Source organism: Electrophorus electricus, chromosome 12 (genome assembly GCF_041902795.1).
Source record: "Electrophorus electricus isolate QZ-2024a chromosome 12, ASM4190279v1, whole genome shotgun sequence".
NCBI lineage: Eukaryota > Metazoa > Chordata > Actinopteri > Gymnotiformes > Gymnotidae > Electrophorus > Electrophorus electricus.
In genome coordinates, this window is record NC_137508.1 from 13,359,656 (window position 1) to 13,420,603 (window position 60,948).

General features: G+C 40.2%; 3 protein-coding genes across 7 annotated transcripts; 1 reads left to right on the forward strand and 2 right to left on the reverse strand.

Annotated features, from left to right (window-relative positions):
* Nucleotides 1-11,490: 11,490 nt before the first annotated feature.
* fam120b (family with sequence similarity 120 member B) lies at nt 11,491-21,629 on the reverse strand. 5 transcript variants are annotated; one of them, XM_027002543.3, is made up of 11 exons: nt 21,533-21,629; nt 19,992-21,050; nt 19,738-19,918; nt 19,322-19,423; nt 18,617-18,789; nt 18,271-18,363; nt 15,365-15,571; nt 14,792-14,894; nt 13,285-13,392; nt 12,923-12,989; nt 11,491-12,785 (listed from the first exon to the last, which is right to left on the reverse strand). In XM_027002543.3, the coding sequence occupies exons 2-11, from the start codon at nt 20,985-20,987 to the stop codon at nt 12,746-12,748; spliced, it is 2,070 nt and encodes a 689-aa protein (XP_026858344.2). In that variant the 5' UTR covers nt 20,988-21,050; nt 21,533-21,629; the 3' UTR covers nt 11,491-12,745. The 5 variants fall into 5 exon arrangements, with proteins under 5 accessions (XP_026858344.2, XP_026858342.2, XP_026858341.2 ...); XM_027002541.3 differs by having other exon boundaries at nt 21,519-21,623; XM_027002540.3 differs by having other exon boundaries at nt 21,247-21,616.
* A 4,067-nt stretch (nt 21,630-25,696) lies between these two features.
* dldh (dihydrolipoamide dehydrogenase) lies at nt 25,697-31,341 on the forward strand. The gene is made up of 11 exons (XM_081724748.1): nt 25,697-26,111; nt 26,220-26,516; nt 26,975-27,035; nt 27,123-27,380; nt 28,058-28,118; nt 28,221-28,351; nt 28,489-28,658; nt 28,807-29,023; nt 29,140-29,944; nt 30,049-30,151; nt 30,244-31,341. The coding sequence occupies exons 1-11, from the start codon at nt 26,064-26,066 to the stop codon at nt 30,247-30,249; spliced, it is 2,157 nt and encodes a 718-aa protein (XP_081580874.1). The 5' UTR covers nt 25,697-26,063; the 3' UTR covers nt 30,250-31,341.
* Nucleotides 31,342-51,929: 20,588 nt separating this feature from the next.
* phf10 (PHD finger protein 10) lies at nt 51,930-60,344 on the reverse strand. Its single transcript, XM_027002586.3, has 12 exons — nt 60,225-60,344; nt 59,689-59,795; nt 59,445-59,575; nt 59,142-59,225; nt 58,753-58,895; nt 57,169-57,318; nt 56,967-57,076; nt 56,489-56,642; nt 56,231-56,374; nt 53,288-53,396; nt 52,405-52,593; nt 51,930-52,259 (listed from the first exon to the last, which is right to left on the reverse strand). The coding sequence occupies exons 1-12, from the start codon at nt 60,291-60,293 to the stop codon at nt 52,174-52,176; spliced, it is 1,476 nt and encodes a 491-aa protein (XP_026858387.1). The 5' UTR covers nt 60,294-60,344; the 3' UTR covers nt 51,930-52,173.
* Nucleotides 60,345-60,948: the final 604 nt, after the last annotated feature.

Here is a 60,948-nt window from a genome sequence, read left to right on the forward strand (position 1 = left end):
CTCTTGTGCTCAATGCCACAGAAGCCCCCTTTCCACCGAGTCGACCCCTTTCACGCGCCCTACTCGCCAGACTTTTCACACACGCAAAAAGGGGTGCATGGGGGGGGGGGGGGCTGCTTAGTGAACCCCTCTCTTCGTCTTTACATGCCCCCTGCGCTTTCTCTTCTACGGCCCACGGCCACGGTGTAAAATTTAATTACCTGTTACAAAAGCGCGCCATACACTGCAATCAGGATGTCTTCTTCTTTTTTTTTTTTCCCACAGAGCAGTGCGGGGTGGGGGCCGTGACGGGGAGAAAGCAGACACCAGCTTGTGGGAAAGAGATATAATTCAATCAGACTGCAAAATGAGCAAGGCTGGTTTTGTTCGCTCGTGGGGTGCTGTGTGGAATTCAGAGTAGCCGATACGTTGGCAAAGAAAGGGGACAAAGCAGATGGATCTGAAGGGTGAAGAGTTGTCACTGAAGTTATTAGCTCAGTAAAAAAAAAGACAAAAAACAATAGAGGTAAAAAAAATCTCCTATTTTTACATAAAAATGTTCGCTGCTGTATATTGAAACAGTATTCATAATTATGATCTTAGACCATTATAATTTGTCTCATAAGACACAATTTACATTTAACAGAAGTTCTCATAACTACACATTACTAAGTAGCAGCAAATGACATTAACATAAATCCATTCAAATTAGTTGACATATTTAAGTTATAGTACATTATATTTTTGTTTTATGCCAACCGATCTACTATGCATTAGATGTACACATTAAGCTTTTGCATTTACACGTGATTTTCACTTGGTGTAAATCTGGCGGCGCAGATATATCCGAGCTGAGATTGGGCGTGACAGAGGGCTGTGAAATCCACGAAGCCACCATGAGGGGAAAGGCCCCCCCCCCTCCTCATCAGTGGCTCCCGCCGTCCTATCCACCTCGTGCAACGCTCGTCATTAGCTTACCATCCTCCCAGACACTGCTCTTTACTTGGGCCAGGTCTAGCTTAGGGCATTATCAGCACAGAAACAGGCAGGAGGCTGGAGGTGGCCCGAGGTGTTTCTAAAAGCAGCTCGTAATCAAGTGAGTGGAGATAGGCACCTACTGCGGCTTCGTCACAGACCACTGCTGTCTGCCAGCCTTCTACTGACAGCCCTGTTTCATGAGGATGTTGATTGGAGCACCTTTTACAGTTACAATGATGGTGCCCCTTCAGAATCCTTAAAGTATCGAGTCAGCCCCTCATTAAAAAAAAAAACTTTTCAATTATATTTCATGTGATCTATGCAACTCGGTCGTTATGTGCCATATGCATACTGATGTATTTGAGAAAGAATTTTGTCAGTCTCTTGCTCTTACTATTGGTCTATAGGTGTCAGTGCATGAATGTGAAGCTGCATCAGGATGTAACAGTATGTGAGTAATTGCATGTGAAATGGGGTCCCTGTCTGCGTTACTCCTGCCTCTCTCCTTCCCAAGCCATTGTGAAAATGGCTCTTTGGTCCATTTGCGTGTAGGAACAAACCAAGGTGAGAACAGAGCTTATTTACACCTTGCTGCCAGTGGAGGCTTAGGGGACGTAGCCCCACTTCACCTCAGCGTTGTGACGTATGAGGATCCGGGCACCTCAATGTCATCGCTGCATGCTCATCCGCGTCAACATAACAACATTCCATAGCTCACAATCATCCCTGCTTTACATGGCTGGAAGCCGCTCATCCACAAACGAGTGGTAACGATGCTAATGTGACTGTGATGACAGCTACACGACCCCACAGCACACAAACCCACCACTCCTGCATCACTCTGGCTGCGGCAGGTCTATTATCACCCGTGTGCTTAATTAGAGCGAGCGTTACAGCAGCTTGCAGGGCAACACACCAGCCACCGGCTCCTCCCCGGGGAGGGTGAGCTGTGGCCGGTGGTGACGGGGCCGACGTTTGACACAGCCGCATGAAAAGGAAGCCCCGGCGCTGATCAAAGAGAGATGGGCGGAGCCCGGTACCTGCCTACAGAGTGGCAAGTCCGTTTTACTGCTCAATTACCCACCTCATCAGCAGGATACACCTTGCACTTGTTTTACAGGAGTTCTCCTGTCTGTATGAGGAAGAGGTTACTGCTCTGCGTAAGAGGTGGCTAGATGGGGAAGGGAGAGGGTCTTAATATTTTCCTCCTATGGAGACAGTAATGCTTTGTAAAAGATCTGCACATCCTGAGCTGCAACACGGAATCGCTGTCACTTCCTGAGTCAAGCAGTCACAGCGGTTTCCACATTCCAGGGTGATCAAGTGTGGCCCTCTTCCCTCTAATGCAGATGAATAACCTTCATATTTTGGAATATTTGGGAATACCAGGGGTTCATTCACAAAACACAAAAGCAGGCACTTGTTTAGGAAACCAACAGACTTTGACAAACATTACACTCTTTACTACAAGTTATTCCAGCATGCCAAATTATGTAATCTTAAACTTTTTTAAAGGATGTCAAGAACGGCTTGAAATAATGAAAGGCTTCAGTACACAATGTGTAGAGTAAGTGCTACTTCTTTTAAAGTGTTGCCTAGACAGACGGCTTGTTTTCTGTAGCTTGGGCGCAAAAGGTGTTTTGCCTTTGTGCTGTTGTGAAGACATTGTTCTTGGGCCAGAAACAAGCGCCTGAAATTAGCATAAGTATGGACAGAAGGGCAAGCAGCTATGGTTCAATCCCTGCACTCTCACTTCCCATTCTCACCTCTCACCATTCTCTCCAGCGTCTCCATGAGATCAAGGTAACACCTCCATTCAGTCCAAAGCCACAGAGCCAGGATATGTGAAACATGGCCAGCGCTAAAGCGGCATCAAAGCTATTTACTGCTTTTGAGCACGGGATCAAAGGTGGTCCCCTTCTCTGGAATAACAGCCAAGACTTCCTCATAATTTATCACGAGCGTTACCGGAGTGGGGTAACCCTCCCCGCTGCATCTGTTCAGAAACTGGCTAGGAAGCTTCAGGAGAAGCAGACATGGAGTGCAACCTCACCGCCTCCCCCCAACTCCTCGGCATTAACCTCGGCATTCATGCGTGTGATTGACACAAGACCAGAGGAAGTGCATATCTTCTCCAGGCGCTGTCTGTGGAGAATTAACGCCTTCACAGAGTACTGCCACTGAGCCCAGAGCGGAAGGAACAGGAGTTTCCATGGGAGGGTCAAGGGAGGCATGGAGGAACAGAGGGCAAGCAGAGGGTGGGAAAGTGGATTCGGTGTGCTGGGGTAGGGTCGGGGGGGGACCTGTGCAGTGAAGGGGCCTTTAAAAAGCACACGCAATTTGCCGTTATTGGACACCACCGGTACGGCTGTTGCTTGGGCCGGGAGGGGGTGCCTCACGAGCTAACTACAAAGCCATATGCTGGAGATGGCCTGTCTCACAGCTCTTCTGCAGGGCTGCATAAGATGTGCTAAATGATCACAGGGCTTGCTGGACCCGCCACAGTTCCGCCGGCTTCCAGATGTCCCCCACAGGCCAGGATAGCGTGCAATGAGCCCGTGTCCAAATCATGCTGCAGAAAAGCATAACATGAGCTAACCATTCGGAAAAGGCCAGCTACTCTTATTTTGAGCAGCATAAATCTTCTACAGATGAAAGTGCCTGAGTTTTTATCAGTCTCACTGTGCTATCATGGGTAATTGGGGATTCAGAGTGGTCATAGAGGTCACATTCCAAATGTCTAGCAAATGTTTCACAAAACAGAACTGCTTTTGGTATAAATAGTTAAGGCATACTTGTCAGGTCACTAAAACAAAAAATGGTAAGTTTTTTTTTTCAGTTAAGTTGAAAGATAATTAGCTAAATCAAAAGAAAAGAACAATAAACTAAACCGGCTAAACATTAACATGCTTATGCACGTTGAAATTGAGCACAGCATAAACCTCATAAAATCTAACGGCAAATAAAAAATTATGCTTAGATGAAATGATATGTTAAAAATAAATGGTGGAGAATCAGCGTGGTGGATCTGTAGTTTCGGAACTTGATCAAGAAGCAGGGCATGAGCTTCATCCTATTGACTCTGTTGCCAGAGTGGATAATGGACCAATTTCAACAGAGACTCCATCATTAAATAGCAATGTTTTATCTATATCTGGATCTGAGACTGTGCCTTCATCAGGAAAAAACGAACCTAAATGTTAGTCCACTAACGTGAGGGGTGTTGTTGAAAAGAAATGATACTAAGAGGCAGCGTGCGTCTTGACATGTTTTTCTGTCCTCTTTGCTATTTTATTATCATTTATTGCACTGTTTGCTGACATTTAAAGATTCACCATGAAATGGATCTGATTCATCAGCAACAAACTCTCACAAATGTGGAGGGGGAAAAACAGGTTTGGATTTGCTCCCTTGTAGGGCGTTGTAGGCAGAGGGGGGTTGACCACTGCACACAGTATGTGAGGTTTCTGTCTCTTGCCTTCTTTTGTTTTCTGGAACAAGACTTTTAAGATTTGACTGGACTTACAGGCTCCAGTAAATCACATCTCAGCTAAATTTAATTCTTAGCTTTTCTAAGGAGCTATGTTTGCTATTTTGGAAACATTTAAATCATTTCTATGCAGAGGGGAATGGGATTTTTTCCTACTGCTAGTAAATACCCACGAGACAACATAACCCTGAATTATTAAAGTATTAAACTGAAGCTACCACACACTTCTAGGGTTCATGTGTGAGTTAAGTAAACACAGATGTGAGGGCCAGTGGAATATAGAGATGATTATTAAGTCATAAAATGTTTTTTCCTTTGTCCTGAAGCAAAAAAGAAAAAACAATGTCTTATATTGAGGTATAAATGTTTTATAGTAAAGATTGTGCTTGATTTTTTGTTTGGCTTTGTATAATGTAATAGCCTGAGTGTAACCATGTTGTTGTGGAACATGGTGCAGACTCAGAATATAATGTTTGAAAACTTGGGTTATAGTTGCTTTAAAACATAAAGCAACTTTATAATGTGGTTTTACATTGACAGATTTTCAGTTTTATGCCAGTTTTATGTCATTTTATTACTTTGAAGGGAATGCCAGACATCAATTTGGTGACTGTTATTTTGAAGATATAATATGTGATGTTTAACATCCACTACCACAGTTGTGTCAACAGTAATAGGTGAATAAATGCTGTGTCTGTCATTAGCTACTGATGTTAAGGATCATATATTAAATCTTCAGACAGAAGACAGAATCGAACAGAATGACCACAGCTACTGTTTCAGTCATCCAATGTCCAGTAAAATCCACTGGATGACTGATTTATTTATAGACTGTAAGAGTGTGTGCATCCTTTTGAGGATTCTTTCACTGTCACATTAGCAGAGTTGGAGCTCCACACATGAGGAAGAGCGGTGTGAATTCCTCTAAGCAGACTTTTCCGTTAACAACCTGGTTTGAATTCTTCATAGGTTGGGCACCCGCCTCATGAACAAATAGGCTTATGCACATACATAGATTACGCATCTGAATCAGAACAGGTAACTACACCACAACAGTTAAAAAGTCACAATACACACTACATACCATAAACAATGATTGACAGCACTGATGTCATCCCACAGCTATTAGTAATAGTAACAATATTTTGAACTATATCCAAGCCGAGTTATAATTTTTGAAAAGTAATAAAAACAACAACACCAAAACTCCCCACTCAAAACTCAAAAGTCTATTCTTAACCAGCAGTGAGGATCAGTTTATATAACTTACATTTTAACTAAGAGATAACAAAAGATTTCAAACATTATAAACTTAAATGTCAACTGATATGAAATTCTGAGTATTTTCCAAAATATTACTTGACTCAATTTAAGAGAAAGTAGGGTCGTATGAAATAAAACATTGTTTTACTTTTTTGGGTCAGAAGTCAGCGTTCTCCAGCAAACACGATCACCATCTGAGAATGGAGCAGACAGGAAGCACACACCCTTCCCGCTACTTTCCCTCACATCTGACTTCCACTTCCACACGCTCCCTCCATCCCTCCTTTCAATCTCTGGGTGCCTTCCTGATGTGGAAAGACTGCATAAGTGCCATTATTACTTCACACATTATGTCAGCAAAGTGTTCCTCGGTCAACCCGTGTTTACTGCTCCCCGCCATGTCGTTTAAGACGCCTGACAAGCAAACCTACCGCACCGCAGCCCGCGATGTCAAGACGCCACCCGTTTCTATTTTAGCATTAGGCTCGTTCGGACCTTTGCCAGACTCTCCGTCCATACGAGCACGTCGATGAGCGTCGGCTTGGCTGTTGCTGAGATAAAGCCTATAATGGTGGCTGGTATAATGTAGTGGTTAACAGTGCTGCTTATCCTGTAGTACCCTGTGCTATACCAGTAACACTCCTTGGGCAAGACTCCTAACAGTACACTCGCCTACCTCTGTAACATGATTCTAAATTATAAGTCACTCTGTATAAGAGAGTCTGTTAAATGTAAATATCTAAGTGTCACGGGAACAGTCTTTCCAAAGCTCAGTGACACAGATATGCACACACTGTGCTATCACTAGGTGAAACTGTTTGTTCATGACTACCTTTCAACGTCCTTTCAGACGCATCCGCTTATGTTTGGAAGCTGACATATGGCCAACAGGTCCAACAAGGCAGGTGGGATGCCTCCTTCAATCTTTATCTCGCTCCCCTGAATACAGTGCGGCTTAGATACAGTCATGCTGAAAAGAGGAGGACAGGTTGCAGGCAAACTCTTTGGGGTTCAGTTTCCACAGTCGCTGGCTCCTCTCTTGGCTCTTTTGTGTGGGCTTGCTCCTTGGCCCCTCTTTGGGGCCTTGGTTCAGCGGCGCAGTGGCAGTTATGAGCGGAGACATAAGACACCATCAGCATCGGAGCCGTGGACAGTAACCACACAAAGAGTGAGCTGCTGTGAGCTGCCATTGGAGCATCCACTTGGGAGTCGTTCAACCGTAAACAGTCATGTGCTAAAGTTCAATCACTAGCACTTCACTGTGGAAACTCTTGAAAAAGCTGCAGCAATATGATCCTTATTTGGTAAAATTATTAAATGGATTGTTAAAATTTGTTTGAAGTTTGATATTTGAAATTAAAATGAGCAAACAGATGGTTTTGAAAAAATTATTTCAAAAGAAAACTGAGTTCACACTATCCAATCAAGTTAGCTAATTCTAATTCACTGTCATCTGAAGAGGGGTTAACTGGAACTATACAGATACCATGGGTCAGCAACAAATCGACGTGTCCCTCCTTTGTCATTTACAACGGCGGGATACTGGACAAGGATTTCTGTGCACAAACATGAAGGGGGAGGCAAAAAATAAGGGGGGGGGGGGAACCTGCGGGAAACGTTTCCAAAGTTGGTTCACTGAATGGCCCAATCGCCGTGGCAACAGGATCACTTCATCAGTTGCAGGGAACAGATGGTGGGTGTGCAACAGGCAGCATATGTTCCAATGAGCTGAGGCCATTCCTACAGATGGAGGGTGGGGAGAAGGCAGGGTCTGAAACATAACCTGACATTTCCTCCTCATTCGGAGCTACATTGTTACGAATCACAAAGAGAGATTAGCCCACACCAGTGAATAGATGCACAAAATCTCTTTAAAGGTAAATTACTTACAGTCCCTAGAAATTCTCCACTGCCTCAGGTTAACCGGGCTGGGTGGACTGGCCATATTTCATCCAGCACGCTGGGAAAGAAGTGGATTGCTTTTCACATTCTGGGTGATCTATGGCTGTCTTGTTCCCTAAGAAATAGCTTATTGCCATTTTTGAGGAGATGGGGCTTAGTTTTGGATGTTGCATACCTCCACAAACAGAAACAGGTCCTGGAATAGTTGGGACTTTGTTAAATTAAATTCAGTTTGTTTGCATTGAGTTTTACCAGACATTGGCATTCAACAAGAGAAACTCCATGGGATGACATGAGAAGGAAGTCCTGACACAAAGCCACAAAGCCACAAAGACTCGAAAGGGAAAGTCATCCATCAATAAATAGTGTCTCAATAGTCACTGAGGAAATGTACGTAAATAGGTTTGAAACAGAACTGCTTGGATCTGAGAAGATCTGATCTGAAAAATATACCCATATATATGTTTGGTTCTTCTTTTGGGGCAGAGTCTGTGAGGTATTAAAATCTACATAGACCCTCTGATGAAATCTAAATATTCTAAATAATTTCAACCTGGAAATCTAAATAATATGTTTAACCTTAACCTAAATATTATTCAGACATAACAACCAAAGAACAAAAATTACAAAACAATACCATGATGTACTGCACATCACTATAGTGCACATCACTATAGTGTAAATTTTGAATTAAATTTCTTAATAAAACAGAAACAAAAGCAAGGGCACATGAAATTAAAGTAGAAAAACATTCTTTCTGCTGATAATGTCCATGCAACAAATATAATTTCTACAATCTATGAAACATGCACTCTGTTACTCTCAAAAACAAGCTGGCATCTCAAATGACCTCCTCACAAAAACACAGCAAGCAACCCGGGGCCCTCAGCTGAAGCTGGCCTTGCTCATCATAAGTGTTTGAGAGGAAAGCAAGAAATACCAGTGTTTGACTAATGGGTCTCTTGTGTAGAGTTTTTGTCAGTCAGAAGACAAGAAGGCTGAAGTGGTCAGCAGTGAAGCCCTTTTTGCCCACAGTTTTCTATTTTTCTCTGTCGGTTTTTGTGTATCAGTTTGAGTCCATATACAATTACAGCAGGGGTAGAACTGTGCCTGGTTCCTGCATTTTACAGTGCTCTGTTTATAGCCGTTACTGCAAATATCAGGCTTTGTTTATTCATAACAGTTCTATATTTTTAGAGACTTGAATAATCAGCCCAATGTTTTGTAAAGCTACACCAATATTCCTATATACACATAAACTAAGTACAAATCAAAACAAGTCATACTACTAAATCCCTACCTGATGCTAATTTTAAATGATCTTTTTGTGTCAGGGAGCAATTACAGTTGTTCCAAGACACTAGAAGAGTCATTTTAAACTACAAAATGACTTGTGTTTTTTTCTTCCTAGACCAAGACTTGGGAAAGAGTTTTTTTATTGGAAGGTACTTATTATAGAAAACAGAACAATCTATAATTACCACCATTACCACTATCATCAAGTTAACACTTATATATCCTTATATTGTATGTGGATATCATAAGCTTGCTATAATAGGATTTGGAGTCCATTTCACCATAATTAATCCTGTTCAGGTTTTTATAATTCCAATTTAAGTATACATTTATGGTTCCAGCACCACTTAGCACCATAACCCATGGTTTATAGTTCTACTATAGAATTCAGGTTTGAGAGTGTTTGTGAGCTGTACAAGCTGACCTGGCATGGTAGTGGTAACTTGGTAGCAGGGATCAACCAGGATCAACCAGGATACTGAGGTCCATACTGTAGAAACTTGACCTAGACTATTAATTTTAGTTTAATAGCCAAGTACTACAGATAAATAGTACAACAGACTAAAAGCTGCACTGAGGTCAGTTGGGAACCAGTTATGTGGATGGTGAATAAGTAGCGTTGGAATGCAAGCCTATACATAATGCAGACTACACGCCACCATAGCATTATCAGAACGCTGTATTCTGATATTCAGTTTCATAATAGCAGATACATAGGTGAAAAAAAACTGAAATGACCCAGGCCTGGACCTTGGTGATCTCATATCTAGTTACAGATCTGTTTGGTAGGGATATGCACTTAGCTTGTCTCTTGTAGAGTTTGTTGTGTAACCATGCAATGTGACTAGGAGTTCAAAAAAGATGAGCCAACAAGCTTCAGAAGGTGGAGGGCTCATCTACCCTTTTACACAGTGGATAGAGTCATCAGGTAGGGGGTGAGCTATGCTAGACCCATAGCTGGGAAAAAAAAACAAAAAACTGGTTACAATAATAAAAAAAAAAAATCCCAATTAAAAAACAAGAAGAAAGAAAGAAAAAACCTTAGGCCCTAAAAACACTAAACTTTAAGCAGCTGTCCCAGCTTTAATCTGCGGCTCCTTCGGGCCTAGCATTCTCTCCCTCCTGTTCTGTGAAGGAAACAGAGATGACGGAGTGCCAAAGTCTGGGTTCCTGTGGTGGAGCCCACCCCACAGTGCTTGCTGCACAACAAACGCTCTGATCCCCACTATGGCTACTATGATGGCTGCCTCTCACCACTGATGGGCCAGCACCAGATCCCCCTCACGCCAGCTCATGCCTCAGCCCACCGGCCTGTGACCACAGCGCCATGGGCACAGAGTCTATATTTACCATTAAAGCCTGTGCGTGCGCACACATACAGAGGAACACATGCACATGAACACAAACACACACTCAAACTATAATTGAATGGATACAAAGAACAATGTGCTGTGCTGCTAATTTTGACACACACAAAGTGTAATTAAATTGATGATGCATTGATAATAATAATTCAAAAACTTTTTTGTTTTTTTTAAAGACCCACATGCTGCATATAGCATAAATTAGATAAATGATAAAATACAACAGAAAGGTTGAAAAACAACTCGGGGAAAACTACTTTGTACTATACATTGGTTGTTAGATGGTAAAACTTTATCTCTGCACAAGACGTGTATTTATTAAATTATGTAGACCACCCTCTCAGATTTGTTGTATGCATGTTTAACCTTGAGTGGAGTCTTATGTCATTGTTTATGTCATCATGTCGTGTTATCATCATGGGCCTAATTGCATTATATATATTAGGCCTAATTACATGTCTTACTGATATGTTCCACAAAAGCGCACCTACATTTCACAGCATTAAAAAAGTCTTGTCAATGATCTCATTGTCAAACATTCAACAATCTGGTGTACTTTTGGTAATGAATAAATCCATCGCCTCTGCTTCCTGCCATTCCTACATGCTTTACCCATGCCAAGGTCAAGGCATGTGTTTATATAGCTCTGTTTTTCATTCCACTGTGGGCTTCATTTTCTATAGATGTAAGGAAGAGCTGTGGAACTTTCTCCATATCCTATTTCCTCTGAGCTGTTTTAAGGAATCCCAGCAGAGGCTCTGGTTCACGGCCTCACAAGTAAATGGAAGAATGGCCCAGACCAGGGTTTGTCTACTGCACGCTAACATTAACATTTTAACATTTGGTTCCAGTGCTATGTGCTAGCATTGCATGCAATGCTTCACTGTTATCTAGCTTGGCAAAAATATAAACAGCATGGCGTATTTTCAGAATTTCATTTAATCATACCTTAGTTTCAATGTACCAAACATCAGTTTGAAATGTCAGGTCATTGCAAGTAATTTAACCACAGATGACATTTTGTGGATATTTTGAGACAAGGTCATACTTATGTCAGTATTGTTTGTTCATAAACTGAACCTTAACCCAAAAAGCAACCATATCAAGTGTTGAACTGATTCAAACAAGCCTCACGTCACAGTATCCAATGAAAAGCAAAGTTTACATACATGATGGAAGATCAACAAATAAAATGAGACACATGACAAGCATAACATATTAATAAATCTTTTTTTTTTTTTTTATTCATTGCAATGGTTTGACAGTTTTATATATTTCCAAATGAAATCCGGTAGGTATAGGCTCAGTAAATATGTTACAAGTTGCTAATTAAGAGTCTGAAATACTACCTATCATTTTTAGAATATATTGCTACTATAGTTTGAGATAACAGACATGAACAAACAAACAAAAAATAAATAAAATTATAATCAAAGTTTACATATGTTCAAGGAGAGAGCTGAAAGTAATTCTCACGTCTAAAACCATACAATTTATCTGGAAATGCAAATGCACCCTCTGAACTGAGAACCATCCCTCCAAGGTTTGCTAATTCCAATAATCTTCACATACATTATCATTCACATTTGTCTAAATCACAGTTTGGCTAATTGCAAACCAGCCCCTCTCATCAGTCATCTTCTCCATACAGGAAGTCGTACATATAAAGGTAGGAATTATGTGACATTGGATTTGCCCCAGACCAAAAGACTTGAAAGATAAGAGATCATCTGAGACTAATTATGGCTGAAGATGAATATTCGTCACGGCTGGGTTTGGCAGGGACTGTAGAAAGGTTCCATTTTTGGCCCAGACTCTTATCATCCACATAATAGGGAAAAAAGCCAACAGGCTCCAACAAAAACTGCTGTGCGCAGTTTAGGATATCGCAGAGGAGGAGGTTCTAGAAGGAGGTGGAGTATCCCTCTCTGCTTAGGAAGGCTACTTCACTTAGACCTTTCAATGCACTTTCATTCTTCATCTTAACATACTGATTTTTTTCCCTTTACTAACCGCATGTTCACTGTATGAGCCAGTGATTTTTATACACCAGCAATGAGGACAGGTGCTTTTCCTGTTGAGTTTTGCTATTACTCAGTCCTAATGATTATTATCCCAAATATCTTTGGTGAATTTGTGCTAGTTGTCAGCATGCAGACATCCCTGCATTCATAATTACAGTCTGGGCAAATATACTCAGTAAATGAGGAGTTTGTTCTGAAACTGCCAAAGGCAACTGGAAGTCTTAAGCAGTCGTGAAACAGATTCCCAAACCTACAATAGACAATGGAGTGTGAACACAGACAGGTACATCACTGAATAGTGAAGGATTGATAACAAACCAACAACTCAAATTCTGGTGCTTCTCTTCACCTGAAGATAAAGCAAGTGGCTAAAAGTACAGTTTACGTCTCATACTTGGATGATGCACAAACCCCCTCCAGGACTGTCCCTTTTCCTGAATGCTGGTGGCTCAGTGGAAAGCAGGTCTTTGGTTTTCGAACGGAGGCCATCTGTGAAAACATTATTAGAGAACTAATCATCAGAATGAGCGATTAAGTAAAATTATATCATGAGCGCACTGAATAGGTGACAAAAGCAACTAATCTGAGAGTAACATATCTTCACAAAAGTCTAGGCCCAAACACACCTTGGAGCAAGGTGATACCTTCTTCTGTTGGGATGTCTTGACCTTGGTCTTTGTCTTTGACCTTGTCCTAAGGGAAGGAAGGCACAACAGAGTTAGTGTATGATTCCTGTTTCTGATTAAATAGTAAGCAAGTTTCTTTTTCCATAGATGTTTACTTTCCTTAAAATATGTTAATGTTAATAGTGTTCCTCACACAGATGAACAAAGTTCAATATTTCTTTACGAGACAGTTATTTATTCTGTATTTATATACTGACAAGGAAGCTTACTACCACAATGAAATTCAAGTATATTCTAGTGAATATTTGTTTTATATTTGCATATGCATATTTGTAGTATGTTTGTAATGTGCTCTACTTTACCGTGTATGTGATATGCAGTACCTCTGGGTTGATCACTATAGTACAACTCTGAGGTGCTAAAGATTTGGGATCCACTCTCTCTGTGATGCTCACCATGAATGGGCCCCTCTGAGGAAATTACAGTATCATTTAAATGTGATTTTAATTATGGGGTTCAATCCCCCAGAATAAGCATTTGCTATAGAGCAAAGAGATTGCGAATCACTGGAAACATAAACCATACAATTCTCCGAAGGCCGAACTCCACCACCGCCTCCCCACAAGCCTGAGGCAGTGATTACCAGCTCAAATGCAGACATAAATTAGAGACAGACTTTTTATATGTTCACTTCGATATCATATTTCTACTGACAGAATGCTTGTTCTGAAATGCAGAACTTCATAACTGAGGAACAAAGGGATGAATAACCTCAAGGAAAAATTCACAAGAGGAAAAAAAAAACACACCAGACCACTCAGAAACACCAGTACATATTTGCATTCTTTTGTTGTTGGGTTTTTTCTTTCGTTTTGGTCTTTCAGTTTTATGGGGAGTTACACTATAACCACTTTTCTGCTTTGCATTTTCACCTGAAGGAAGAATAGTATTCAGCGTGCACAAGAGGCCAGCAATTTCTCCTTCGTTTAGAAGCCCCTTCATTCAGCTCTAGTTTGGACTATGCAAGGCAGTGTATACAAACAGTGAAGTACAGCAGTGAAGATATGGTGTTAAAATGAACCAAAACAGTAGACATGCCACTGAGACACACAACATGCCCTCCGTGCACTGTGCTACATCAATAGAAAAACCAGATGGAGACAATTTCACCATAAGGCCTCTTTTAATCTCCCTAAGGAACCACAGCATTCTGTATGCCAGTTGAAAAGAAACGGGGCTCCAGGAGTTTGTAACAGCCCCCACATTGTAATTTTGTTGTCTTGTTATGTTACTTAATATAGATCACCTCCTATAAAAAGCAACCCAGAATTATTCTTGTTATGACAAAGCAGTGCCTGTATCTAAAGCTGCCTGGCAGCAGAGCATTTTACTGCAATAGAACAGATGGGGTGTATTATCCAGACTGCTGGATATTGTTTATCTGCAAGAGGCACCAGAACAGAACTACCTTTAGCGGTGTCCTCTCATACCCCTTATTCCATGCTTTTATTCCTAAAATGCACGGTGATAGCACACACCTTTAAAAAATTTGCTACGGACTGATCATCAAGTCAACCATGATTGATATGAAAGTAAAATCAAAATGTTTTGCTTGCTGTTCAATTTTTAACTGGTTATTACTGGGAATAATTACTGGTTATTGCTGGGAATTACTGGTTCACAAATCAAAACTGGTCTCACAGTTTTCAAGTGTCACTGCTGCACATAGTGTTTGCCAGCTCTTAATTTAATCTAAGCAAACATCACTCTAAACACAAATTGGATGGTAATTTAGCTGTACACAGTCAAATGGAGTAATCCGGACTATGAATCACAGATAAACTAGTACAAGAGCAACTGCTCTCTCACCATGCTGAAGTCTGCGTGGCTGGCTGGGGACAGTGAAGCCATGCCTCCTGCAGGATCCCAGGACTAGCTCTCGAAGCGAAAGGAAGAGTGATAACCAAGCAGGCTGGAAGGAAAACGTCACACTTGATATCACGCCAAAATGTTTATTTGAATTACCCTATATAAAACAAGAAATTGTTATGAACGAGTACAGTGTCAGTGTCAGTTTTCCAAGTTCAACAATATATTCACAACTGTCATACTCTGAGACAATCCTCAAGGCTCAATATTAGGGTCAAGCCGCGTCTTTATGGCATCATTTATAGACATGATTGCATTTATTTTTTATTCAAGATCATGCTTTAAGGAAAGGCTTCATTGTTTTTTCAGAATATATCTATTTAACATTCCTACTGGGCTTATAATAACCAGATTTACATTTTGAGTAAGTCATTACTATAAATTAGAAATCAGGCTAAATTATATGTTAATAAGTAATGTAACTGTAGTATTAAGTCAGTTTTAAGTCTCCCTTAATTAATTACATGTCTGATACAATCACCCAACATTCATGGGAAGGTTCCCTTTACTCACATTGCCGTCTAGAAGCTCCTCTTTAGGACAGCCAGAGTGAGCTTGCAGGTACTTAGAATGGAAGAGCAAGCCATCAAAGGTTTTCCAAGGCATTAACTCAAGCATTGGAAAAGGAAAACCACAGGCACTGTTGGCTGCACTAACATATGTCAGGCCCCGTACAAATAGTGATCCAAGCTGCACAGCCCTTGAGTCTACCTCAGGAACCTGCATGAAATTTAACACAATGGAAATACATGAAAATATGGAAATCCAGTCTGCACCAAAACTACGTGATTGTCAATCTTAATCAAACAACACTGCCATCATGACCAGATGATCATACCACCAGTGTCCAATGTTGTGCAAGTGACCACGTTTTGGCTAGAGGGAAGAGCCCATGGAAGCGACCCTGAAGTAGCAGTAGAGAAAACGGGGGCGCAGGGGAGGGAGGAGGCAGATGTTCCCCCATTCAACCGTCCGCTGCTCACCTGGCTCCCTCCCCCCAGTCGGTGGAGATAAGAGAAGGACTGATTAGCTTCTGTGACACCGCAACGAAAGACTTGCCTGCCACCTGCTCAGCTCTCAAACACAGCTTAAACCAAAGCAAACAAAAGGCAGGCAACAGATAAAGCCAACGTGACAGAGGGAGTCGATGTCCCGCACCACCATGCTATCATTTCAAATATTACGCTGCTTGCGCCTGCTAGCTGTTTTCCGTTCTGGAGTTTGCTGATGCAAAGGGAGCATTTTTAATTCACTTGTTTGACAACATCCTAAGAGCTGGATATTATGTAGATGATTTGGGAAAAAAAGAAAAACGAATTTGAGAAGCCTGGTAGTGAATATCTAGGCAATGGTTATCAATGATAACCTAGTGTTAGAGACAGCAAGCAATTTGCAAGCAAGAGTGGCAGCTGTTCTTTCAGCATCTGACCACAAACAATGGGAGCTTCTCCAGCCAGATGCCTGGATAGCTCCAGCAGGGCCTGGGGGCAGTTTAACATTAATAGCAACTGTTAACCCAGTAAGCTATCCATGCACTTGTGTAAAGATACTTCATCTCATCTGTGCTATTTTACATCTGGAAACATCCACACATAGAAAAGCATGTTGAACAAAAGTGTCAAACATAAGTGTGTAAGTGTTGTGTATCAAGTACTTGGATTTACCTTGTTACTGGGGGGTTTACTTTCATTTCACAACTTTTCTCCAAAAGATAAATAAGAGTTCCTCGGGTGCCCTTAACTGCTGTCTCGTTAAGACTTTGTGGTTACTTAAAAGCATCAGAGGCAGCGCTTAGCACCATTTTATGCTCACATTCCCTCACTGCCACAAAGCAGCACTGGGGGGAGGGGGTGTGAAGAGATTAGAGGGGGTTATCAAGCAGCCCCTGGAGACTCTCCTGCCATCTGTCTAGCTCTTAAAGCCAGCTACAAGTCCCGTCCCCTGCTGGCCCTCCACAACCCCCACCCCCACTATCCCCTTTTCACATTTCAGGCAGATGTGACAGTGTCGCTCCTGATGGGACACAACAAAGGCGCGTGCAACAGGTGCTCCCGTCTTCCTCTGGCACATGGGAGGCAAGAGATCTTTGCACGCTTTCATCTGGCCAGTGGCAGGCTGTCACCGGCGCGCCTTAAGCACGTACTGACACACAGACCTGCTTCCCTGAGTCACTCAACAATTCAACACCTGCTTCTCTGTGCTCACTAAACACACTGATCCTGAACATGGTCACTCACCACCCAATGCATCGCTAGCAATATAAACTCGGCTAGCTCACTTGACCTCAGCTGAAACATAAACACACAGGCATGTACAAACACTGCTGACAAGCTCACAACAAACAACCATTAAAAAAAAAAAACGAACAAAAAAAAAAAACAAACATAAAAAATAGATCAATGCCCATTGCCTGGATGCTTACATTTTTTTAACCATGTTATGTCTTAAAGATATAAAATATATAATGGACAATAAAGCGAATACTAAGCAAATATTTATATAAGTATTTATTAAGTAGGTTCAACTGAACCATCTACAACATAGTCTTCCCATATAAAGATTACATAGGCAATAGAAGGTGGTGCCTTGCAAACTGATAAGCAGGAAAGTGGGGGGTTGTGGGGGTTGGTTCACGCAACACAGCATCAGGACACGTAAATCAAGAGGTGGCCCCGGATATTTCCCATGAGGCTCTAATTTGTCCCTCTATCGTCCATTATCTTGACTGTGGGGAGAGCGTTCAATCTAGCCACTCCAAAACCACAGGCCGCCCTTGGAGGCCGTGTCTGAAATAGCGTGCATAGTAGGTTTAAATTAGGGTGGGAGCTGAAATAGCCCTGTGGTTACCAGCGGGGACGTCTCGGAGCCCGTCACCAGAGCAATGCTCTCAGGTTCAGACCACAATTAGAGCAGTTTTTGGGTGGAATGTCGCAAGACGACCAAAAATTATGCCCCCAGTCTTTCTTTCCCTTTTTTTCTGAATAGTGAGAGTCCAATCCATCGCTCAAGACGACCTTTGGGGAAAAATGGTGGCCTTAATTTTTTTGCAACTTCATGAAGTGTCGGTTTGGCAAGGGAGAGAGGTATTTACCAGGAGTTCCTCACTGAGCAAAACAGCTTGCAGTCTCCTTGGGAGTACAATGTGCTTTAATCATTTACCATCACTCAAAACACTGTTTCTGTTTACAGGGAGTCTCTTTGAGGTTAAAAACCTCAAAGTGAACATGACCGGAGGGCACCTTTGAAATGGACTATGGATTATATTTGTCAGCTCCTGATGAAGCCAACAGAGAAATTCAGCTCAATTTGGTTATAATTTAAGGATCTGAATAATTGAAAACAATGTGCCTGACTTTCTCTCAACAGAGATGTAATGTATCTGGAGGTCCCCAAAGAGAGATAATGCTCATGTCACTTACGCTTGTCTGTTTCAGCTCTGTATAGGACTTGTATCTGATACAGACAGCTTGGCTTAGATATGCATCTATGTCTTCTAGGGAAAGGTGTTTAGCCTAAAATAAAAACAAATAGTCAGGTTCAGTTTTCTAGTGTATAAAACAAACTATCAGAAAACCATCATTAGAAGTCGATACATGAAGAAAGACTAATTAGAATAAACCACTGGGCATACCTACAGTCTGATAAGAACTACAACAACAAACACTCAACATGCAATGTTGATATAAGGCTAACCCAGGCTGTCAAATTGGAATACTATTAAAAATAATATGAGATGAAAAGCCGCATACTGTGATTTCAACTCACCTGAATAGCAATGTATGTTGTAAGACAAATCACAGCTACAAAAGAGCTGTCGAAATGATCAAGATCCTGAGAAAGGTCCTGCAGGTCAAATACAGCCAGGAAAGTGGACAAGCGCACACTTTTCACCTCAGATTCATTCCCAAACCACAGACCCATCAGGTCAGGAGTTCCCCCTGTTAATTGATCAGTACAATAAGTGAGAAAACTGAAAAGGCTGCAGGGCATACAGGGCTGCGCTCAGAACATTAGTTTGCTGCGTGTGCTGATCTAATAGTTCTCCAATCAAAAATCAATAAACACTCTATTATTAGGGCTATCAAAAAAGTATTAACAAAAGTATTAACTGTCACTGCAGTGATGTATGATGTCTGGTCCTTAAAACACATAGACCAGTTTAGTACTGCTAAAAGATTAAAATGCTTACAGGGAGTGCACAAAATCCTTAAATATATCATTTAATTTTTCTGCATTGTTATGCTACTGCCTATTACAACAAAATGGCAACATCACTGAGGCATCACACAATGCAACCACCAGCCTCTGCAAACCCTAGATCAGAAGAATCCAGCAACAGCAACAACATCTATTAAGAGAGTTCACTTTTGAGCTACTTTTAAGCATTTTTAATTGATTTCCAGAATACTGACTTCATTTTAGATTTTTTGTTGAGAAGATATGTATATAGCTCATGCTTATGTAAAGTACCTGGAAGGTTTGGGGCTTTTGGAGTCACTTTATTTGGCTCGTTAAGAGGATTTCCTGGAAAAACAAACCACTCCTTCACAGACAAGGTGTGACCACAAGAAGCTTGAAATGGAAACGTGAAAAGAATAATTGTTAAAAAATAACAAAAGAAGTCTAAAAACACAACATTTAAACCTATCTTTAAAATATGATTAATAGGATATTAGTCTAGATTCAAGCTATCAGTAAAATATTCAACTTTAGCAGCTCTGTTGTCAGACATCCTGCCTCTTGGTAAGAGTGCGACGTTCTCTTTAACCAATTGCTGAGTTCTTGCATTTTTTTTATCCACAAACACAGAGAGAAATTTGAATTTTCTTAAAAGTGACCACTGTATTTTGAGAATTAAATTGTAACTGAAAATAGAAGAATCCCACCTGGCAGTTCTGGTAGGAGAATACAGTAGATATGCTCTCTGATAAGTTGGTATAAAATGGCCTGTGGCAGCAACTCTGGCTCCTCCTCATCTTCCAGCGTATTACTGCACTCCACCACTCCATCATGTAGCACGTTATAGATCATAAAACACTCGGCTCGCACATGCTTCTCCTTGGCTGCCTGCAGCAAGGGGAATCCAAATTAGCCCAAATTAAAACTGTTTCTTCTAAAATAGTTATCTGTTGACCTGTACCTGTAATATGTCTTTGTTTATGTATTTTTCCATCACACACATCCGTTCCTGGGAAGGCAGGATTGATTCTAACCAAGGTGATGTTTGTCCTGGGAGTAAATATGACAGAATTCCTTTCTCTACCAGTTCCTTGTCTACTTTAGATAAAGGCATCAAAGAGATGCCATGCATTCCATCATTATTTGGGCGAACACTGGAAATGAAATCTGCTACAGAGAGGATCTTGTCACCCTTGTTCTTCTTCCCATATGAGGTCAAGGCATTTTTACGAAGGAAATGCAGCCGGTGCTCTGGCACAATATCGTTACCCAGAATGCATGCCAGGAGAGGAAGATCAGACTTTTGAAGCTTTAGGATGTCACACAGCTTTTCCCTAGAGAACTGCACTGTGGTCATATTTTCCAGTCTGAGTTTACTGATAGAAAGGTAAGGAACTGTGTCATAGATAACAAAGTCTGTATCCTGGCCAAGAATACCCATACATTTGTTACAGAGAGCATACTCAGCTATCTCAAAGTCACCTTCGCGAATAGAGCACCAGGTTTCTTGACCAAGAGACTTGAGGGCAAATCTGGTGAAGGTGGCAAGTCCTGAGGGGAGACACAGCATTTCTCCATCTGGTTGCTGACAATGATCTTTAATGTAGTGAAATATTCTTACTATGTCCTTGTTAACTCTCAGTCGTCGCTTTACCCATTCTGCCCGTTTCTGCTCCTCCACAGTCCCATCAAAAAAGAAAACTAACCGCAAGCCTGCAGCTGTGAATGCACCCACAAACTTCTCCAGTAGATGCATGTACTCTCGCCACTGTCCACCATGAACCCAAGCTTGACACTGATACCAGTACCTCAAACAAGCCATTCCGTCCACTACCACTGTAGGAATGATGTCATGGTGGCCTCTGGTATAAGCTACAGCCATTTGACGCAGGTCCACAGGCAAGCATATCTCTGGAGAGCAGGTTTCCATAAAGTACTGTAAGCCTTTCACACCCATGTCTATACATGTAAGGAAACTGGATTAAGAAATTCCTGGGGTATTCCTCTTTGCAGTAGTACACTTGAGGGAAGAAATGGGAAAATATTATTTGGATAACACTATTAATAAAATAAAAACTCTGAGACACTTGCTATCCACTTAATAATAATAATAATAATAATAATAATAATAATAATAATAATAATAATAATAATATTATATGTCAGTCATATGTGCAGCTATTTTTGGTAATTCATAGAGGGTTTATCCACTTTACCATAACTCTGCGACGAGACAGTGTATCTTTGGATAAGACCGTACTGGATAATTATGAGAAACTGCCTACCTCCTAGTTATTGCATACGTTTGAAAATTGTTTAATCAGTCAAAGATGCTGACAACAGACTACAATTTGCCAATAAACACTAACTTCTACTAAGCTAGCTGATGCTAACGCCTCCACAAGCTCGAAAAGAGCAAAGAACATTAATGTTTTGCGTTTGTCTAGGAAACATGTAAAACATTATAAAATATGTTCAAGCGCATTACCACAAAATTGTCACCTAATTAAGAAGCTGTTACACCGTCCACAGCCAGTGAACGAGTCTCAACTGTCCATGGAATTGTTTACAATGTGGCACACACTTCCTCTTCCGGAAAAGCCCTTCCAGGCAAATACCAAGTTAAAGGTGTATCACACCAAAGAACGGCGGATTTAGTATGATTACAATTAAATATTTCAATTGCTCTTTGCAAGATCTGTATGCTGTTTACATATGTATAAAACAAAAACACACACGCATGCACTGAATAATATATAGTTCTTACAAAGGATTTTTGTAATAATTAGCCTAATTCTTACAGAATCAATCGTGCAGTTGTTTGCATCTGTCACTAACACACAGGATATCAACATTTCTTAGTGGCCTCATTCAAAACCTCTAATCTTTTAACAAGAAACATATACTAGTGTTGCCTAATGACCAAGAAAACATTTTCAATATTTTTTTATTTTCCCACATTTCCCTTTGCCTCTCAATTTAATCCTTCAGTTTCTGGTATAATATTGTATCTCTTTCACATCACACAACAACAGTGCCAATCTGGTAGAAGGGGGATCTATACTTGCATCCTTTATGCAAACTGAGCATATGTACATGGAGGAGAAAGGCTTGCGATTTGTCATAAAGCAATAGAGGAGCAAGTACCCTTGGTGTCTTTCTCACACAATGAGCATATAGCATACTGAACCCCTGGCCAGCTGCAAATAAAACCTGAACTACAACACGTATAGCTCACTTCTGCAATGTCTTTTAGAGCTTTTACCAGGTGTGCACCAGAGATCTAAAAAAAAATTCTGAACATAACAAATTCTTGTAGCTCACAGGTTTTCTGAACATAACAAATTCTTGCAAAACAACAACTTGTGTCTTGGAAGTAGACTACGTGTACTGCAGCCAATTCAGATTAGTAGCTAGAAAACAATATGAAAAAAACTTATAATGTTGTATACTTTTAGCAGCAGTAATACCGCAGCCTGAAAAAGCTTCACAAGTAACAACCTAGCTCCCTAACGACCAGTTTTGTGATTTCGTGAACTGATTTATTTATGCTTTCGAACCGGAGTTTATCAAACTAACAAAACTACCCCGGGGAAAGGAACGGGCGTTCTCCGTAGAACGCCTTGGCACGCGACTGTTCTCATTTGTAACCCCACCCGCTTGCTCTCTCACACGGCGCCCAAAACCTTTCTGTTACAATCGCTGGGTCACTACGAACATTTCATGCCCCAGATAGCTTCAGACCAAAGTAATTCTTACTTAAAATATAAAAACCTGCTCGTCAGGCTTGGAATTATCGATAATCTCGTAGCTAGGCCATTATACAGGGGGGAAAACAGAGGGAGCACAGATGGCACTTTGGTATTAGCTAGCCCTAGATGTTTTTCCTCAGTCGCGATGCCGAGTCGCTTCTTATCAATCTGACGCACCACCCGAGCCACGCGACTGCTCCTTTGTCATTGTAATCGGCGCGCGTCTTTGCTGCGTCATGTTGTGGAATCTTAGCTCATAACAGTTTTCCTGGCAATATCACAACAAGTTAGCAAACATGAGCAAAGATGTGCAACATTCTAGAAAGGCACTGGAATTAAGCACTAGAACGTTCACTCAAGTAAAACAAGTCAAGTGCCACCTTTGCTATTTGCTTTGTGTTGTGTTTTGTGTAGAACTTTACTCTATTTATGGGCAAACGATCTGCAGAGAAACGTTGAAGCAGTCATTACTAATAAATTATTAAGCGCATCAATGCACTTATCGTTGTAGTACAGTGCCGGAGTTCCCACGCACCACTTATTCCTACAATCAAGTTTCGAGCTTCCCTAACCATATGGCCAGTAGCCTATCATTCAGTTGTTGGTTCTTTAATATGCTTCCAGTCTAATTTAGAGGAAGACTGCACTGCGCAGAGAAGCAGTGGAGACATGCAGTTAAAATGTGAAAAAACGCCATTTGGTTCGGAGCAGATGGTTGGCTTGGGGGCTGTCCGCGTCTAAAGGCGTGTCGTGCCCTTCAGAGAGAATCCCCAAGGGCTCCCCTTGTATTCAAAATCAATGAAAATTAAAGCGCAAAGAAAAGATGAATAGTCAGACCTCGAGTCCCGTCTTTGTTCGTTGCAGCTACTGGTGGGCAGGAGTTAAAGTACAACAGCCCCCTATAGAAACACTTAAGTTAAACAGTCTCTCCATAGTCCACCTCCAGAAAGGAGGAGGAGTACGAAAAGGGAGCTTTCTGCTTGATTTAACCAAGACAGAATCGCGTGGCATAAATTATGTTTGAAAAGAATAAACGAAGTGGGCATAAATCCAAAAGATTTCACTTTGCCTTTCAGTTACGCTTTGCTGCAGTAATCGCGAAATGTGTGCTACGTCAATATAAAGAATTGTCTAGTGGAGTGTAATGATGGAAAGTTTGGGACGTGCCATTGGTCAGCTGGAAGGTGTAGCGAAGGAATTAAAGGCATCATCATTTTGAAATAATGATGAGATGTTTGGAAAAATGGAGCGCTGTTCGGGATTGGCACCTGTGATCTACTATCAGAGAAGGTGTTGTAAATTATAGGCAGCAGTTTGAAATAAAAAAAAAGGTTTTGTTGTTTGTTTGTTTTGTCTAAGTGCAAAACGCGTTGAATTTATACGTTGGTGTTCCTAAATAAGTAGACCAGGCTGTTGTTTACCATGTACAGTAGGCTAAAGAAACTTTATAATAACGTCTTATTTACATGTTTTAATAAAATTATTTCGTTAGCCTATTGTAATAAATATGTCAATCGGTTAATATGTATATGCTTGTGTAAACCAACTTTTAAAAACAGGTCTCACTGAACTACCGCTGACTGGAGGGTTAAAAATTCAAATGCAGTTGCAGTTGCATGCCACCAGAATGAAAACAGCGAGTCGTTTCAATTAACGTCCCAATAAAGACCACCCTCACACATGAACACACAAGACACACGCGCAGGGACATGCGCACATGATCGGCAGACCCTAGGCCTGCCTATGTAAATTAATTTCATAACTACAATGGGGCAAAAAACATTTTGAGGGAATACACTCTAAGACGTGTATAAACCATTCAGAGGTACATGAAATGAGGAAGTTTAGTACAGCCTCTGTCCGCTCTTGATAGAGCTAGGCTACTTCACAAAGTGGAGACATTGTTGTAGAGACGACCGCGTGCGCCGAGGGAGCTCTTTCTCCCCGTTATATTGTGAAGGGAGCAGGTGCTGCCCGAATTACCATACAGCTGAGAGCACAGAACAAACGTACTCTTCCCTCACACAATAACAAAGTGCCTTAATGACGGCCACGCGAACGACACACACCAGTTCGGTTTTTACTGTCTATCTTAGACATGTAAGAAAGAAAAACATAAACTTTTAGAAAGTCATATAACGGGATATTGCTAAAATAAAATTAAAAAAAAAAAGTTTTAGCGCAAAACGCTCAGAAATCGTCAGAGGTAGACTGTCTTACATCTGGCTCCAACCCAATTCGAATAACGAACGGTATTCCCATTAGCTTTCTGGTTAAACTTTTGCACAGATAATTCAAACTTTTCTCCCTCTACATTCAACAGGTGTAAAACCTTTCAAAGGTTGTCTATAATATACGACTTCAGATGTTTTTCATTTCGATTAATTTTCCAAATCAAAGAGTAAGTTGAAAGCCTATTGACCAGCTCCAGTTTTACTTAAAATTGTGTCAACAAAGTTAATGTATTTGAGGAACAATGGTCACTAGAATGTTTACAAGTTTTTAGAAGGCTGTGATATAAGCGGTATCTTGTATTACCTTGATTACTTAATCTCTGAACCATGAGCAACGGTTCTTCTAAAGGAATGAGAAATGCAGATACGATATGTGATGTAATTTGTGGGTTTATGCCTGGATGTGTAGGATTCTTCGGGTTGAGTTTTTTTCGTATATGTAAATGAGATTTTTTTTCCCCTCTCTCCTTTTTAGCAGTGGGGAAGGGTTGCACATTTTACAGCTCAGTGACCATTTGGCGATCTTTGGGGGGTGGGTGGAGGGGTAAAAGTGCCCCTTTGTGACAACTCGAGCCAGATTGGGGAATAGCTCATTTGCATCTCATTACCCTAGCAGGCTCACTCTGTATATAATCGGCAGCAGGCGGACCGGGACATTAGACACCGTCTATCACATGGAATCAACAGCATCGAAGGAAAAGAGTTTTGGATCCGTACAAAATCCGCGCTAAATAAATCAACGGAAAGTAAACAACACAGGCGCAACCCTGTAAGTGGGTTGCATTCCTTTCTTTATCTACATGTGGAAAGCACAACTGAACTGGACGTATTGACAGCGTGGAGTAAACACCCTTTTCTGTGAAAGTTTGGATTTAATTATCCACAATTTTACAAGAAAGGACCTACATGGCATGTAGAAGAAGATAAAGTGAATTAACACATCCGCAGACAAGAAGCATTCAAAACCAAAACCTTTTTGGAATCTGGATGACTTTTTGAGCAAACCGACCGTGGAAGTAAAACATCTTATTGAAGATCTTTACCACCATGGAGCGACTTATGATAGCTGCCATTCTTTGTGTCATGCTAAGCCAGGTAAGCAAAGTTCGTCTATAGGTGATAATCTATTCCATGCACAAAGAAAAAAGTATAAAATAGCATTTCTAATTAATTAATTGTATATATTTCTTTTCTCATTTTCAGGGTTTTTGCTCTGGGGTTTTTGAATTGAAGTTGCAAGAGTTTCTTAACAAGAAAGGAGTTACTGGCAATACTAACTGCTGTAACGGTGGATCCGCATCAGGGATTCAACAATGTGAATGCAAGACATTTTTTAGAATTTGCCTGAAGCATTACCAAGTTAACGTGTCCCCGGAGCCTCCATGCACATACGGCGGGACTGTTACTCCTGTTCTCGGATCAAACTCCTTCCAAGTTCCTGAAACTATTACAGACTCATTCACCAACCCTGTTCGGTTCCCATTTGGATTTACATGGCCGGTGAGTGACTCTAGATAAAAGATAATTACATAGAAATTCATTAGAGGCACGCTTGTTTTCACTATACAAATTTATGGTTTACATTTTAAGGACACCCGCAAAGCATCATTAGTTCAAGCTATTCAGGCAAAGTGAATTCAACCGGGATTGGCTCATTAAAGCATCTCGACAAATGTTGGTGGGGTGGGAAACTTGACATCCCTAAGGATGGAATATAATTGTCAGCTCAGCGTGAAATTCCGAAAGCTTTCATTTTACAGCAGTAAGGAAGTGTGAATTTGGGGAAATAGAGCGTGAATCCCAATGCTATCACACCTCAATTTATTCCTACCTTCCGTTATGCAAAACAGAAGATCGGACAAATGTGAAGAGAAGCGTCTTAGCAGTACCGGGTGTTTTTCACCCAGTTATTCTTCAGTTATTCTTCGATTATTGATTTTTTCATTTTCACCCTACAGGGGACATTTTCGCTAATTATTGAGGCATTACATACAGATTCGAATGAGGATTTATCAACTGGTAAGACCAATTGAAATTTTTAAACATAGCCGTTACGCTCTTTGTATTATAACGAAATGGTAAATTAACAATTTCTTCTCTTTTAAGAAAATCCAGAACGTTTGATCAGTCGTATGACGACCCAGAGGCACTTGACGGTTGGTGAAGAATGGTCCCAAGATCTACAAGTCATTGGGAGAACAGAACTGAAGTATTCTTATAGATTTGTATGTGATGAGCATTACTATGGCGAGGGCTGCTCTGTCTTCTGCCGTCCACGAGATGATGCCTTCGGCCACTTCACCTGTGGAGAACGCGGAGAGATCATTTGCAATTCCGGATGGAAAGGACAGTACTGCACTGAACGTAAGTGCCTTAAAGATTTGAAGATCCACAGGTTGGAATTCCGCAAAGGGCAGTGCGTTCATTAAAAAACAAACAAGCATTCCAATAGTTTATTCAAACGATAACTTAGAAGAAATGATTTACTTAATAACGGAAATACTTATTGAAATACTCGGCCAAGTACTTCCAAACGAGGACGTTGGACAAATAATGGCACGCGTACCATAAATGAAATGTAATGCCTGATTGGCTACTTGGCAGAGAGCTTGGCGTTGATTGGCTTAGTTCGGTGAGGTATTGTTGGAGAGGGCAGCTGCTGAGTGAGAGAAGACAATAGAGCAGCTGTCCTGCACTGGCACCATGTACACCAGCTGTCCACCCTTATCTACAGCGACTCTGGGACATTACAGGGAGGGGTTGTATGAACCACAGTGAAAAAGGGACTTCTGACCCACAGTTAAGAGAAAATGAGCTTTTGTTTGTAAATGCTTTGTATGGCTGCAACTGTGTTAAGCAGGGTCTCTTTCCCAGGATGTTGATGGAGGCATATTTTGTTAGACACCTACACAAGGAGCAACTAGTTCACTGAATACATTGATTACTAGCAACATGTATTCTCAAACCCACCTGTGACTGTGCCTGAATAATACTTTCTTTCAGAGAGGTTGCCATAATTGTATGAATATTTCTCTCAACAGCAATATGCCTTCCGGGGTGTGATGAGGAGCATGGATTTTGTGAAAAGCCTGGTGAATGCAAGTATGTATGATAATGGCTCTTTATGCCTTTTTTTTCTCTGTGTCATGAACATTTTGCATTGCACAGAGGACAAATTCTAATCTGGCTTGTGTGTTGCCTTAGATGCAGAGTTGGCTTCAGTGGAAAGTACTGCGATGACTGTATCCGCTATCCTGGCTGCTTACATGGTACCTGCCAGCAACCGTGGCAATGTAACTGTCAAGAAGGCTGGGGTGGCCTCTTCTGTAACCAAGGTGACTCTCGTTTACAAATGGTTATAACATTACTTTCATGCACAACCAGCACGATGCTCCTGATAATTTATTTAGTTGGTTTCCTATTTAGCAGAATATTGAAATACAGAGAACTAATATCTTATTTTGTGTTTCAGATCTTAATTACTGCACACACCATAAACCATGTGAAAATGGGGCCACTTGCACTAACACTGGCCAAGGCAGCTACACTTGCACCTGCAGGCCAGGTTTCACAGGGGCAAGCTGTGAGACACAGGTCAACGAGTGCTCTGACAACCCTTGCAGAAATGGAGGAAGCTGCACTGTGAGTATTATACGGTTTTGGTCGTACATCTGAAATTTGACCATAGAGAATATTGTACTATCTTTGTATTATTGCACTGTTCTTTTCATACCCAGTTCCTCTAAACACCTTTTTTTTTGCCTTATGTTTTTTCCCTTTGGTCTCACAGGATCTTGAGAACACATATAACTGTGCCTGTCCTCCTGGCTTTTATGGAAGAAACTGTGAACTGAGTGCCATGACTTGTGCTGATGGCCCCTGTTTCAATGGTGGACGTTGTGCTGATAATCCTGATGGAGGATACTTCTGTCAGTGTCCTGCAAGCTATGCTGGCTTTAACTGTGAAAAGAAGATTGATCACTGTAGCTCCAATCCATGTTCAAATGGTAAATTGAGTCTTTCCGATGCAAGAAGATTTCAGTCTTGGTTATCAAATTTGAGACTGGATGTCAGTGAAGCGGGAATCAGTTTATTAAATAATGCTATTTCAATCCTTCCCCAGGTGCCCAGTGTCTGGATATTGTGGACTCCTATCTCTGTCAGTGCCCAGAAGGTTTTACAGGAGCACACTGCGATGATAATATCGATGATTGTGCTGGTTACCCCTGTCAGAATGGTGGCACCTGCCAGGATGCTCTCAATGACTACACCTGTACCTGCCCACCCGGATACACCAGCAAGAACTGCAGCCTGCCACTCAACAAGTGTGTGCACAACCCATGTCACAACGGGGCTACTTGTCATGAACGGGACAACCGCTATGTGTGCGCCTGCATTCCTGGATATGGAGGACGTAATTGCCAATTCTTACTCCCTGAACATTCTCAAGGACAGCCTGTTGTAGAGGGAGCTGATAGAAGGTACTCTGACGATGAGATTGACAACCCTTTTCCGTGGACGGCAGTCTGTGCTGGGATTATTCTGGTCCTTGTGCTCCTGCTTGGCTCTGCCATCCTGGTTGTGTATATTCGCATCAAACTGCAGCAAAGGAATCAGCAAGTCGATGGCCACAACGAAAGTGAGACCATGAACAACCTAACCAGCAACCGTAGCCGTGAGAAGGACTTGTCTGTCAGTATTGTCGGCACTACACAACTGAAGAACACTAACAAGAAGGTGGACTTTCAGAGTGATGTTGCAGGTGTAGAAAAGAATGGTTACAAGTCTCGCTATTCATTAGTGGATTATAATCTTGTTCATGAACTAAAACAGGAGGACTTGGGAAAAGAGGACTCGGAGAACAGTGAACCAAACTGTGAGGCCCTTGCCTATGGCTCACGTGAAAAGCACAGGAAACATTTAAAAAGGTAAACACTGTTAAATATTAGTCAAAGGAACTGGCTATGTTAGACAAGACTAGGTACCTGGGATTATGATTATTTGCCTAATCTTCTTTATCTTTGAATTTCAGTGAGGCTTCAGAGAAATGTCCAGAGTCTATGAGCAAAGACACAAAGTACCAGTCTGTTTTTGTAATATCAGAAGAAAAGGATGAATGTATTATTGCAACCGAGGTGAGTTTGTCTCCAAGTTGCTGCAAACATTTCAGTTTGCAATGCTGAGTGCCACAATCAGAAAACCAAATCTCCCCTCTTCTCTTTTGCAGGTGTAATGCCACAACAGAGCTGTAGCTCACCAGACTCTGCAGGAGGTTTTACTCCAGTAAATGCTGCTCAAACCAGAGGGAAGGTTTCCTTCATGTGACTGCTGCTGTCAGACTTATGTTGAATGGTGATATTCAGACTGAGCTGGTTCTCAACTGAAGTAAGCACAGTGACTGCAGAAAAAGGATGTTGGGCCATACTGGCTCTCACACTCAAAGTTTGTTTCCCAGGACTGTGCCAAATGGACTTGTTGCACATCCTGTAGGGAGAGTTTTTTTTTTTTTTTTTACCTCATTGCACTATGGAGGTTTGCTTTTTTAATGTATTTAACATTCAAGTGAGTTGATTACTGTGTATGAGTATGCGCTGACTGCAGTGTCTGTTTAAATCCCCTGTCCGATGCATAGGTCAGGTGAGAAGAGGGAAAATACCGCCATCAAAGTTGTTCAGTTCTGATACGTTTTTATAAAGTTGTAATCTTTTTTTATTTAAATGTTATTTGTGATTTGTTTGTGGGTTTTTTGTGAAGTTAAGTTTGATATAATTTAATCTTTTCCTCATTTTGCAAATGTGTATATTGTATATAAGGCACTTCGGGTCATTGTGACTGTTTTCCTACAGTAATGTATTTAAATGTGTTGACAAAACCTATGGGAAGTTTTTTTTATGTGTTTCTCATGAAGAAAATCACCTTAATATTTTTCCAAATAAATGCTGTATAAAATATGACCAAAGGACTCCTGTATTCTAGAGTAGAGAATTATACATATTGTAACACTTTTTAGCTAATAAAGCAATGGTTCTTTTCTGGTCATTTAATAAATATTCTCAGATTTCAGAGGATCAACAGCTGTAATTTTCCATACCTTATAGACCTTATATCTATAAAAACCACTGTGTACAACTGAAATGTCATAAAAGCACCAATCAATAATCACAGTTAAAAACAGGCATAACAAAAAAGACATAAAATAGAAAAGATATCTTATTTTATAAAATGTATTAACAGCAACGCTACAATACCAATTCCTCAAGAGAAGATATTTCCAAGAATGTCTGGATCTGGTTGGCCAATAGATTGCAAGAATGTCTATATCAAATTGTAGAAATGTATACACCATTTTGATGTATTTATACAATAAACATTAAACTATATCTCTGCCAGTAAAATTGTTAAGATAACATTATAAATCCTTTGTGTAAAGATGAAGCAACTCATAATTATCAATGAAATGCTTATTCTAACATCATCACCAGTCTTGATATAAATTCTAACACATGCTCTCACTCCTTCAACATTCATAAGGGAGAACAAGTTAAACCTTGCTACACTACAATCTTTGCAGTTCTTGTTCTTGTTCATATATATATTCCTTTCCAACATATATATATATATATATATATATATATATATATATATATATATATGTTGGAAAGGAATATTTATTGACATGATAAATGATGCGTTGTGAGGTTAGTAAAGTACATAGTTTGTTACAACTATGTCTATTTTTGCACATACTCTCTTTTTGATTGTGAAATGTTCAAATGTTGATTGTGCTGTGCTACTGGTCTATATGGTCTACATATTCACTCGCAATTCTGTTTGGTTTAATCTCTATAAAGCCATTTTCTGCAGCCAAGGTCTTTAATGGCAAATTAAATTTTGACAGATTGCAGAGAGAAAGGAGCATGAGCAGAAGAAAAGGTGTCCGGCTCCAGCAATGACCCATCCTTTGTTCAGGATTAGTGGTCACCTGTCAGGCAGCACAAAGCAGAGCTGCCCCCTTTCAACTGCTGCAACCTGGGCCCTTAGATCTCATTTGTAGCTATATACAAGTGATTCAGAGTTGTGCCAGGGAAGTATTGGGAAACAGTGCATTCATACATAACAATTAAAAGCATTCAAACTGCCAAAGTGTTGTCACACACCATTCCAACACACTATTGTGATATACTTAACTGGAAAAGAATGCACACTAACTTACCAGTTCAGTTTAATGCCTCTGTGTGGACAAACAGAATTTAGCATATAAAGAAACAATAGGGCATGTAGATGATGGTAAGAATTTCAGAAATCAGGTCCCCCAAATGTTGTGGTCCACAATATTTGATTAAACTTCCCTATTTATGTGCATGTGTCATTCAGTGTGAGTTCAGGAATGCAAATCACCCCAAACATGTGGATCTCTCATCAACCACACACTGAGATCCTTCTTACAACATATGAACTATTCATTGTGACATTATTCAGCCAAATGGACAACATACCTATGCTAGAGCAATCAGCAGCATTTGTACTGTCCCAGAACAATTTAGGCTTACATATTAGACTATGAACTTGCACCCTGTAAGTGCCAATTGCTTGCGTGTATATACAAATGATAATAAACAATGATGCAAATTACTACACAGGTAGGAACAGAGGATGGTGTGTGACCTTTTACATTATGTCCCACAAGTGCCCCTTGACACTGCTCAGGAGAGACCACCCAGCCAGAAGGAGACAGTGCACCTCAGGACCTGGAGATCATCAATCATCCTCTCAGTCTTGAAGGGTGACCTAAAGACCCCTGTACCAAAAGAAGCCCATTCCAACATAAACCCACAGACCCAAGAGGGTGGCCATTTTCCTTTTTGTTTTCCAAACACTCACAAGGGCTGACACTTGCCACTCTTGAAAAAATAAATAAAACAACTGCAAACTTTAGGGCACTCAAAGCCTACACAGGCTATTGCATTCAGAGGCTACACAGTTGTCTCCCAACAACTCCAAGTCTCTGTATTGACAGGAAATGTACATATTGTAAAATTATTTCAGTGCTCTGGATCTAGCCTTACCAGTAGGATTTAAAGCCATATGTTGTACATTATATACGTATATAAATATATGATTCTTGAAGACCTTTTAGAGGCTTAATAAGTTTGGTAAACATAGTTGTCCCATTATGTGGCTCAATAAGGGACAATGCAATGCAAAGAATATAATTGTTAAGAAAATAATTCAAGCTTCTAAATATTTATTTTATTCATCCTACTGATTGGAAGGTCACAGAACTCTTCTATCAGAGTCAAATGGCAGCTATTTCACTATGTTGCTAGTTAAAATGACAAAACACCATGAATGACTGTATTTGTATAATACCCACCTCATTTCATGCCATTGTTGAATAAAACTTACAGAACTGTCTGGTTTCATTTTTTGCTTTCTTTTAACAAAATCCACATATTTTTACCAGTATCAAAGGCTACTTTTTATTTATTATTTCATTTTTCATCTTTGTGCACTAGTCATAAAACAGTGTTGTTTATCATCCAAATGTAAGTTGTAAGTGAATGTTAATAAGACGTATGTTGTGATTCTTATACACCTTGCTCTGCCTCTTGGCAGAAATGCTTATGTAGTGTTTGATTCACCAGCTAGCCTTGTCATGTGTTACATCCTCCTTAAAAATGCCATGTGGCGCTATTATATTCTGATGTGTTAGTGACAATGCTCTTTGGGGTCTAACTCCATTTACATCTCCTGTGCTTTCACACTGTGTGAGGACGTACTTTGTGAGGAGCAGAGAGAGGATCTAAGAAGTGTGGTGCCTTTGGAAGCCAAAGCCAATTACATGAGGCCTATCAGGCATGTTAGATATAAATTAATCACTGAGCCATATTTACTCAGCAGCTATGCTGTCATGCAGACTCAATTTCCTACTGCATTACATTATTGGACAAAAAACTACTACTCAATATATGTATGATAGAAATGATTTCAACATATTACAAACTACGCCCAGAGACAAAATCTATTTTTTTTTGCACAACTATCCCTAACTGCTAAATCCTACCTACATATTACCTACATATTTATGTGAAGCATGTAATGGGTCATATAGCATTTTTGAAAACCGAGTCGCTTTTCATGGGAAGATGATCACCAAAGACAGGAGAGTGTGGCAATAAGTCTTTCTGCATGGCAATAACTTCCTCTGCATCGTGGGAACTGCCTGTGACAGACAATGATTGAATTCACAATGGTGCATACAAAGGCCACCTTTGGGAGAAACCATATCCCACAGCATGCTGGGAAAAGGGAGCAATGGCAGCAGATGTCGTAAGGACTTTAAGCAACAGATGCACCCAAAACAAGTATTCAGTCAGGACAAGCTGAGTACCCATCCTCAAGTTCAGCGCAAAAGGGGAGCAGAATGTGGAGAAGAATATAGATACACCCAAATAACAGTCCAAGACTTACTACATAAATGAGGAGTAAATTGTGTGGAAATGGATGTTTGGGTACTTTCAACTTTGTCCTATTGTGTAGTTTCCATGTGAACATGTCATGGCACTTTCGTAAACTTCTACTGTAGTGGCAAACACATATTTGTGGTTGAAGCACACGCAAAAAGCAAAACTACAGCCACCTTAAACACCATGCTCTCAAGAAGATGTCATTTAAAGAATGTCACAGGTGTGATCAAAAGGCTGAAACAGTGTGGCCAACACATTAAAAACATAGGTGAAAGAATTATACATTGCACACAGCTTATTTAAACAATGTAAAAGAAAAAGACACATAAACTGACATAGAGAAATTCTGATCTTGTGACTTTTCCAGTTGGCCTTTTGTACAAATAATTTGTCTTGGATCAAGTAACAGGACACAGGGAAATTCACCCAACAATGACATCAATTAGGACCACATCGATCAGTTCACCAGTGCAGAATACATAAGTATGCGGACACGACATTTGTTTACGTATTCAAAGGAGCTCATTTTACCCTCAAAAGGCTATGAGGTACCTAAGAATAGGACATACTTCAAAGAAACACTGTAAGAAAATGAAGCTGTCACCCAGTGATAAATGCAGTTTATTCTTTATGGATTGCATTATGGTGGCCCTGTGTGAACTAAGCTCACCCAGGGCACTGCGTGCAGCTGCTGGCCGTAATGTGAGTGGTCGGTGCAGGTCATACCCTGAATACGAAGGACCATCAGTGACCTGTGAAGGTCATAGCAGAGAGCACGTTGATCTAAGAGCCTCAAATCACTACTGCACCCAAAATGACCCAAACTCTCTATAAATGGGTGACTTGTGTGAGCATATCTATAGATGTAAAACACATTGACCATTCGAAAAAAAGAGGGGGAAGCCAGTGGACATGCAGTTGGCCACAGAGAGGGGAGCGGGGCGTGGACCCTTTTAGACAGCATCGAGTGTGATGTGTGGGAATGAACGACTGGACTGACGCCTGATTAATGACCAGAAACACTGAATGCTCTATTCTCTTCAGATGATAATCATTTTCAATGGCAGATGGGAGAAGTTGAGCCTTGCTGCTATCACTACAATGAATGGTGATCCTTCAGTGCTGAGGACAAAGAAAAGAAGCTTACAGCCTCATGCACTGTTGGGAGAACATAGGGGTGGTGGTGTTCTTAGAAAGTAGTCATGTAGCAGCTTCTTGCTGTGATCTTCTTTACACAAACACAGAGGAATGGATTTCTTAGTCCTGTGGGTACCTTCCTTTGTTTGCATTGTTTTGTGCTTATGAATAAATATTTGAGTGGTAAAAAGCCATAATAAATTATATAAGGCAAAATGTAGGAAGGTTTGTTACTCAAATATGCAAACTGCTCAGCTTTTCATACTCTAACACAACTGCAGCACACCTACGAGATACTATCCCCTCCCCAAAACATAATCAGAGCTGTCATCCAGTGTGCAAACTGAATTCACTAGGCAACAAACTCCATTAAAGTGAAACGATGAAGGTGATGCATCACCTTAGTCTCCAGATAACTCATGTCTCCCACCCCCCTGGTGCAGTGCGTGTGAGCAGGACAGCAGCGGTGGGGACCTCTGTCCCTGGCTCCAGGCTGCATCATCACTGCTACAGACAGATGGCTAGCACCGCCCGTTAATGGCCTGAGTAGCATTGCTCCATCCTTGCCCTGGTAACTGCTGGCCTGTGCTGGCATTCTCTTCTTCATCCCCCAATGGACATGGCAGTGCTTAGCCTAGTACTTCTCCAGTATGTAAATAACCAGACAGAGAAGGCCTGCTTTCATCTGAATATGAATAGAATGAGAGGAGGTGGCCTAGAGGCAAGGAGAAAGAGGGAAAAGGGGGAGGGGGTCCCCCCCCCCGACTTCATTATGAAAACAAAACTCAGACGAGACACAATCAAACCGATTAAAACAATGACGGCTTTCCAATCGTGTGCCTAAAACTACTCGTGCATCCTAATGTTTGTTACAAACATTACTATTCTAAAGAGAAGTCACTGAAAATGTTCACAGCACACCTTGAGTATTAGAACATTGATAAGAACCTAAATGAAGTCTTACACATGGCCATCAGAGGGACCATTTTAGCTGCACAGTTATGGGTCAGTGGCATACAGAAAGCCCCCACCCCACCACAGATTGGGATATTTTAACAACAAGGCAAAATATGTCTTTGAGATGCATTTACTCCTCGGGGAAAAGTAAAAATAATACTAAAGAAATTTTACTCCAGCTGAAACTAGCGCATTTGCGTAGAATTAATGATTACTCTAAACTTAGTACTTTAAATGAATTCAGCTCAAGCGATATTGTCACGGGTGGTCGGCCTCCCAGCAGGAGGACCGCGGCCACTCGCTGGGAGGACCACAGTGAACACCTGCACTCCTCCCAGTCACTAGCCTAATGACCATGTGCACCTGTCCGTTGTTTCTCCCTTCCACCGTTTCAACCCGCAGGTCAGCAGGGACGCATTACCTGTTGGGGACCCGACACGGAGAACCGCGACAAGCACTTACATCTTGTTTCATTTTTGTTGCTATACACCAGTGCCTTTAGTTACGGAAAATAAAGAGCACCTTCTAGCAACCACGCATCTTGCTCCCTCTGTGCCGCCAGCATCACAGATATACATTAGAATGAAAACACTCAGCTGTTTGTATGTTGCAAGTTTTCTGGGCATTTTTACAAAATTTTGGTTGTAGTCTAACAAGGTCGAGGATGAACAAATCAAGCAATAACTGTCCCAATCAATGTAACTGAGAGACCATGACAACTGGCAACCCATCTTTTATTAATAATTTGCCATGACTGCTTTTATTGACTATTGACTGGATACTTGATCCTGTAGGGTCCTCTAGCCTCTCTGAAGTCCCAGTAGCGTGGATAATTGGGAGCAGAGCGGATAGTTGGCCGCATTAGTTGTGAAATGTGACATGGTTTTGTAGTTATTTCAGTGGTGATTATACAACACTATCCAATCACATGGAATCAGGGACTATACATTCTGCATACTGTATAATCATGATTTCTGGCATAAACCACTATGAAGACCACCATGAAGAGTAACACAGAGACCATCATAAAGGTGTATCATTCAGCATAAACCCCACCTAAAGCAATACTGCTGTGTTACATGTTAAATCTTTACAGCATCATTAAGGGATCCTTTCATTATTTCTTAGATTACATTTCCTTTATGTAGAATAGGAACATGCACATATAGGAACAAAAGAAGAATAGTTTGCTAATAAAGCCAGGGTTCCTAGAGCATCCCTAAATGTAAAAAGTGTTTTAAAGTGTTATTAAAGACTTAACATGATTAGTTTATTAAAACTATTGAAAAAACAGTAAACCTTTCCCAATAGTTTTAACTTAATCTGTAAACGTAAGTATGTTTTTACATTAAAAGATGTTCAAGGCAAAAAAGTATAGTTTCTAAACTCTTTCCACCGGCATCATAATAGTGAAAGGTATTCTTTCCATATCATTTGCCCAAAAAACTTTTCAGTTTATGTACAGTCGCAGACTCCTGTAATCACAAACATACTCTTACACTTTGCTCTCCTGTATATCACCTGCAAAATAAATAATTAAAGCAGATGCGTGCATAGTTGTCCAGGGTGTGCTCCTTTCACAAATCATGTTCATTTTCCATTGTTATCACATTCTCTGTTTTGAGTCAAAGCAAACATTTCAAATTTTTTAGTGGACAAAAATGGCCATTACCTTAAGCACTCTCCAGAATTTATAGAAACTTTATGGAGACATTTTTTTTCCCCCATCTTGATGAGTTCATTGGCATGTTAAAACAAAGAACACAGATGCTGTAGATTGCTAATGCTAAGTAGTCAATTCAGATCAGAAAGTCCACAAACAAGTTTGTGGACCATAACAGTCATAATAAAGTGAGATGATAAAGATGTTCATCATCATTTTAGATCACTGTTGGTCAAACATACCTCAGTATGTTTGACCAACAGTGATCAAACATACCTCTGTATGTTTGACCAACAGTGATCAAACATACCTCTGTATGTTTGACCAACAGTGATCTTAAATGATGCTCCAGAATGCAGTGTGATCTGTCATTTGAAAATATATAGTGCATTTGTTTACTGACCAAAAACTGTTTTGCTCTAATAATATACAATATTTCTCTAGAATGGAAAATTCCCAAATTTACCCAGCTTAATAAATTTGTAATTACCTCTCTGGTAAAGTTTAAAATGGTAAAATGGTGAGTTTTGGAAAATCTTTCCATGCAACCTTTCCAAGGACGTCCTTGGTTTGCATATGCTTTGGACCAAGGCATTCTTGTCCAAACTGGGCGATGGAACAACAAATAACAATACTTCCTTTTGTGGTAGAATAACAGAGAGTTGCTGATTAAGATGCTATGCTAAAGAAGGACTGCAACCTACCAGTACTGCTGCAGCAGGAAACTCGGCCTGCTTCCTCCCTTGAGCCCCAGAAAGAACTAAAAACAAACAAGATTTGGATTAGGATTAAAAGATTTTTACTTGCATTAGTTCTGCTGAACTATGTGCATTTGCTTCCAATATTACTATATTCATTTGACTTGACATGAGGATGCGCAGAAAAGGTAGGAATGGGAAAAAACTTGCAATTTATTTATTTCAACTGAACAGCAATTAAACCAAAAACGTCATGGTGCGACAAACAAAAGCTGCGCTAAAGCGCTGTGCTATCTCGCTGACAGCTGAGAGCACTTTTGAGGCTTCAGCATATCCCTCTGCAGTGAATGTCTCCATGGGGCCAGAAACAGGAGTGTTCTTGCTCTAAGTCCCATCACAATGCGACAGTGTCGGAGCAGATCAGGCAGCCACAGTCTCCAATGAGGACCTGTTGTTCGCCGGGACCTCCACTTGCTGTCAAGGGGGATGAACATTAAAGCACTCCCAGGTCTAACGAGCACCACTGAAAGGCCCTTCTACCCGCCATCTTAATGGGCAGCCGAGCCGGAGGCCGAGCGTGCTGCGGCGGGAGTGCCGCATGCCCGGATTTGTCATTTATGAGGTTTAATTTGTCCAAGAATGAGATGGAGTCAGAGGTCAGTCGGTTGGAGAGCCGACCTGCTGACAGGTTGACCATTCATGGGGGGCTAATGAGTGAGCTCGGCCAAGTGAACGCAACAAAGCCAGACAGATTACATGGATTCATTTGTTGACTGGAATCAATAACACCGAGCCCTTAATCCCACATTTCTGCTTATGCTCAGCACCGGGCTGGCAGAGGTTTCTACTTACCCAACGTCTCACGCATGCTCTTTCACTGCACGACACTACACTCGCCTCAGCCACCCCCTCCCATGCCCCCAAAGGCATGGAAGCTTATACTTCAGCAGTTGCTTATACTACAGCAGGTCACCAAACTTGTGACTCTTTCCACTTAGCCTGCAGCATTGTCACTGTTGGGTTTATGCAGGGTTCCACCTCATTCTGGTAGGAACTTTATTTTCCACTTCTCTTTATTTCAACTTTGTAGGTTTTTTGTGCGTTTTTTTTGATGGGGGGGGTGAGGGCATACATTCATTCATACATTTCTTGAGATTTAGGTTATCCACAGACAGATATGAAATACAGTTTCCAAATCACATTTAATGTGACAAGTAAAATAATTTAAAAAACAAAAATTTAATTCACATGTACGTTCATATTTGCGTGGATTCATCCATGTGTGCCCAGGCTCGGTGCAACTGCAAGCTTCTCCACACCAGTGAGGTTTGGGCAGTAGCTTTACTAAGGAAATGCATCAGAACCTAGAGGAAGTGCTTGCTAGTATCCGCCCTCTATCTACTGCACAGGGAAAAGGAAAAAGAAATGCTAAAGTAAACACAGCCACAGCCATAAAGTGTCTGATTAAACCTGACACAATGTAGAGAGTATTTACATTTTTACTCCTGCATGCTGATTGATTGCTATTTGCTTTAATGACATCATTTTATTTGGCTCTGCAGTGTTCTTAAACTGAGAGAAGCATCTGTTTCGGCACAGTGCCTGAAACAGTGGTTTAATAAAGAAGATAATAAGTCTAAAAAGCCATCAGGGCAGTTCAGCTCCTGTTTGTTGGTACTGTACCATTTGGCTGGAAGATCTGACTTCGCATCTCAGCAGGGAGCAGTCCAGCCATGCGAACAGAGCACACCAGGAGGGCAATGAAAAAAAGCTTAATTTGTTCATGTGTTCATTTGTTCATGTGTTCATTTCTTCATGTGTTCAAGCATATTTATGTCACCCTCTGATTACATCATTGTTTTAGCAGTAAATGAGATTCACAAAATGAAGAGCAAAAAAGGAAGAAAAAGAAGAAAACAGTCAACATAGTTTGACATAAAAATGACAAAAATGATTTTACATGTATTTCATTGTCAATCTTTTTTTTTCTTCACTTTTAGGGTACTAATTGTTAGCCATGCAGTCATCCAAATTTCAAATGAAATTTAAAGAACAAATGAAACAGCATTGCCTGGTGTCAGAGACTTTATATAAATTAGTCTTATATATCACTTGATGGAATTATTTTATTTATTGGGAAAATGCATTAAGGGTATGTAAATGCTTCGATGCACTATGATATATCAATCAGAAGGTGGCAATTCAACTGTCTGGAACATCTAAACGATAGATCACAATAAATTAATAATCAATTATTCATATTTAAAACATGCATTTTTTAGACAAAAAAATACATTTTTATTAAGTTTTCCATATGTAAAGTTTGGAGCGAGTATAAAATTATTTTGTGAAATCTGGAAATTGAATTCTATATTTGCAACTTCCACGCTTCAGTGTCTATAACATTTCCTTTACCACAGTTTTTTGCTTTAAAAAATGTACTGTAAGTCTACAGAAGAAACAGTTCTTGGAATTGTGAGTGCCTTCACAGTATTCATGAATTTAGGATAACTCTAACAGATGCATATCTTCTGGGGTACGGCGATTATACGGTGCAGATAATGCAGCGTGTCTGAATCGCATTTGTCACCTACAAGAGGAAATTCCCTTTGCACTGATGGTAAGGGAGCTTCCAAGAAGCAAACCATTGGGCATCTCTGAAACAGCGCTGTGGCTGCTGGAAAATAATGATGGGAATATTTGTTATTTCACAGGATTCAAAGTGTCCATCTCCCTGTGAGGACAGTAGTGGAGTCCTATTACTGGAACCACACTTTAAACTTCAGCAAGGTCAAAATGGCCTTCTAAAGGAAGGTTAGTTTGCTCTGATAGTATGGATGGATGACTTAATTCTGTCACCCTGACAATGTAGATCAACACTAGAAATCCATATATGGGGTGGGTAGTAAAGCGCCAAATGCTTCAGAAAGCAGAGTGTAACACACCCTGAATTCTGACTGTATGATAACATTCATTCCCTGGGATGAATTATTCAGATATTCCTTAGTATCCTAAACAAACAGAAGCGTTGCATATATTCTCAAAATAGAATGCTTCATTTGTAACAAAAATGATCATTTTCTCCATGGGTCAGGTTCATGCATGAAATCCTCTCCAAATACACGAATACTTGTCCTTTTAATGTTTTCCTTCATTTTATACATTAATAATATTTTCATCCTGGCTCTCAAGCTCTCTATTACATAATGATTATTTACATACATTTTTCACCTGTGATATCTAGGCTGTGAAAAACCCAGTTTGCACACTTGGGAAAACATTCCTGTCAGTTCTTCAGGGAATGTGTCAGGATCTTGATCGTCTCCTTTAAAAAATAGGAAAACTCTAGAAAACTCCAATGAAAGGAATCGGGTCCTGACCACATTATTGTTGAGAGCCTCAGAAAGCAGCCTGTTTAACATAATGTAATGACGACATTACTGTCTTATACTCTTTTATGCTATTCCTAATATTCTAGAGCCATTTTCTTTACCTGGCCAATTATATACTTAAAACGTTAACCAGAATGGATCTAGTTTATGGCCATGATGTGCCTTCATTGGTAAAGAGCTGCAGTGTGACATTTGAGGAGACAGGACATAATGCTGTGCAGAGCAATTTACCATTATGAACTATCACCATTAGTAATAACTAGCTTAGCTATTCGCTATTGTTTAGCTAACATTACTTGGCTAACTAGCCCTTCTTGTTATATAGTTATATTAAAAAAGAAAGAAAGCAGACTCTAAACATACATAACTAGATTAAATAAACCACACTAACTTCAATATACAGAACACGACCAACTTAAACTGAAACAATAATTTCTACACAAATATGATAGGAGCGTGGTTGCCAGAAGACTATGAAGGACACTGCAGTGGTATCGTCCAAAACAGTCCAAATGTAGGCTTCCTTTCTCAGCTGTATTTACAGGATCCTTCTAATTGGAATAGCCTTGGATGACGTAGCAGTCTAGAAACTCGGTCAACCTATGCAGTCTCGAATTTGGAATGTAGCATGGGGGGGGGGGCATATCTGTGACATTTTAATTGAATGAAATTAGATTTTGGAAATACTCATCTCAATTGTTATTTATGTATTAGTGCCATTCCTCTACGCTTTGGGGTTAATTGTTTATTATCCACTTCTAATAAAAGATTCTCTCTCTTCCCATGTTCCTGTGAGTGACCGCAGGCATATGGTTTCCATCATTTTCATGCTCTGCAAATCATCCAGTGACCGTGTGGATAATTCTCATCCTGAAACATGTAACAGCCATCAGGAGAGACGTGCTTTAAAGTAGGTTTTTACACATGACAAAAAGATTATATATATATATATATATATATATATATATATATATATATATATATATATATATATATATATATATATATATATATATATGATTTATTAATTTCTTTTTATTTTAAACTGTATTTAACTGAGAAGTGGCACATTTTGAAGCAACTGCTTTCATATTTCTATGGCCCATTAGTCTCTTGAACCCATTATCCTGGCAACATATTAATTGTATATAATACAAGAGTTAGTACAATCCTGTTATTTTGCAAACATATTTGATGTATATAATACAACAGTCAGTATGATCCCATTATATTGGGAACATGTTAGTTGTATATAATACAATGTTAGTATTTCTGTTTACTTTTTGTACTATTTTTTGGTCAAACCCTTCACTTTGTAAAAGTTGAAGACATCTCTTCAGTTCTTACCACATAATCATTCTTGGGTGCCAACAGTAGCAACAAAAACCATCAGAGCAAGGAAAAGTATACTTTCCAAAACCTAAACATCCATTATAGACTGCAGAACATTCGAGAGACGTAACTTTAAACTCTGATGGCAGGAACAGTACCTGGAATATGGCAAAGGCTATACTTATTCATTTACTGGACAAAAATCTTTTCAAAATCAATCTATGAAGGTTGACAGAGAGACGCATCACTCATAACCAATGGTCAAGCTGCTAAACAGATTTTATTCCCTAAACAGGTCTGTGTGCATTGACACTCCTCTAAGCTGTAGACATATCAGACAGACAGACAGCACAGTTGGAAGTTAGTTATTCCATTATAGGAGGGACTGCCCAAATTATTAGTCAGGAACAAGACAGTTTCCTTGGAATCTTTGCCCATTTCCTATTTGACAGTGCAAAGAATGAACCTTTCCTTACTCTGGCCATTTCCCTCCCATATCCTGAGCCCACCCTTTCCATACAAGCTTGTTACCAACTTAACTGTTTCAACACCCAAAAGGAAACCATGAGGAAACTGCCTACTCACTAGGGTCCAGTCATCTGTGCCCACCTCGGTATTCTGTCTAGGCAAAGCTTTTGAAGCTTTACACACTATAAAACTATGTTTTTGTACATAATGACATATAAAGGGTTACATGTGTATCAAGTCATACTAGTGTTTTAGTCTGTGAGCAATCTAAATGTCTGAGTGATGTTTGAGGCTATATGCTGACAGTATCAAATTTAGTCTGCACGTCTAGTGTTTTTGCTGAAAAAAAACACTACTACATGCAACACATTTTTATAAGTTTTTGTTAAGATTAATTAAATAACGTACAGTGACAAAAGCTGAGAAATCATGCTTACGTACAAAAATTAATGTAAACATAGAAAATGTTAGATCAGAATTGTGTCTAAAAGCTCCAGTGTTCTTTACATTATATGCTAAATAACTTACATCACAACAAATTTGACTTTGCCTAGGTGCTCAAAAGCTAATGTTACTATTAATATAATGGCTTTATAGTTTGTGCAGTCATGATACTGTTGTAAGTATCAGTGTATGAGTGATTGTAAAAGCTAATATCTGTCGGTAAAGCATCCTTGAGTTTGAGAAAGGTGGAAAACAATGTGTTATTTTGAAAGAAACTATTGGAAACTAAAGAAAAAAGAAAGAATAATGCGGATGTAGGAGGAAAAAAACCCCCCGCCATACTAAAAAAAGACAATTTATTCGAATTTACAAATTTTCTACAAGATAAACATATAGAGAAATAGAATTCTTAAAAAAAAACTGTGTAAAAAAAAAAATGCAGCACACTGGCCCAGCGGCGCATGCTGAGGAAGGAGGTTTTGAAGTGTGTCCCACACCCTGGTCAGTTTGAGAGTTCCAGCTCACTCAGTTTATAAAGTGGAAAGTTTAATGAAGTAGCAAGCAAGGGAATGGTGGGGACAGTTCTCTGTGCACAGATGGCCCTTTGTAACTGCTGACACCTGCCAGCTGCCTGGCCTTCAAAATGATGGCGATGGGGGGGAGAGGGGACACCCTCTCTTCTAAGCTGCCTACAGTGGCTGAGGTTGACCCCTTGACCCCTGGTGTCAGACAGGGCCAGCGAATGTTTTCTCTCTTCCCAGTGGGTCTCCAATTCTTGTCTATGGTCCCTTACAATCCCCACAGTGGCCTGGGAGTCTGCCTCTTTTGGCTACTTCGTCAAAATCTGATGGAGATTAGATGGCCAGTACTTCAGTGTTCACCATGAACTTGTTTAAGCCAGTTCAGATCAAAACAATACTACACCGTGTGTGTGTGTGTGTATATATATATATATATATATATATATATATATATATATATATATATATATATATATACACACACACACACACACACACACACACACACACACACACACACACACACACACACACACACACACAGATTATATATATATATATATATATATATCTGTTTTCAGAGAAACAGAACGTTTTGGATAGAGGTCTTTCATTAGCTGTGCAAGCAAAGTGTTTCTCTCTCTCTCTCTCATATATATATATATCTTATATATATATGAGAGAGAGAGAGAGAGAGAGAGAGAGAGATGATAGTAGATCAAAGAAAAAATCTGATCCTTCACTGAGAGCCATTTAAACACGCATGCACTACACATACCAAAAGGTACCCAGCAGCTATGATTTCCAAAACAAGTATACAGAGCTGTTACTCATTCCAATACTGGAGGGCTCCTGCAGTGTAATACTTTGCCTGTTTCAATAATTAGCTAATGGTCCCTTACAAGCGTGTTAGAACAGGGAAGACACTGTGGCTCACTGGTGCTGAATCCAAGAGGCACTGATCTAAGGAACGTAAACAAATTATCATAAAATACAAGGGATGTCCATGGAGTTGATTTTTCCATTACTAACATAAGTGTGATGTGATGACTAAATCCCCTTATTATTGTGGTAGTCTTGCGGTTTAAACATGTAGCTAAAATTACATTAGATTTCAAAGCTTAGTATTTCACAGCACACCAAATGGAAAACACAGTATCTTCTGAAAGCCATGGCACAATTTATCAAAACTGTCTCTGATGTATATGCTATGTCTGCCAACTGTGACTGAAGAAGATGGATTGCTCTTTTTTTTCCAGAAAATTAGATAATTGAAGGTTTAAAGTGACAGCTTCTCCAAGGCCTGTTTTTTTAGAGAACTGGTTAAGTGCCAGACTGAACTGAATATACAAAGGAAAATGGAGAGCGTGCTAATATGTGGATGGATACTTGTGTTGGACTTAAGGTGTGTGTGTGTGTCTTTCTCTCTTTATATATAAGTTATATGCAAAAGGCCTTTCAATGCATTTTATTTAAAGCATTTCTGCTATTTTTCTACCTCTATGCTTTCCCTCAAATGGGCTACAAGTGTTGAAGACCGTACCTGCTGGCAAAACTGTCAGCGACGAACAAGAAAGTGCATCTCCAGTGAGAACAGACCTGGATCATTGAGGACTGGAAAAAAGCCACCAGCCAGGTGAGCTCTATTGAACCTCTGTGTTTGATGTCAACAGAACAAGCCAGTGACAGCAGTGGAATAGTGTGTGGAATGTTCACCTGGTGTTCATTAGTACCCTGATGCCCACTAAAGAATGTCCAAATGTTCCATGCCCAGGTGAAATCATTCTGTTCTGAAGCCCAAAGGAGGCACAACATACTACTAGACAGATGTAGGTCCTACTTAATATACACTCGCAACTTAGTGTAGCTATAGATAAACTAGCTATCTAAGTAAGTTCTAAGTTGCTTCATCACTACTTTATAACTGACAGGGCAAAAACATTATTCCCAAACTACGTGGTTGCCCATATAGCTACCTGGAAATATGACCTGTTATAGGGGAGGGAAAATATATTAAAAGTGTTAAACCGCAATCATCAGGATCTTAAATAATTCAAACACAAATGTCCAAAATACAGACTTTTTTTTTTTGCTTACCTGTCAGCAATAGACATAGATGAACTAATCTAGAAACAAAAAATAATCAACACAAATAAATTCTTAGTCGTAACTATTACTACTAATGCAGCAATCAAACCATTAATTCCACGTAAAATAGTCTTAAAATAGATATACCATTTTGCACCTAAATTAATCTGAAACAAATTAACCTTAATAAACTGATTTTATAAACTTTCATACAGCAAAGCCAGCTAGCTAGAAAAGTAACATTAACCTAAGTAGCTTTCTTTTGATAAACTATCTTAACAGTTAATATTGATAATGCTGAAAGGGTACTGCCCCAAGTGACATTCAAAGCTCTGGGCTGAACGTGATATAAACCTTCTGGAGGTTAGTAATAGTAGTCTCTTTCAAATTCATACACAAGAAAAAATTCCATTTAGTTTGAGTACACTATTACGACAACACATAGCCCTCATATATAGCCTCCCTGGGAAAGCTGAATACACCACTTGCATTTAAACCATTGGTACATTTTTTTGCTGTGTCTTGTCCCAGTGGTCTGGAAAACAGACTGATGCACATTCTCCTCTATCTCCTTGATCTCAGACAGTGACATCTGCAAGTCTTTCAAAGTGAGGGCCCTTACCAGTTTCCTCCTGGCACAGATGTTCCCTTTGAGCATATGGTCTAATATTGGCTTTAAGATCATTTATGGGGATTTTTAAGAACTTTTTGCTTGCTCCTAATCTGTTTTCAGCGATTCTGACTCCTTGCTTTTGCTATTCAGTGCCTAACTGAAACCTAATAGTATTTACATTGACCCATTTATTAAAGACCCATTTATTTATTAAAGTAAATGATTAGCTTAAATCTTAAGGTTTGCCAGAGTCTGGATACTTACACAGTCATTATTCCTTTTTTACTTATTTCGGATTTTGTTGACATTTTTTGCTCCTTAAAAATGACCTAAACAAATTAAGAATAAGTCAGTCGAGAAGTTCCCGTCTTAGTATTGCTCAGGGAAAGGGCATTTCAGAGGGGAGAAAAAGTGTAATGGAGTAAAAGAGTCACATTGTGTAGCAACAGGAAAAAGGCCATTCCCTGATACCTGATAGGAGCGCTACATGTTGCCCTTGGCCTCTCAGTCATTTCAAAATCTAGTTATGATGTGGCCATTCACACTTAGTCTTAGTTTGAATTCACAGGGCCAGTTTCAGAGCCAGATTAAGCACAAGCCTAGACTAAGAATCATTTTCAATGGTGATTCACAATTTAGTCCAAGACTAAGATTGACTAAGATTAAGTCTAGGACACCAGTCTATAAAGTCTAGTTTTATATCTCACTTGAGCACAAAACAAAACGTGAACAGGTGGATTCTAGGACACCGTGTAGTCATTGCAGTGTAAGCATATCAAATTGTGTCAAGAGTGAGTGTGATGGTGTGTATGTTGAAGGCAGCAAAGTAAGACGAGTTTGAGTCTGTAAATAATGGCTGCTTAAATTACGCTCCCAGCACCACCCAAAGCCTGGGAAGTGATGTCAGCTCCACAGCTGTCATGTTTGAGTAAAGGAGATAGTAGGAGGCAAGCCTGGTAAAAGGCAGTTGAAGCGCTCATTGTGAAAAATGTGTTAAACATGAAGTGGGCCACTCCAGAATAAGAACATAACTCTATCAGAACAAAAGTGAAAAGAAAATATCTGTACAAACTTGGAAGAACTCTTTACCTCCCGGTACAAAATGGGGCCTATAAAGCAAAACAATATATATAATAATAATAATGTAAAAACAGAAAAAGCTTAGCTTACTTAGAGATCCTTAAAACGAAAATGCTGAGATACATATGAAACTTTGGTGACTAATGGAGGTGGTCGTCAGGCACTATTGCTTTGCTCAGACGTGAGAGTTTCCCCCTCCCAGAGACAGCTGGCTGGCTGCATCCCTTTCTGCAGATGCCATCATCTTCTTGCTGTGGGCCAGAGTAAATGACTTCTCCCAGAGGTCAAAGGTAGAGCCCCTCCTCCCAGGAATCCAGCCTGCCAGAACAACATTGCTTCGAAACAGGAAGCCAGGGCATTGTCCATATGTTGTCTTCACTCACTGGGGGGAGGTTGGGGGGGGAGTTTTACGCCATACGCTTAAGGCTGCTGGCAAAACCAGCAACTGTGGGAGACGTCTAAACAGTGTTCCAGAGGCGCTGAAATTGCGATGCCATCATCCTGGCCCATGGCGTGTTCAAATTAAAAACTGTTACAGCCACACTGCATGCTGAGCTCCGCCACTGCATTTGGTTGACCAGTAAAACCACCAGAATTGAAAACAGCCACAACTGCGAGCTTAGGGACGCCAGTCACACTGGAACAAGCATCTACATTTGCTCTCCGCCGATGAAGCATCTGCAGATGGCTGCTTTGGACTACAATGGACAGCTCCAGCAGTCCCATAGCCAAGCAGCCAGGGCCCAACTTTGAAAGCTGCATGTGGGCAGCTGTACAGCAACTGCAAGCAGCTGCTCGCTTAGGCAGCACATGCTGACTAGCAGGTTGCTGTATCAGGACCGTCCTTAAGCATCAGTCATAATGAACAACAAAGGGGGTGCGTGCACACGTGTGCACACACACACACATACAGGTTTCTTTGAGAGAGAGAGAGAATTGCTGTGAACTACACAACATTTCCAGAGATACAGGATATTTTGAACACAGGACCTTTATCAGCTATGCAAGTGCTTCTGAAGGTCTATGAGGCGGAACCAGTTTATATTAGAAAAAGCAGATGTTTAAATCATAGCATTCTTCCCATTACTCACCTGGGATCGTCTTTATGCATACATGTATGTATACACTCACTCAGACACACACACAAAAACAAACAAACAAATAAAAAACAAACAAAGGCTTTTGATTAATCTGTTATCGACGATAGATGAAACAGCGAACGACAAATTTCACCTTCCAAATGCATGTCCCACGTCAACACATCTAAAACTCGTTTGAACCTAATGAGCAGTTGACACTAATGAACTGTTTGGTACAAACATGCACAGGCCCACCGCGCGAGCGCTGCCCCTGCGTCATTAGTGCAGAGGCAGGGGAATACCCATTGTGGAGCAGCAACAGGTGTGAGACAGGTGCCCGGACTTATGGCCTGCTTCTCAAATACGCATGAGCAACATCATTACCTAACTGCTGTATCTTGCCACAGTTTCAACAGCATGAAAACAGAATGAATGGCAGTGTGCCAAGGCGTTTGCTGATACACAGACCACCACCCCCCACCCCCATACAGGGAAAAGGGAAACCTTTCATTTCAACCTTGTAATGGGCTTGCATATTCTATGAGCTGTTGCATAATTGATGTACAATGCAGCTGTACAGCTCGTACTCGTTTGGCTCGACGCTGGTCAGAGGTACCATTTAAAAAGGTGGAAAATTGAAGTCATGCTCAAAACATCCATGCTATAATGGCTTCTGCTCTTTGAGGGGAAAACAGCATTGGAAAGTAATGGGCTAAAGCACCTGCAACACTGGAGTTTGTACTACTAGTAGTCACAAATGCATGCATCCACAATTCTATAATTTTCTAACCATAAAGTGCTTAAATGGAAGTAAAATTCAATTGGAGCATGCATGTCACCATATACTAGTGAGTATACATATCTACCAGTGCCAAAGCAACCTGAAAACACTGTTCCAACAGTATATGCATCTAGTTTGCTAGACTCTAAAGGCTGCTTCATGTTTATAACGTTAACAATTAAAGTTTATACAACACTGACAGAAATATGTCCTGAAACTGTCAAAATAATACATTAGTTCTTTTGGAGCCAATTTGCACCCATATATCCAATTTAAAAAAACAAAACCTTTATCTCAACTCCAACAGGACTGATCTATAATACCTAAAAGGTCTGCAGGCCTAGCCAAAACGATATTGTAGTTCAGATTCCATTTAGAAACATGCAAAGAACTGAGTACATGTTGCAAGCAACAGGAGGTGAATCCAGGCTTGCTGAGAAGCAGCAAAACTAAGAGCCACAATTAGAGAAAAGTGTTTGTCCCCATCTAGTGGACACTCATCAGAAACACATGATATCATCCAAAAAAAAAACAATAACAAAAAAAAAACCCAACAGAAAATATAGTCGTGTTTGAGATAGCCGCTATATTTTATTCATTACATATGTTTAATTGTGCAAAGGTGAGTGACAAAATATTTTTCAAAGGCAGCCTTTCAGAAGCAAACTGCTGGTACTCTCAACTTACAAACAAAAAAGTGACAGGTGTGCGCAGACGTCACCCTTGACTTGGCCCAGACGTATAACGTCTGCTGAACAGAGCCCATAAGCTTTTCTTGTGGACAACTGGTGTGGTTATCATAGAGCACGCATGACTATAAGGAAAAAAAATTACAGTTTCTTTTATTCTCTGGATTCTTCTCACCCACCACATGGCCTGTGCTGCATGACCTCATGAGACAGCAACATACCTCTAAAATGCTCAGGGAGCTGAACAGTGTGACTGACTACTGAATGAGGGGAGATCTATGTGAACTAAACAAGACAATTTAAAGACAAGCCCTCGTTACAATTCTTCACTGTTATCTTCGACCCTTTAATTTATACATTTACAGGTACTTACCATAACAGCATCATAAGCACATTTGGCTATGGATATATTTTTTATTTTTATTATAATTATCTTTTGCATTTTTATGTTGTTAAACTGTTGCATCTCCCTTTTTTCCGACTACCAAAACAAATATACTGAGATTTAAAAGGAGAATCTGCCATTTTGCACTTTATTGTACAAATTGTAAAAATGTAAAAACAGTCATCATAGGCCATAGCTTAATAGCTGTATAAAACAAAAACAAAACTAGAGAGAGAAAACAAAACACACACACACAGATATACCCACAAACTACATGATGGGATTACTGGTCTCTCAGTCAAATGAAGAAAAAAAAAAAAAGTGTGTTAAAAAAGTGCAGCTGACCATCATCTCCATTTATAGTCACTTCAATTTTTTAGGTGTTTTTGCTGTTCCTTTTTTCTTAGGCGAGAAGAAATCCTTGTTGCAGCAATCACATACCCAACACCCTGCAAAAATGACAACATCGCAATTAACGTTAGGCGATCGCCGCGACAACCACCACCACCAACAGGACACACTGCTACTTCTGCAGCAAAACCCTTAGAGCTTAACGAAAGCTTTGTGGAGGTGAAGATGGAGGGAGAGGCTTACCCAGGGGAATAGAGTCCATGCCCACGCAGAAGGTGTGGAAGCCACGGTCGCACTTGTCACAGAACATCATTTCCTCCTCGTGGTGGGGCTGCTCGCACACGGTGCATGTCTTGCACTCCATGCACTGCCACGGGTAGGTCTTTATCAGCGCCATCAGCTCAGTGCTCATATCCAAGCACGACGGGTGACCTGCACGCAGACAGACGGGCATCCTAGCAACACGGACGACGCTCTCAGGTCTGCATAAATGAGCACAGCTAATAGGGTGAGCTATAAAGCAAAGATGCTATGGACTATTTTCAGTGACCGCTAGGTATAACAGATACCAAGCAAACACAAAGTCATGATGTCTTCTTTGTTAGTAAAGTCATCCATGATAGAAACTGCCAGCTGTAATGTCTATTTATGTTTAGAAATAAGAATTCACTTAAATGTTTAGGAGTAATGTTCACAGACAGTAGGGTTGTCAGTCATGCAGCTGAATGCCAAAGCTAAATTAAAATGGTTAACGTTGTATTTATGTCTGTAATATGGCTATTGGCAAAAGTGAAAATCTGTCACTAAAGCCAAGTTATTCATATTTCTATTTTACTATGAAACTTGCAGTTGCCAAAGCTTTTTGTCAGAGAGACATAAATCGCAAAAGTTTTCCACGAAAACCATGTAAGAAAAGGTTTTTTTCAATTAAAATCACAGGCATTAATTGTGAACATACAGGCAAATTCCTGCTGACAAGAAGCACCACCTTCAGCTGAACTTTTGTAAAATACCAAGATGTGTTTTTTCAGCTATAACCACCACCAGTAGAACATCTGCTGGACAACTTCACATATGGAACGGAAAAATCTTCAGTTTTAGAAACAGTCTGGAGATGTTTACTTACCACTGTTCTGACACTGGGAGCAGTGGATGAGTGCCTCTGGTTTGCCCTTCTTGTTGGACTCCTTACCCTTCTGGCATATGCCACATATAGCATTGGGAATGACCTTAGGCTGCAAGGGCAGAGCAATGCTATAAAAGCCATGGCAACCAAAAGGTCCTACAATTCCCATAAGGCTCTGTGCTCATGGGTCACACAAACTAGGATATTTCAAACTGAACTGCGATATTTTTAATCAAAATCAATAGGTCTAAACAATGGCATGATCTGAAAACAACAATTACAACATAAAAAGGTTTGGGTTGGCATAAACAGAGTTTTAGAGCACTTTGCTAGCAGATCAGTATTTGAGATGAAAGACTGCAGGATTAAGAAATCCTGAAAAGATTCACTTATGATGATGTTTTTTTATCTCCACTTTAATATTTTAAGTTTTGCATTATGATTGATTTTAATAAAGTGTGAAAACACATTTCTTAAGTTTTCCCCCCAAAATGTGAGCTATTAAACCAAATCAGAATAATTTAACACATGAATCAACATCACTTTAACAATGAGTTGTCTTCGCAAAGTTCATAAGATTAGTGGGGAAAAACATGATTAAGTGTACCAGAAAAAAAAGGTTTTCATATTCTAAGCTTTAAGAGCACGACATGAAACACACTCTTCATGACAACAGGCTGTATACCTTCACTCAGTACTTACACCATAGAAAAAAACCTCTGCAATCTAATTTCTTTGAAACCTTTTTATTCAAATGCGTGACCGTGATATTTGCTCTAAGTACTAACATGTCAAAAGGCTCTACTATAAAAACTGCTTGAAAAAGCAGTGGTGGCATTTTAAGAAATGAAAAGCATACTGAAAAAGGAGGCCGAGCTGCAGGTCAGACAAATGTTAGTAAAGCCCAGTTACGTCAACGACAGGATATAAGCCTTCATTTTGTCCCAGTAACAGGAGATCTAACTAAATTAATATCATCATTACAGTTGCATTTAAAAATGGAGAAAACAAAATATCTGCAAAGAACACTATAGTTACACTATAGTAACACATAACAGAGCACAAGAAATTGCATAAGGGGTAAAAATATGTCAAACATCCTATACAGGAAAAGGACCAACAGAAGCTGTACCTACTATGTTATAAACAAAACCAGTTAAGCAGTCTAGGTAACAGTTTCATTTTTTTTCAATGACTAAATGCTAAAATGCAAATATTTCTTCCACTAAGCTAGCCTAAATATTCAAGAGGAACATAAAACTAAATTCTCCAAACGCAAAAGAAACCTCAGTGCTCTTAGAGCAAGCTGCAGTGTTTGAGGCTTAGTATCCCAAAGATTGGGACTGAAAAGTTCAGGATCACACCCACCTTTACAGGAGGGGAGAACGTGTAGAAATGTGGTAGGGGAAAATAAACAAGCTGCATTTTGGTAGATTTATTTAATAGCTAAAGTGAGGTACTAAATCATCTAGAGGACAGGAAAAATAAACACACCTTCCAACACATTTTCAAGTATAGTTCTTTAAACTAGGGCTTCTTACTAGAGGTAGGTATGGCAAAGTAATGGATACAATAAAAGCGATTCCTATGCTGTGCAAAAAACAAAAAAACAAAAAACAACCCTGGTCTGGATTTGGAAAAACACAGGCCTCTACACGCTTTGCAAATAAAACATGTCTACGCATTCCAAACACAGCCAGAGACATCCTTGTTGAGGCATGGAGCTATAAAAATAAAACGGCTGATTTCTGATTATTACTGCGACGGGTAATGAGCGATATAAAAGAGAGAGGCTCTTTTTGTTAAAGGTTTAAAGGAAACAGTGTTGAGGTCCCCTTTCTCGAAATAGTGTTTTCCTACATCAATATTGTTTGTGAAGGTATACCTTTTGTTGATCCATCAAAGTGCTTTGTGAAGAAGAGTAATACAAAGAATTTAAAACAGAGGCAACAAGTATGAACTGCCAAAACTGCCCTAAATCTAAAATCACTGGCATCCAGCTTAACAAACGTGTTTCATATCAAAGAATAGTTTGGTAACACTTGAATGATAGAGAAACCTAAATTTTTAAAGGTGAATTCCACTGAAAAAAATAATTTTACATTAATTATTAGTTGTTTGTAACCAATACTCTGGAAACTAAAGATGTGCTTCTACCTGTTGCATTTCCATATGTACATTTAGTTCCTGGTTTTGACTCACAAGTCTTATCCAAACACATTATACACCGAATTGTAAATTCTGAAAACTGACCACATTGGTCATTCTGAGCCAAAAATCAGGAAATAATAATTCTTTCCCTAAAATGCAGCATTTTCTCAGAATATCAGAGACAAATCAACAGACTCAAATTGAACAAAATTATTTTTGGATGGAAATCCCCTTTAAAAGGCAACAATGTTCAAATACATAACTTACTTTCAACAGTTTTATATTTTAGATTTATAGATGATAAGGATAAACCCTCGGAAATTAGCAGCCAAACATGTCTGCACACTTTTTACTAAACTGACAGGCAGGTAGTCAAGAGGTATTTTAAAAACACTAAGTAATGTTCATATAATAGGGGAGGGGGGGGGGGGGGGGGGAAGAAAAAAAAAAAAAAAAAAAGTGTGCAACCCAGCAAGAGACTTAAAATAACGGCAGGGCCGGACAAAATATTATTGCTTCAAAAGTCTGTGCTGAAAACGGGAATTCTCAAAGGGCTCAGAGGGACTGAACAAACAAGTACGACGTTCAGAAAAGAAAAGAAAGTTCTGCTGACGAGGGCCATCCCAACAGAGAGCTGCACCCTCCGGATGTACGTGCACGTATGCGTGTGTATTGTAGACGTTTAGGTCAGGTGAAAAGAAGATTTTTCTGTTGAAAATGTTACAAATACCGAGAGGGCAAAGGAAAAAAAACAAAACAAAAAAAAACATATCAGGGGCTTTTGTCTTCTACCTTGTACCCAGGGACAGATTTGTGTTGGAAGGAGCGAGGGGTGGCATCTTTGCTCTGGGTGCCTAGCCGGTCCTTGCTCTTGCCTTTGGAGTGGATACCGCTGTCCTGGCTGTCTCCATCCGATGTGTTCCCAGATGAGCTGTCCTGTTAAGGAAAAGGAAAGCGACAACTGTCAGTTCATCACAGAGAGGATGCATGCCTGAGGCTGGTGCAATACCGCCAGCAGAAGCAGGCAAGCAGCCAGGAGCGCAGACTTACGGAGGAGCCTTTGGTTTTCCTTCCGTCTGCTCCCTTGTTCTCTTCGCCATCGTCCGAGTCTCCATCGCTGTCCAGGGCTGGCAGCTCAGGGTCCAGTGGGGGCTCGTACAGAGCCGTGTTCAGGGGCAGATAGCGCAGCTCGTTTGGGGAATACCTGCCAGAATGAAGAACCAATAGTGGGAGGGGGGGGGGGCACATTGATAGGCCTGCATGAGCTCAACTGGCCTTTAAGGTTAAAAAAATGGGTTAAACTCTCTGGTGCAATAGTTTTAATCAAACCTGTATCTACACCTTCTTACCACAGACGATCATTTGAACGTGAGGTAAACAGTTAAGCGGCACTAGTTAAGAGCTCTCGCAGAAATATAGACTTAGAGTCTACACTGCCAGTAATGGATGCCATGGATGGCATTGCTCTGATCATGTTTAAGCATTCATTAAGGAGGTTTTGAATCTTTAATCCACTAAATAAACATGCCTTTTGTAGTATTCCTGGAACTGTCCGGGGATGAGGGCCACAGGATATGGCCCTGTCTTGGTCCTTTCTTGTGGGAGAACTTTGTATTTCCCTTGAGGTACCTGAATTATCTGCAGGCAAAAACAAGAAGGAAAGGTTACAAAAGGTAAAGTTAAGAAAATGTAAAAGAGCAATTCTCCCATCTTCATAATCAGAGCCTTACATGTGTTTGAAGATCAAAATAGGCTCTTCTTTCCTCCATACGCTCTCTGTTGAAATTACTGTTGAATTCAGCTGCCTTTTTAGCAGCCTTTTTGATATACTCTGGCACTTTGCTAGCTTCAACCTTCTGAGGATTTTGCTGCTGCATTTGCTAGTGTGAAAAGAAAGAAATTTGAAAATCTATCAACACATGATGCAGAGCTATGTTGTATAATCTATTACCATAATCTATTAATTATACACTGCCTGGCCCAAAAAAAAAAAAAGGTCACCACCTGGATTTAACTAAGGAAATAGGTAAGAGCCTCCCATTGGATAGTTACTGCATGGGTGATTATTTTTCAGCTGGCAACAAGTTATTTAACCCTAACTGATGCAGTGAGTAACTTCTCATTTGTTGAAAGACACATCAAAAGACACATCCTGTGGTCATGGAAAAGATGTTGATCTGTTTCAGAAGGGTCAAATTATTGGCATGCATCAAGCAGAAAAAACATCTAAGGAGATTGCTGAAACTACTAAAATCGGGTTAAGAACTATCCAACGCATTATTAAAAAGTGGAAGGACAGTGGGGAAACATCATCTTCGAGGAAGGAATGTGGTCGGACAAAAATGTTGAATGATCGTGATCAGCGATCACTTGTGTGGTGAAATCAAATCGTAGAAAAACAACAGTAGAAGTCAGGAATATGTTTAATAGTGAAAGTAAGAGCATTTCCACACACACAATGCGAAGGGAACTCAAAGGATTGGGACTAAACAGCTGGGTAGCCTTAAGAAAATCACTTGTCAGTGAGGCTAACTGGCAAAAACGGCTTCGATTTGCTAGGGAGCATAAAGATTGGACTCTGGAAGAAGGTCTGATGAATCCAGATTTACCCTGTTCCACTGTGATGGGTGCATCAGGGTAAGAAGAGAGGCAGCTGAAGTGATGCACCCATCATGCCTAGTGCCTACTGTACAAGCCTGTGGGGGATCTGGGGTTGCTGCAGTTGGTCAGGTCTAGGTTCAGCAACGTTATGTGCCCAAAGAATGAGGTCAGCTGACTACCTGAATATACTGAACAACCAGGTTATTCCATTAATGGATTTTTTCTTCCCTAATGGAACAGGCATATTCCAAGATGACAACGCCAGGATTCATCGGGCTCAAATTGTGAAAGAGTGGTTCAGGGAGCATGAGACGTCATTTTCACACATGGATTGGCCACCACAGAGTCCAGACCTGAACCTCATTGAGAATCTTTGGGATGTGCTGCAGAAGACTTTGTAGTGGTCCAAAGCTCTCATCATCAATACAAGATCTTGGGGGAAACATTAATGCAACTCTGGACAGAAATAAATGTTGTGACATTGCAGAAGCTTGTGGAAACAATGCCACAGCAAATGTGTGCTGTAATCAAAGCTACAGGCGGTCCAACGAAATATTAGTGTGTGTGACCTTTTTTTTGGCCAGGCAATGCAGTATATTAACTAAAATTAACATGTCATATTCCTATTTTTCCATATTACCCACTGAATTTATTCTTACTAATACTTATTTGACATACATTACATTTCACACGACAAAGAATGTGTTACTTACAGCACTCAGAGTGCTTACTGAATACTCCTTAGTGATTCTTTGGCGCTCCCGCTCTTGTAAGATAACTGAGTACTCCGCATGTTTGGCTGGGTACTCCTTAATCATCAAATCAATTACCTCATCACTGCGCAAAGCAGTAAGCCCTAGAACAGATGAATAAAGGAAACTGTGAGATGCAGGCACTAGACATTAGGCCAGTTCTACACCATTTACTAGGACTTGGATTAGAAAATTGTACTTGAAATCACTTTTGTACATTACCTGATTAAACAGTAACTACTGCCTAAACAGTGCTTTTATACCAAGTCATTCGTGAACCCTAGACAGTGAAACCAAAATGTTTTTGAAGTAGGATAAACAGAGAAATAGACTGGTTAGCTAAAACTCACCTAAAGTACATTGTGTCTCTGTGATTACATTTTGCTCTCTCAAGTAAAGTTTTTCTTTGTGAGATAAGTCTCTTCTTTCCAAATCTAGAAAAGAAAAAAGGTGAGGTACCCTGCAAGCTGAAACAATCCAGCCCCTACAGTTTCAGAAGAGTATCAAATAAGTCCCATAAGAAACATTCAACCAATCTAAGAAAAAGATTCACATAATTCAAAGAGTGTAGGAGAACCTCTCCATATAATCTCAGCCATTGAATAGGACAGAACAGGACTGTGCACAAATGGTCAAAAAGGTTTCAGCAGTACCTGGATATTTTCTCTTGAATGAGGTGACTCCTAAATACTCGCTAACTTGCTCCTGTAACATATAGTATTCTCCTGTATCATCTGGGGGCCATTTGTACTCTGTCAGGTTTTCAGCAGGGAAATATGTTGGTCTGTAAGAAGACATGAAAATATAATGCACCCTTAATTAAAATCTACAGCTGGTCACCAAGTTGGGTCGTGGTGTCATAAAGCATAGCGTGGCGAGGCAGGGTAAAAACAGTACCCAAGTTCGTGGCTTGAAGTATCACAACTCCTCGAGCTGTCACCGGAACCCATTCTACGTCTCTTGGGTGCCTGGCTGCTGTCGCTAGAATTCTCTTCAGTGTCATCCTAAGAGAATATGGACGAGAGTCAGTCCACAGTTCTCTTTTACTTCGCAAAGGGGAGTAAAATACAAATATAAAGCTATGTAAAACTTGCAACTGTTTTTACACACGGTGTTGCTATTGCATTATGACAGAAGCAAGTCACTTACTGTTGACAATATCGACATATCTCAGCCATTCTTAGCACATTTTAATCTTGAACCACACTTTTCCACTGCGCAACACAGATAAATAGCTAAGTTGAATTTTAGGTATATAAGATAGCTATCCTAGCTAACCGCTAGCTACACTATACAACTAGCCAGCTAGCATACATACAATGAAGATTTGCTTGCTTATCTGGACATATCCACTAAATCGATCAAAGCTTTTCTTATACCATAATGTTAAGGGCTGGCTCTACGGCAAAATCAACCAGTGCATTCGCACCTACCCTTAAAGAGTGTGTTCCAGGTGTTGCAGGATTGCTATCACATTGCCTCGGAGACAGTACAGTAGCCATTTTAATTTTAACGCACCATGACCTGCACTAATTACAGTCCGACTGGAAACTGGGATCACAGTAAGAGTTCCTACAATTTGTATAGCATTCACTGGCCAAATAATTTTAAATGCGATTGGTGCAAATAAATGACACGAATTATAATAAGATTCATATTGTGGATGGTTTGATTAATATTATATAAAATTTGTAATTCGTAAACACAACCAGGGCTCATGGACATGTGTACGCTATTTTTTGGCCACTGATAAGATCATCTCTTCTTTTCTGTGCTGCTTGGAGTGCTTGAAATAGTATGACAAGTGTCCAGCACCTTTTTTGTCAAATTTAGTATCTGGGTTCATATAAATAAAATATGCTAGATTATAGCATTTTTGCAGAATCATGATTTTTTCCCCCACTTTTCTTGGTGGGGGTAGCAGGTGGAGAAGATCACCTCAAAATTCTCTTTGTACTGCACCAAAAATATATCTCCTTCTATGGGACATTCAGACAACCCCAAGCCCACCTGGAGATATAATCCCTCATTCCTTCCTCTGGGACAATGCAGGATCTTACCAAGAGGCATCCTTATGAGATGCTCGAATCCTCAACTAGAATACTACTCTACTCTGAGGCCTTCCCAAATTGACGAGCTTCACACTTCATCCCAGAG

Excerpts from the sequence above, each read along its gene's own strand:
- fam120b (XM_027002543.3), bottom strand. The coding sequence starts at position 20,987 with ATGGGTGTGAAAGGCTTACAGTACTTTATGGAAACCTGCTCTCCAGAG. Across the intron at positions 15,572-18,270 it reads CAGAGCTGAAACAGACAAGC|GTTCCTGAGGTAGACTCAAG; the intron begins GTAAGTGACATG and ends AATTTCATGCAG. Across the intron at positions 13,393-14,791 it reads GCCACGCAGACTTCAGCATG|AGGGGCCCATTCATGGTGAG; the intron begins GTGAGAGAGCAG and ends TAATTTCCTCAG.
- phf10 (XM_027002586.3), bottom strand. The coding sequence starts at position 60,293 with ATGGCTACTGTACTGTCTCCGAGGCAATGTGATAGCAATCCTGCAACA. Across the intron at positions 59,796-60,224 it reads CTGGAACACACTCTTTAAGG|GATGACACTGAAGAGAATTC; the intron begins GTAGGTGCGAAT and ends ATATTCTCTTAG. Across the intron at positions 56,643-56,966 it reads TTCCAGGAATACTACAAAAG|GTATTCCCCAAACGAGCTGC; the intron begins GCATGTTTATTT and ends TCATTCTGGCAG.
- dldh (XM_081724748.1), top strand. The coding sequence starts at position 26,064 with ATGGAGCGACTTATGATAGCTGCCATTCTTTGTGTCATGCTAAGCCAG. Across the intron at positions 27,381-28,057 it reads AGGACAGTACTGCACTGAAC|CAATATGCCTTCCGGGGTGT; the intron begins GTAAGTGCCTTA and ends TTCTCTCAACAG. Across the intron at positions 28,659-28,806 it reads GAAATGGAGGAAGCTGCACT|GATCTTGAGAACACATATAA; the intron begins GTGAGTATTATA and ends TTGGTCTCACAG.